The sequence below is a fragment of the Neltuma alba genome, unplaced genomic scaffold (genome assembly GCF_004799145.2).
Source record: "Neltuma alba isolate B1F8T4 unplaced genomic scaffold, ASM479914v2 tig00011335_pilon, whole genome shotgun sequence".
In the NCBI taxonomy this organism is placed as follows: domain Eukaryota; kingdom Viridiplantae; phylum Streptophyta; class Magnoliopsida; order Fabales; family Fabaceae; genus Neltuma; species Neltuma alba.
In genome coordinates, this window is record NW_021636037.1 from 204,171 (window position 1) to 276,259 (window position 72,089).

The 72,089-nt window shown below is 35.7% G+C and overlaps 4 protein-coding genes across 15 annotated transcripts in view; 3 read left to right on the plus strand and 1 right to left on the minus strand.

Moving 5' to 3' along the window:
- Positions 1-1,324, minus strand: part of LOC114712087 (pentatricopeptide repeat-containing protein At1g30610, chloroplastic) — a 16,984-nt gene extending 15,660 nt beyond the window's left edge. For both annotated transcript variants that reach the window (XM_028896556.1, XM_028896555.1), the window contains exon 1: positions 1-1,324. This exon is cut by the window's left edge and continues 32 nt beyond it. In XM_028896556.1, coding sequence (XP_028752389.1) covers positions 1-1,089 — 1,089 coding nt within the window. In that variant the 5' untranslated portion in view covers positions 1,090-1,324.
- A 10,465-nt stretch (positions 1,325-11,789) lies between these two features.
- LOC114712088 (GPCR-type G protein 1) lies at positions 11,790-39,450 on the plus strand. The gene is made up of 15 exons (XM_028896557.1): positions 11,790-12,305; positions 13,580-13,680; positions 14,950-15,057; positions 15,176-15,281; positions 16,034-16,178; positions 16,347-16,425; positions 16,947-17,035; positions 33,136-33,228; positions 34,437-34,463; positions 34,563-34,649; positions 35,457-35,528; positions 36,473-36,603; positions 38,299-38,450; positions 38,582-38,627; positions 38,944-39,450. Coding segments are annotated over exons 1-14 (1,407 nt in total). The 5' UTR covers positions 11,790-12,090; the 3' UTR covers positions 38,584-38,627; positions 38,944-39,450.
- Positions 39,451-43,017: 3,567 nt separating this feature from the next.
- On the plus strand, positions 43,018-52,775 carry LOC114712078 (uncharacterized). 11 transcript variants are annotated; one of them, XM_028896541.1, is made up of 13 exons: positions 43,018-43,354; positions 43,791-43,912; positions 44,670-45,629; positions 46,630-46,715; positions 46,829-46,920; positions 47,107-47,415; positions 47,534-48,046; positions 48,302-48,508; positions 48,593-48,971; positions 49,087-49,317; positions 49,496-49,620; positions 50,221-50,633; positions 51,484-52,775. In XM_028896541.1, exons 2-13 carry the CDS (start codon positions 43,892-43,894, stop codon positions 52,513-52,515), a joined length of 4,368 nt encoding a protein of 1,455 aa, XP_028752374.1. In that variant the 5' UTR covers positions 43,018-43,354; positions 43,791-43,891; the 3' UTR covers positions 52,516-52,775. The 11 variants fall into 11 exon arrangements, with proteins under 11 accessions (XP_028752374.1, XP_028752364.1, XP_028752367.1 ...); XM_028896531.1 differs by having other exon boundaries at positions 48,302-48,971; XM_028896534.1 differs by having other exon boundaries at positions 47,113-47,415; positions 48,302-48,971.
- Positions 52,776-62,035: 9,260 nt separating this feature from the next.
- Positions 62,036-63,891, plus strand: LOC114712076 (9-cis-epoxycarotenoid dioxygenase NCED1, chloroplastic-like). Its single transcript, XM_028896528.1, has one exon. The coding sequence runs from the start codon at positions 62,036-62,038 to the stop codon at positions 63,749-63,751; it is 1,716 nt and encodes a 571-aa protein (XP_028752361.1). The 3' UTR covers positions 63,752-63,891.
- Positions 63,892-72,089: the final 8,198 nt, after the last annotated feature.

Genomic DNA, 72,089 nt, shown 5'->3' on the forward strand with positions numbered 1-72,089 from the left:
TTCCTTGTGTGAAACTTGTGGCTTGTTGACAACACCATTGAACTCTTCAAAAGTCTTAAATGCTACTCTTTCCACCTCCAAGTTGTCATAATCACGACTTTTCTTTCCATTCAAGTTGAGATTTTTCGGTCCATTTTCTTTCCCCACGTTCTCATTTTTTGTGTAGCTTTTCTCGCGTCCATTGTGCAGAACATTGCTGCTAACAACAGTTTTGTTTATGACTGGCATTTTCCCTTTTGGGTTGCAGCATATTTGACTGGTTGTAACGTCCGTTCCTCCTGCTGTCTTTAACGTATGTAATTTATGGCCGACTTCCCCCTCTATGGTGTTCCCACAGTTACTATTCCAATTGAGTGAACCTTTGCTATGGCCTGTCTTTCTTCGTTCCCTTTTAATCAAATTACTGTCAGAATCTGGTTTTGATTTATTTATTCCGTATTCCAACCACCTGTTTTCCATTACCTCTGCCTCCTTTTTCTGCTTCACAGTAATATCAAGCTTGCTTTTGTTCCCGTCATACTCAAGGTCAAATCGTTTAAACCTTCGTCCTCTGAGCTCAATATGACCTACGGAGGAGCTTTCTTTGCCCATGACTGTTTCAACTACTTGTAATGGCCCATTTTTTTCAGCAATTCCTAACTCATTCTTTTTGTTCATGCGCCCTACAAGCTTTCCAAATTTTGCACCTTTTTCAACTCCATCCAACCTTGGTTTCCTCGACATAACCTTTTCCCTCTTCTGTTTTTCAGCACCAGTAGCATGCTCCTTTACCCTAACATTTCTGGAGGAAGTTCTGGCAGACTCCATTTCCTTCAAATAATCATCGAATGATGGCTTAAACTCAAATTCACTTGAAAGTAGACCATCATTAATCAACCCAGAGTTCAAGCCACTCTTCAGCGAAGCACAAACTGGTCCATAATTGAGCTTTTGAGCATGAAAAACATGACCTTTCCCTGCATTTCTCGCGTTTAAAGATGTACCGAGAAAGGGTCTCCCAGATATCGTAAGCCCGGAAGAAAACGAATTTCCATAACAGTGCAAAGCAAAAGCTGAATTTCTACCAATTTCAAAACTAACAACTGCCATTTCTACATCAAACGGAAGGATAGCCAAACTCGGTGTTTCTAAGATTTGGAAAACAAGGAGCAGTGGAGACGAGGACCTCACGAGGCATAAGAAGAAGGGCCCGAGCGTGGCAGGCCGATACGACGAGGATCCATCGGGAAACAAGATGAACCCTGCACAGATATTGTTACCAATAGGTCCAAATAAGGAGTTGTCCACCCGTAAATTTGCACGAAGCCTCAATGCCTGCCATGTAGCACAGTGCCATGAAGTTTGAGGCCTGTGTTAAAATTTTGTCTGTCTTAAAAGTGTTAATCCTTAACCATACACTGGTCAAAAAAAAAAAATCCTTAACCATACAAAGGTATTAAAATCTAATGAAATGTTATTGATAACATTAAAAATACTGATGTAGATTCACTAAATGACATTTAACTGAATCTTATATGGATAATAGAATACAACGTTAATGAGGAAAAAAAAACTAAAAAGCTGCATTTTGAGGATATGTTCTTTTTTTCCTTTTTGTTATCTACACAAAATCCAGTTAGATATTATTACTATCACTGTAACATTGTTTATGACACTATTAGATTTTAAATACCATTAAACTAAAGTTTTAACGCGAACTAAATTCCAAAAACTAAAATCATAGATTTAAAATTTAAGAAACTAAAATTAAAATAGGCTCAAATTTTAAGGATTAAAAATTATATTAAACCTTAAAGTTTTTATGTCATTGGGGGCTTATTTTATTGAAAAAATGCAAATAAATACCTTAAAAGTCAGGAAAAGTTGGGGAAAACACCAAAATGCTCTTATACTTCTCATATCCTCTTCGGCTCTTCCTCCACAACATAACTTTTCTCTCACTCTCTGAATCCCATCCCGTACACAGAACACTAAGGAAAAAAGAGAGAGAGAAAGACCTCAGTTTGTTGTCGATGGTTAGGCTTTTATTGTTTGTGGGTTTTTAAAATAAATACATAACAAAAGGCCGTTTCACATCCTGGTAGTACTATACTATTCTCTAATTTCTCCCTCTAAAAACTCGTCTGAAGCATAAACGAGATCACCTTCTACCTGGCTCGTAGTCAAAACCATCACGTCCTGCTTGTCATCTTCGAGGGCTGGACCTTTTTTCTCTTTTCAATCCTCCATTTATACATTCTTCTTTCTTTTACTTTTATAATCCTTTCCCAAGATAGTAAGATGCAAAGGCTGGCTAATGATTCCTTCGTTAATTACCATTGCTACTATCATATGTGTGAAAGTATATTTGTGAAATTCGGAAGAGGATACTCTCAGCGTCCTCTTCCCTCAGCGTCCCTGAGCGGCGCAATCACAGCCATTAAAATTCATCCAACGCAGATCATATTGTGCCGTGATGTTATTAAAAATTAGAAATAAATCTGAACTGTAGTGTAAATTTTTTTACTAGATTTCAACTGGGATTATTTTTAGCATGGAATATTCAGTTTTTTTTCACCTGGCTCATTTTAGCCAGAGAATCTATGAGATGCTCAGAGTTCAAACTTATCCAGATAACCATAAAGAATGAAAAAACTTAACAATCAAATATTTATATATAATTTTTTTGGACTTATCCATCTTAGACTGGAAAATTTATCTAAGATCAATCTAATACAGATCAAGGTAGGCAAAACCATAGAGACTGGCAAAACTATATCAAGTATTTTTACTTAATGGCAGAACTTTGCCTCTCTTTGTGGTCTTATCTGACTCAATTTATATTAATTTGGACTCTTAATAAACTTTACAGTTAAAACAAGTAGATCTAAGAAATTAGGTGTTGCACTCAGATTTTTTTAAAAAAAGAATAGTTCTTGTTTTTTTTTTATAAAAAAAGGCAATTTTATACCATTAATTAGATTTATTTTTAATTTTTAATAGCATGATGATATGGCATATTGTGAGCTCTTAGATCAATCTGATGGTAGATATTGGGACGCTGAGAGACGCTGAGAGAATCCAGACCCGCTCGTTGCGTGCGTGCGTACGCAATGGCCAGCATGGAAAAGTGGGAACCCATCAAGCACCCTAGGCTTCCAGCTATATATATGTTTCTTAATTTAGTGCTCAAATAATCTTCCACTGTGTACTATATGCAATAATAGGAAAGGGAACCCCGGTAACTAATTAGCATATGATTGGATTGATATTGGGTAAAACTAACTTCTAGCCCAACTGATTTTTATAACTGAAATTAGAATAAAAATCAGTTAGGGTATGTTTAGATATGTGCTTTTAAAAAGTCAGTTGAAAAAGTTAAAAATTGTTTGGATGATTAATAGAAAAGTTAGTTTAGTTGTAAAATGATTGCAAAGGATATAGACTTTATTGAATAGTAATATTTGAAATTTTATGTGTTTAATGTGATAATAGTTTTAAAAAAAATACATAAAATTATTATGATAAAATATAAATAGTTTATTTTTGAAATTATAAAATAAAAATATTTCTTGCTGAAAAAAATTTAAAAACACATTGTAGATAATTAATTAAATATATATAATAGACAAACTTGAATATAAATTAAAATTCATTTGGTCTGAATAAAAGCTTATTATGCTAACAAAAGAGATAAGGCAGAGGGGAAAATATGAGGGTAACTCTGGGATACTCATTTTTAATGATCACCGTTTGAAACTGTAGTTTGAAAAGTCAGATTTTCCTCCATTGAGTCCAATTGAAGTTGAAAGCCAGAAGTTAGTTGGAAAAGTTAACTCAGTCAAACAACGTTTTTTGTCCAACTCAGTTTCACCATTTCTAAGACACTTTTACTGTTGGAAATGATAATCCAAACATACACTTAATGATTAAAATTTGTATATCCTATAAATCTTGTAACGGTTTTGTGATTGGTCCACGTGACAGTTTTAGGTAGTGGTTTGTTTTTTTTATCTAATTGAGATGTGGATGGTTATTAAATGGAGATGAAATAGCCGATTAGATGTCTTGGTATGGATATATAAAAGGTTTGGTGGCACATGCACGGATATATACTATTGGAACTTAAAGGTCTTTTTAGGGGAAAAAAACCACCTTGGAAAATGAGATTTTAAATCAGTTATCGAATAATTCAAGGAACTACTACCTCCGATCTTAATTATAAGATATCATTTATAGTGTATAAACGAGGTCTTATAATTAGGACCAGAGGTAGTATATAATTACTTGCACTCTTTTCAATATTTTTAAAAATGAAGAGCCCATGAGTTACTTTGTAAAGTGATGAAAATGAAATGACTCTAAATCACTTTGTGGAATAATTTAGATTTAGATAACTACTTATTTATTTAACTAAGATTTTAGGTGGAGTAACGATAGCAATTTTAGTGTTTGATTTTATTAGATTAGATTTTCTCCCGAAGTTCAGGGGTCACAATTTATGTTTTATTGTTGGCATTTAATTTTTTGGGTAGTGAGAGTAGGCGTTTATGCTTCTTATTTGTTCCTCAGTCCATTGCGTGTGGGGCTGCCATCTTTTAAGTGGCCTAACACGTGCACGTAATTTCATCCTTGGTGCATGCATCTGCTTTGGTTGTTCTATCTCCATTTATTGTTGGCTTTTCCGTTTTTCAAGAGTGGGACTTCATCAATGCTTATCTTGGCATTCCTGCTTCCATCCTTTATTACGATTTTGGATTCTATAAAGGTAGGAGTGGGCAGTCTTCGCTTCATGTGTTAACAACTCTTCCTCGCTATATCTGCTCCTGTGAGTGCGAAGAATAATCAGGCATGATTTCTCTTGATCACATTTTTCCTATTTCTGGTCCCATGTCTAAGGAATTTAGTTTCACATTCTTGACAATTCTTGTGTGCGTCATATTTCCTCTTTTATTCTATTCGCCTTCAACGTGTTGCTGCTACAATGGATAGGGAGAGAATTTTGAGATTTTGATGCAAAGTAAATGCAAAGAGAAAAGTTATTGATGACGTCTGGAAGATAGGACAGAAGAGTTCAGGAACTTGTGATCCTTGAGGATTGCACAGGAGCTTCGACTTTGCTTCGTGTAACTTCGCAAGCACTTGTGACTTTGTTTCATTATATTCTCTGTATAGTTTTATTTTGGTTGTGACGTTACTGTGATTTAGTGGATTTTTAGTACTCAAGTAGTTTTTAATGCATGCCTTCATCTAATACTAGATTAAGCTCAAGACCCAGTTTCTATACTCTATCTACTTTTATGTTCTTGGAAAGATATATGGAGGCATGCAATAATTGATGACTGATCATATCACCAACGTAACAAGGCAACCAAAAAAAAAAAAAGGTAAGCATTCTCATTGTTGCTAATATCATGAGTTATTTATATTCGATGAAAATTGGGTCACATTTTCCATTGTGGAATTCTAATATAGTGTTCCGCGAGCCTGCAACGTCTCCCTTGCAATTTATTTTACATTGAATTCTTAACAACCTCTTTATTTCAAATTAAAAATTCAAATCTCATCAATATTTTCATTTAATATTGTCTCTTTATTTGCATATTAACAATATCTTTATTTGGATTTTGGGTAAAAGTACAAATTTAGCCTTGATCTTACATTCTTATGCACCCGACACTCAATCTTTTTGGTGGTATAATTTTACTCATAATCTTATTTTTGGGTGCCACAAAAAAATTGCACTAGAAAAATCATGGGTCAAATCCCACCCTTAAAAATAATGGAGGGTACTAGGTGTACTGAGAAATAAGATTAGGGATAAATTTACATATTTATCCATTGATTTCCAACATAAAATAAATGCACATAAAATATTGTTAAGATTGTTGAAATTTTTGATATTGTTAACATTGAAATAATCCTTCTTCATTGAATTAAACTAAAAAGATTGTTGGGATTTCAATAGAAGGTAAATGTAGAGAGACTTTAGATGGCACTCTTAATTTGAATTTATAATTTTAAATGACATATCTAGGCAATCTTTAGTTTTGTTTTTCGGGTTTACCAATCATAGTATTTTATCTATTATTAATAATAGTGTTCCCAATGAAACACGTACTTGATAAGAACCACTCTCTTATTTCTAGGAGGTTATAGTCAAGTATATGCACTTTTTCGTGTACCTAGCTTAATCTTTTTATAAAAAGGAAGGAAGTCTTATGGAGTTGAATAAGAAATGTTTGAATTATCTCATTCATGGAGTAATATGCTTACTTAATACTATGTCAAAGAAGAGGAAGAATTTGCTTAATGAAGGGAAAAGAGATCACTCTAGCTATCACTATGATTCAATTCAAGAAATCAAGAGCACTCTTTTATGCTTTTGATAACCTTAAATCCTCCTACTTCTCCAAGTAGTACCCACTTCATGATTTTTCTTGCTTGAGCTTGAACAAAGATAGTTGGAATGTGCTACTTTTTAAATATATAAAAAAAAAAGAGGAAATATTATTGTCATGTGGTACTATAAGCTATGAGGGGACGCCCCTTGAAGAATTATTATGGCAAAACCAAGCTTTTATAGGGTTTGCTTTTCATATCAAATGCTTGTAAGCTGCTGATCTATGGATCTATAACTCCAACCTACAAATCACTACAGATAAGTCCTCTGTACAAGTTTATTGTGTTGAGAAGAAATTTCTTCAGCTTTCTTCTAATGACTCCTCTGTCCTCAACATCACTTAGTAAGAAATACTTGCCGTTATCAATAATTTCCCTTCCTCTAATATTGCTGTTATATCTAAATCCTGTTTTTTACTTTCAATTTTGCTAACAAAGGAATGTTAAGTATTTGCAACTCATAAATACTTTATTATGAATGTCATTTTGTCTTTAGTTAAAAAAATATAAAAAGGAAGTATGTAGCATTTCTAAACTTTTTTTTTGGTACAAAACTTTTTAGGGAGGGGTTTGGACTCAACCCTAGCCAAGACGGGATGCTTGATCTAACTCTTCGTAGGTGATGTGATACCATATTAGGTAGGGCTAGGATTTCTAAACTTCGACATTCTTAGATAATTAAAGGAGGTTGGGTGTAACAAAAAGGATAGTCCTTCACAACATGACGAATCAAAACTCAAAATCTCGCTTGAAGAGGCGTAATAGGATTGCTTGATACATATGCCTAGTGAAAAAAACCTATCTCTCATGGAATGTAGTAATAAAATCTACAATGGCAAAAAAAAAAAAGGCAATCTACAATCCACTTGTCCTTCTAGTCGAGCCGAAGAGTCTAGACCAAGAGGTACGAAGTTTGATGATTATTAATTAGGAAAAACTAATATGGAGATCCTTATAGTTTATCTTAGTTTTTTATTAGGTCCTTAGAGTTTTTTTTCCCTTTTTATCAAGGGTTTATTGTTTGCTCAGTTAATTGCGTTAGTCCTTCCGTTTAAAAAGTCTTTGACGTGCTGTTAGTTAAACTTGACAGAGATGATGTAGTTCTAAATAAGATCTAATTAAGCACACATATGGACATAGATTGCAACGTGGATTGAGAAAACACAAGGGTGGAGCCAAGTCGGGGTACAGAGAATGAAAGGCAAAAGCCATTTGGAAGTTGGAATGGTCTAGGGTTTGCAGTCAGGAGATCATTGAACTTCTGCAAAAAGCAAGCAAAGTTGCCACTTGATACTTCGAAAGAGTAAGAGCACAGAAGATTGAGGCTAAAGCTGGCTTTTGCGCAAATCGTGGGCGAAGAGAAAAATTTAGACCAGCGACACAAGCTGTCGAAGGTGCTAAAGGGGAAATCCCATATGGGCTTGAAGATGGCTTTTGCGTAAATTCTAAGGTTATAAAAACTCATCGATGGCCTAATGCATATTATGTCATTATGCATTGCTGAAATGGCGTCTTTCAAGCCCAAGGAACCGAATATAATTGTATGGGAAGTTTTTCCTTTTGAGTTGTTTTATGGCAACTTTTGAATTACAAGTCTGGTCAAACAAAACTATCATGAAATTCTGAGCTTGAAGTCATTCAAGTATGAAATAAGCGGCCAAATTGAAAAAACCACAGAATCCTTTCTAAATGTGCTGCTATATATGTATGAATCTTCTTTTCCAACACGCATACAGAAGTGAAACCCAACCAGAGGAGACTTGAAACTAGAGCACACAATAAGATAAATAATAATAGCGAGATGAAAAAATAATGGCAAGCGAACTTCTCTACGCGTCATTTTTCGAGAACTAAATACAAATTCACCTATACACCTTGAGGCTAGAAAAGAGTTTGGGACTGAAGCACACCAAAAGATAAACTATGGCGGGAGAGTGCACAAGCGGAGAGCATGAATTGAACACAATCACAGAAGACAGGAAGAGAGAGAGAGAGTAGAATTGAATACAAAAAGAAAGAGCACACAAACATTCAAGAGAGAGAGCACACAAGCATTCAAGAGAGAGAGGCCCTAGCAGAGAGCGTATAACTAAATACAATGAATCTCGCTTGGCTAGAGAAGACGATGGAACTCAATGAATGCTTAGTCACAGTCTAGCTGTCAAAGGTTTTTGTGGTTGTTACCACCTCAACCCTTTCTAGCGGAATTTTTGACTGTGTTAGTTTTGATTTAACAGCTTTAAACAAGAGGGACTAACTAGTTTAACGGTGAAAACTTAAAAGACCTAATAAAAAGAAAATTTCCAAGGACCTAATTAAAAATTAAAATAAACTATGAGGACCTCCATATTAGTTTTTCCTATTAATTATCATAATTAATAATTGTTAATTTAACATCGATAAATAAATGCCATTTGATGAGAGGGGAAAACACATAATGGGGAGCCGGGGACGATGGGGAGTTTGCTTCATCCTCAGGGCGAAGGGGTCAATATATCAATACACTGAAAAAGTAAATAACCCCAACGACTTTTTTTTTTTTTTAACGAGCAATAACCAAAACGACCTTTTTTTTGACCAGCAATAACCAAAACGACCTTACCAGAATAAAAGTAGACAACCAAAATAAGTGTTACAGTTGCAGGCTATTTGTTTTGGTTTTTTTTTTTTTGGCCAAAGCTATTTGTTTTGGTTTGATGAATGATAAAGTTGAACCCATACGCAAAGTAGCACCATTTTTACTGTATTGCCACTTTCTTGTTGCGGGCTGTTTGGGCTGGGCTTTTCTCCTTTTCTTCCCCCCTCTAAATTTTCTTTCTTTCTCAACTCTCCACTACGCCTTGCCACGTTGCATCTTCCTTTTTTTTCTCCTTGATTTAAACACCTCATCTGTGACTATACTCCTGGGACAAAATAACAAAACCCAAAAAAAAAAAAAGTATACCCACATGCGCATCTTTATTTCTAGAGTAAAATACACTGATTACCTATTATTTTTTTCAATTACAGAAACCTTTCCTTTTTTTAAAAAACATATATAAACCTCCTTTACAGTTAAAATATATGTTATATAAACCTTCCTTCTATGTTTAAGATTTTATTTTCATCTACCCAAACTGTTAATTAACTGTTAAATTTGATTTTAAATTATTTTTTTGACCAAAATACCTCATTTTAACTTAATAATTATTTAGACATTTATATTTTCCACAAAATATTTTTATAAAATAAAAATAATTATTTTTAAAATTTCTAATATGTTATAAATTTATTAATTTTGATCTAAATCATAAAATTTTATAATTTTAATATTTTATCACATTTATTAGAAATTATTTATTTTGATTTTTTTAAATTGTAAAAACATATTTCAAATACATAGTTTTTGTTTATCACAAAGTTTAAATGATACAAATTTAAAAGATTTTATCAATTATTTAAATTTATAATTCTCAACTTTTAAATACATCTTTCTTACAAAAATTTACAAACATATTTAGTCAAGTATATATGTTTATTAAAAAATTAGTTAAATTTTTAATTTAATCTTTGATGTTTATCTTAATAGAATGAAATTGATGTAACTGTAAAAATATAATTTAAAAATTTATTAGAATAAGGGATAAAATTGTAAATAAAATTTATTTTAATATTAAATTTCAGTCAAAAATAATATTTTTAGAATATTTTTAAAATATTCCTAATGATGTTAAATAATTAGACTAAACTGTATGTTTTTAAAATAGAGAGGAGATATTTGCAATTGATGCAAACTAGAAGGGTATTTTACTCTTATTTCTATCATCTTGATCTTGGTACACTTGGTTTTATTGTTAACTTTTGTCGGTTTTTCTCAATCATAAATATCCTATACTCATGATCTATTAATTATAATGCAAACATGGATTGCTCAACATATAAGTTACCAAAAAACAATTGAATCTAAAAAATATTACTACTTTTCGGTCCTTGTTAATAATGTGCATTAAAATAAAAACCCCTTAACATATACAGTCGTAATAGGAACTACTTAAAAAAAAATGAATAAATACATGTCACAAAGTAAATTGGTATCTTATATTTAGAATTAAATTAAATCTCCGACTAGCTCTTATACTTAGAACCAGATGTAATATTATGTTTATCTTAATCTAGACCATCCAAAGTCTTGAATCATTCAAATTCAATTTAACCTTTTTATAATTTTAAATAACCCAAAGTAGTCCATATTATGATTGCACATATTAAAAGGTTTCCATTCTAATACACATGATTAACAAGTACGGGTAGAAATAGACCAAGTAACTTTTCAGGGGCCTATGGCCTAACCTATATTTGGCCTGGCTTGTTTTTCAAAAGAAACAGGTTCAAACTTGTTTGAAGGGCTGTTTAACTGAATAGGCAAGGTTTAGACTGGCCCGAGTCTTTTAAAAATTTATAATTATAATATATGAAAAAATTAGTTAATGGTACTATTTTAAAGTTTAGTTGACTAGTGAAGATATAAATATAATTTTGCTTAAATTATGATATCCTCTTTATTCATTGTAAAATTCATAGTTTTTTTCTCTTTATTTATTTGTCTTAATTTTAATTTTTTTGTATGTACTTGAACGTAGTCTTGTTCCAAATTTTAACATATAGTTACAACTAGTTTTCAATAATATCCTTGTAAATTGTAATTAAGATTTAAAATAGTACTTATGATAGTAAAATTTAAATAAAAGACAAGACTAAAAAATTAATTATTATGCATTTTTTTTAATCTTAGCCTTTTTTTAAAAAATATAACTGTAATTTGAATTTTTTAAAAATATAGACTTTTTAACAGGTTTCAAGTCAGGCTCAAGTTAAAGAATAAGCTTGTAACATGCCACAAGCCAGGCTCAGACCGATAGGCTACAAAACAGGCCTGGCCTATTTTCACCCTTACTAACAAGAGTATTTTGGGACGAACAATATTTATTTATTACAAATAACTAACTTAACTAATTCTACTAAAAAAATAACTTAATTAATTTTCTTAATATTTGCAAACTAGTTATTTAGTTTTTATATCAAAGACTATAAGTAGTAATATTTTTTATATTTGGTATTTTTTTTGACAATTTATATGTTGTATAATCCATCTTTACATTAGTCATCATTAATAGATAATAGATTATAGGGATTAATATTTATGATTGAGAAAAACTGATAAGAGTCAACAATATATAAAATCAATTTTTGGTCAAAAAACAATAAAATCAATTATATCAAGATCATAGAAACAAAGATATGTGTGTCCACCTTTTCTTTTCTTTAATTTTTTTTCCCGGGTTTTGTTATCTCGTCTTGGGAGCATAGACGAGGCGTTTTAAGGACAAAGTGGGAGGAAGAAGCAACATGGTAAGGCTTGGTGGGGGGTTGAGAAAGCAAGGGGGCAAAAACAGAAGAGGGCAGCGGACCGCAGCGGAGAGAAAAGGAAAAGGAGAGAAGCCTAGCTCGGGTTGTTTTAGTCTCATTGCCAGTTCTCCCCGAGGTCCTGGGGCAATGGTTGAATTAATCCAATGAATGGATGAATCATTCTTCTCGCATACCTCCCAAATCGAAGTCCCAGTGCTTTCGACTTTGAAGCTCCAAGAGCTTACTCCTCTGACAGTCGCTTTTGATTAGAATCTGAGAGTAGTTGCTGAATCCAAACCGCACGAGACTCAAAAACTACCGAAGATGGGTTGGGGAAGGGCAATGTATGAAGGAGCCGTGGTGCTGGGATCTCTTTGTTTACTTGGTTGGGCTGGTCTCTGGTTCTTGAACCGTCGTCTCTACAAAGAGTACGAAGAGAAACGAGCGCTGGTGCAGATCATTTTCAGCGTCGTCTTCGCCTTCTCCTGCAATCTCCTCCAGCTTGTCCTCTTTGAGATCATTCCCATCCTTTCCAAAGAGTAAGCTTCTCAAATAACACTTTTGGTTCACTTTTAGAATCTGCCCATTTCAAGAATTCTGAGATTTATGCTTCTTCTTCATCTCTAGCTTTACTTTCATCGGATCAAATGTTTGTTAGCTAAAGAGACGATATTGGATGCACATGCAAGCGAGAGTTAGGACGCTAATTTTCTTTTAGGCCTCGCATACTTAGACAACTATAGAAAATACACAAGCGATTTCACTCCCTATTGCGTCCAATGGATTCACATTTGGCTCAAATCGGGTGTTCTTTTGAATATTGTAATAAGTTTCTATGTATAACTCCGCCGTCTCATTTCATTGACGTTGGAGCAATGGGAGATGCTTGTTGTACGGGACTGTGTCATCCTACTCTAACTGTGGATTGCCTTTCATTTTTCCTTTCATGCTGGTATTTCTTGCTCACCTAATTAGTTACCCTTGGATTTCTACTATCATAACCAGAGATCTCCCAGCATTCGTCTCGTTCAGGACATTATTGTGTGAAAATAATGATGACAACCTTGTTTCTAGCCTATGTAAACAAATCTTGATACCAAGGTGATTGAAGTGATATACACACCCTGCAGTCCGCAAACAACTGATATTCTAGTGAAGAGCTGATAAGCAAGTCGGGAATCACGGACGTCTACTCACCAACTTGAGGGGGAGTGTTGGAATTAGGGCTCTAAGGCCCAGAGATACAGACCAATAGTTTCTTAGTTTAAGCACTTTATTATCTAAATGTATTTTTTTATATCTAAATGGAAGTAAATCAGATTAGATGTAATAATTATTTCTGACTTGTTTAGATTTTCCTAGTTTATCTTGGGTATTAAGTGCCCTGCATGTGTACCCTTTTGTTAATTGTATCGGAAGGGAAAATGTATTTGAATTCTATGTATATTTCTGAAGGTAAGAAGAGTACATGTATGGGAATCAGATTTCCTTTTCAAGATAGCGAGAAATCTGATTCCATTAAATAGGATTGATTACAGATAATCTCTCACAATTATTGACCGAGATTCTAGGTCCTAGAGAAGGAAATGATAGCAGATTTGGGGATATGATTGCAACGGCTAGTAGATAGGTCTTTGATTCTAAGAAATTAGATAAGATTGAGGAGCTGAGATACTATTACTCAGCTGCTCATCGGTTAACTTTCATTAGCTGGTCATATCGGCCTTGCTGTATAGGCTTGATTTGCTGAAAATGATATATGACAATAAAATTTCCACGATCTAATGGAATTTGAATTTCTTTATGAATGTAGGGCTAGAGTTGTGAACTGGAAGGTGGACTTTTTCTGTTTGATCTTATTACTGGTCTTCATGCTGCCCTATTATCATTGCTACTTGATGCTCTGCAACAGTGGTAAGCCAAACTTCACTTTCTTTACTGATATGTATGTAGTCCTCTGATACTATGAAAGATGGTGGTTTGAATTTTCACCACCTGTAATACGTTAAAACGTAGAACTCCTAAAAGTATTGTTGATGGCACCCATCCAAGTTCTAGTTATGTATTAAAAGAATCAATTCAGTAAGAGATAAAGTTTTCTGCTACTGTACAATATATGTTAGACTTTTGGTTGCCATGCTCAACTACTAGTTACATAAGCTTATCGCAATTGCCTGTCCATTAGATGGCTGTTTCTTTCCTTCAATTGGTTTTGTGTGAACTTTACTCTTTCTGGACATTGCTTGATTAGGCAAGTGACCAGTTTTTGATGTCTTCATCCTTATTGATACTGGCTTTCTTCCATTCATCATGTTCTATCCTAACTTTTTAATTCAGCCACGTTCCTATCTTTCTTGGACTCTTCATTTTATTAAGAACTTAGAGGTAGTGGCATTTCTGATAAGTTCCTGTTGGAACTATCAAATTCTTTTCACTTTCTAATTGCTCCGATAGGATAGTTTTGGATTTTTTTTTCCGGGACATTTCACATGTTTATTTCAGTCCTTGGATTTTCTTGGATATGTCATTTTCTAATTTTTTTAATGATAATCTTTAACACCACCCAAAAAAATAAAAGATCCCTTCAATATAACCAGGTGCTTCAAAAAATTTTCTTTTTATCTTATTTTAATCAGTTTGCATGAAGTAGTTATGTTATTGACTGTTGCAACATTTTGGTAGATTTATTAGGCTCTCCCTGCTAAACACTATAACAAGATGGAATATTGTCGAGTTGAGAGAAAATCCTTATGGCATTTCCATTTTAATGTCTAGGAGGGCTGAATTGAAGCATGTCTCATTTCATTTCCCTTTGTTGTAATGCATCCTTAAGATGCTCTGCTATCAAGGTTTTCAAGGGAATCACTCTACAGAAATGGCAGAGGTTTACTATTATTATGTACTTTGGTGATGGTACCTGTGGCTTTTGCTTTTTGCTTTTTCCCCATGTTATTTTTTAATAGGAGCCCCCTCTTCCGGGGCCGGGGCAGGGATCTGTAGTTCTGTACCTCTTCCTGTTTGTTTTTATAATTTCTTCTTTCTTTCATATGCAAGATAATAGCGGAGTTAATTGTATAGGTACCTATGGTTTGTGAGCTGTAGCATTTGAGCAATGGAATGCTACTTATAAGCTCTTTAAGAGGGACTTTGTTGTCCATGAGTATGCCTTTATTTAATTTTCAGGTGTAAGGAAGGAACGGGCAGCACTTGGAGCTATATTATTCTTGCTGGCTTTTCTGTATGCCTTTTGGCGCATGGGCATTCACTTTCCAATGCCATCACCTGATAAAGGTGCTTGCTTACTCCATCAGCATTATGTCTCTGCACAGTCTCTCACTTTCTTATTCCTTGTTGGATCATCATAAAAACTTTGAAATATTGCTGATCATTTCTAGTTGTTACTTGTTAGGTTTCTTCACTATGCCCCAACTGGTCAGTAGAATTGGGGTGATTGGTGTTACAGTTATGGCTGTTCTGTCTGGTTTCGGTGCTGTGAACTTGCCCTACAGTTATTTATCACTTTTATCAGGTAATTACTTAATTTCTCGTTTTATGTGTATGTTTTTCCTTATTCCTCCTAGTGAATTCTTATTTTATTAAGCAAAATCAGCTTCAGTATATAATCGAACCAATTTATTGAGATGTTTTGGTTTCAGACTTGTCCCATCCTGTTACTATCGTTATCTGCATTTCTCCATTTGGTTTATGGGCTCATAATTCGGTCAGTGGTATGATGTGCTATTGTCAAAAAGTCAGGGAAAGAATTGGAAAGAATAGGAAGACGAGGAGAGATGAAGAGGAGAAGAGAAGCAAAGAGAAGAGAAGAGAGAGAGAGAGAGAGAGAGAGAGAGAGTTTCACTGAATAATACTCTTGACAATCAGATTAAGCATGAGAACCTTAGCTACAGCTTTCCCTTATATGGGTTCTGTCCCATACCTGACAGACTTGTGTGTGTATTATAAGTAATAGACTCATATCCCAACAGACTTAACTACCTATATTCTTATATTTATTACTGCTTACGCATCATGGTATCTCTCGTCTGAATATTCAAAGAAATGTCTTTCTGATTTTTCTGTATTTTCGAGGGCTTCTAAACCCAATCATCACCATAATCATTCTTAGCATGTTAGATGTTAGAGGATATTTTGTGCTCTCTTTAACTATTACAAGTTCTCTTCATAGAAAAGTAGTAAGATTCACAGATTCACCATGTATTATGCTATTGTTAATTATTATATGTTCATTTGCTTATTGATATAACACATTTCTATTAATTAGAGAGATTGAGGAAGCAGAGATTAAAGGCTTGGAGAGACAACTGATGCAGTCAATTGAGACTTGTATTTCAAAGAAAAAGAAAATTATACTTTGTCAGATGGAGATGGAGAGCAGCCAAGGATCTGAGGAGGTTTATATTAGCATCAAGTTTCTGTTCTAGTTTTTTTAGGTCAACTATTGAGGTTTCAAATGTTTTTTTCCTCCCCCACTTCAATTGTAGTCTCTGTTTGAAAACCTTTATTAATTCCGTTTCTTTTAATCTCATTCCTTGTAACTGATCTAAAATTGTTTGTAGCAGAAGTTAAATGCCAGATCCTTTGTAAAACGTATAGTTGGCACAGTCATTCGATCTGTGCAGGAGGATCAAAAGGAGCAAGGTCGGTGTTTTTCACTCTTAAAATGACATTTTGAAGCTTTCCTCTTTTAAATCTATATTACGGGAAACCAGTGTTGCAGACAATTACTGTTGTTGACAGCTTGCAATTAGACTATGACCAAGTCATGGTTTTCATAACTTTAGCACAACAGATTTTTTTTTTTTGGGTTTTTTTTTGTTTTTGAAAGTCATATAATTACCTTTCGTTGCTATTTAAGACTTAAAATCATTTATAATACCCTATTCATTAGTACATGATGGTGCATCTTATGTTTTAGTTACCTGGCCCATCATTGATGATGGGCCATTGAAGAATTTGAGAAGTATAGAAGACTAGCGGGAAAATTAAACTATCTTGTTGTGACTCATTCTGATACTGCATACTCTGTTTGGTTGCTTACTGTATAGAATAAATCCTTTGTCATCAGAAAGGAGCTCCTGGTTGTAGTTTATTGTATAGAAATCGTGGGCCCAGTAATATGTATTACCCTGTGATTTCTTATAATTTTGTTATGTGTGAAGATATCAAAGGCATGGAAGCAGAAGTACAAGCTTTAGAGGAGCTTTCAAAGCAATTATTCTTGGAGATTTATGAACTTCGCCAAGCCAAGGTTTGCTTTCAGTATTGTCTTCTTTAACTTTCAACATGCACTTTCAAAGCATGTTTGCTAATTTATGTTTGGATGTTATGCTGCTGGGGCTTTAGTTATTATTTGGAATTTGATGAACCAAGTTGCACCATTGATCCTCGAATTTCACATTAATTTGGTAAAACAAAACTAAAAGAGTTTTGCCTTTCAAAGGCTTTTCTTTGAAGAATTCTGGAATCTTCAACTTTACTCCCTTGATCAGATGCCATTGAAAGAAATACTAGATTAACTGAAATTGCATTGTTGGGTGATTCTTTTTCTTGTTTTCAATGTGAAATTAGTGTGGGTCTGATACGACCCTGTTCAAATGCTCAACAAACCAGAAAAACAAACCCAGCAATAAAGATACTGAACAGCAATAAATGAGGAAAATCCTTAGGCTTTGATATTGATATTCCAGAATTGAATCGAAGATACAGTGAGCTTCCCGGATTCAAGCCAAAGCCCTATTTCCCTTAATACCCAAAAATATCACGGTCACACTAACAACAAAAGACACGGGAAATACAATGATAATACACTAACTCAGCAACCCCCCCGTGGCTTTCGAGAGGCCAGGCCTCTCCTTACAGTTCGGTCCCAAAACTCAAAACTTCCCCCCTTCTCTCATTACAAGCATTATATTTCCCAAAAGTAGTCCTACCCCCAGCTGTAGGACTTAGACTCAAAATATTAGTAGTTGGTTGCACAGTAGAGTTGTTCCCCATTTTCTGGAACTCTAGAATAATCCCTTGGTTGTTTACAAAATTTCCTCCTGTAAGTCTTTTCAAAACCAGCGGTAATAGCAGCTATATCATTTCTCATCCTTACAAGCTTCACCTTGTCCTCAAGGGGAAAATGAGGAAATTGTGTGGCAATTGTGGCAGCCTTCTCCCAGGAATTTTCAAATTCTGGTAGATCCTTCCAGTGTACCAACACTTCTAACTCACCATTAGTAAGCTTTCTGACCATGCAGATGTCTTGGGGTTGCACTTGGAGTTCCAGCTCCTCGGATAGAATAGGAGGGAATGTAGGTGTCACAGGAGCTGTGTGCACCGATTTTTTTAGATTGGAAATGTGGAAGACAGGGTGAATTCTGGCCGTGGGTGGCAGTTCCAGCCGATAAGCAACAGTCCCTATCTTTTCTAGGATCTTGAAAGGGCCATAGAAGCGAGGGCTTAATTTCTCATTTATCCGGCGGGCCAAGGATATAAGTCTGTAGGGTCTGAGCTTAACATAAACCTGGTTGCCAACCTGAAAATGGGCTGCCCTTCTATGTTTGTCTGCTTGCTCCTTCATCTTGCTTTGAGCTCGGTTTAGATTCTCTTTTAGGGTAGCGATGATCTGATTGCTGGTTCGAATTTGTTCATTAACAGCTTCCAAAGTGGATGGCTCATCAATCAGCTTGAGAAAAGTAGGGGGGTCTCTACCATAGACAGCCTTAAATGGGGTCATGTTTGCTGGGATGTATTATACCAATATTCAGCCCATGGTAACCACTGGACCCAATGAGTGGGTTTTTTGCTAGTAGAACAGCGTAAATAAGTTTCTAGCCCACGATTCACTGCTTCGGTTTGCCCATCAGTCTTCGGGTGGTAAGCTTAGCTAAGACGCAGCTGAGTTCCGGCCTGCTTAAACAATTCCTGCCAAAATTGGCTCACAAAAATTCTGTCTCTATCAGATATAATTGTCTTAGGGAAACCATGCAATTTAACAATTTCTGTCACAAATTTTTCAGCTACATCTTTAGCTGAAAAGGGGTGAGTCAATGGCAGAAAATGGGCATCTTTCGAAAGTCGGTCCACCACAACCAATATAACATCATACCTCTTAGACTTAGGGAGCCCGGTAATAAAATCCATGCTGATATCTTGCCAAATGCCTTGTGGAATTGGCAAAGGTTGTAACAACCTGGCCAGAGAGAGAGCTTGATGCTTATTCTTCTGACACACATCACATTGAGCTACATAGAGTTGGATATCCTTCTTCATCCCTTCCCAATACACTACACTGCACAATCTTTTATAAGTCCTAAGGTAACCAGAATGGCCCCCAATTGGAGAATCATGATATTCCTTAAGGAGCAAAGGAATTTTTGATGAATTTTTTGGTAGTACTAGCCTCCCTTTATAATGCAAACAGCCTTTCTCCATGCTGTATCCTTCGACTCCCCCGGTTTAATGATTAATTACTGTAAGATTGATGCTAGTTTTGGATCAGATTGCACCTCTTTTTCCATTCTTCGATTTCATCATACTGCCACATGGAAAATCCCATCATTTCTGCAGATTCATCTTGCCTGGATAGGGCATCAGCAGCTCTGTTTTCTTTGCCCGGTTTGTAGAGTATTTCGAACTTAAACCCCATTAATTTGGAGACCCACTTCTGCTGGTTCTCCTCTACAATTCTCTGTTCCAGCAGGTACTTTAGAGCCTTTTGATCAGTTCTGATCACAAATTTATGCCTCTAGAGATAGGGACGCCATTTTTTTACTGCCATGACAATGGCCATTAACTCCCTTTCATATACCGAACACTGCTGAGCTCGATTAGATAGCTTTTGGCTGTAATACGCCATTGGTTTCCCTTTTAGCATTAACACCGCCCCGACACTGGTTCCCGAAGCATTGGTTTCCAGTTCAAACGGAAGTGAAAAATCTGGCATTGCTAACACCGGAAGTGTTGTCATGGTGGTCTTGAGTTCCTCAAATGCTGTGTTAGCTTCCGGGGTCCATTTAAAAGCATCTTTTTTTAATAAATCGGTAAGCGGGCTGGCTATCTTCCCATAATTCTTCACAAATCGCCGGTAGTATCCGGTGAGCCCTAGGAATCCCCGCAAGGACCGCACATTCTTGGGCCTAGGCCATTGCACCATGCTTTCAATCTTTGAAGGGTCAGCCTGCACCCCTTCTTTTGAGATGATGTGGCCAAGATATTCAATCCGGGGTTGCATAAAACTGCATTTTTTTAAATTTATGACCAGCTGGTTCCTCTTTAAACAGGTTAGCACAGCCTCCAAATGTCTCAAATGATCAGAAAAATCAGCACTATAAATAAGAATGTCATCAAAAAACACTAGGACAAACTTATGTAAATACTCCTGGAACACCTCGTTCATTAGTGATCGGAAGGTGGAGGGTGCGTTGGTCAGGCCAAATGGCATCACCTTGAATTCATAATGGCCCTCATGTGTTCTGAAAGCTGTTTTGTGCTCATCACCAGTTTTAATTCGGATTTGATGATATCCTAATTTCAAATCCAGCTTGGAAAATACTTTTGCTCCCTTAAGCTCATCTAACAGCTCGTCGATTGCAGGAATGGGAAACTTGTCGGGCACTATGATTTTGTTCAACGCTCTGTAATCCACGCAAAAACGCCAACTTCCTTCTTTTTTTCTTAACCAGCAAAACTGGACTAGAGTAGGGGCTGTTGCTTGGTTGTATGATTCCTGCCTTCAGCATGTCTCTTACCATCTTTTCTATTTCATTTTTCTGTAGATGGGGATATCGATAGGGTCGAATATTTGGGGGTTGTTCTCTTGGTTTGATCACATTGGCGTGGTCTTTAGAACGGGAAGGGGGTAACCCTTCAATAGTCTGGCACACTGTAGGAAATTGATTTAGTAAGGTCTGTATTTCCGGAGTCAACTCCTCTGTTCCTGCATCTTTAGTTACAGTACCGTTATACTCCACCAGATATACCTCCTCTTTCTTTCTCATTAATCGAGCTAATGATTTAAGAGTCACTTGATTCTTTGTCAATGTTGGGTCCCCTTGCAAACATACTCGATTCCCTGATTCCCCAATCTTCATGGTTAGGAGGCTCCAGTTAACATTCACATCTCTTAGGGACTTCAGCCATTCAACCCCCAATACCATGTCTACTCCGCTTAAAGGAAACGGGTAGAAGGTTTGGTTCATTTCTAGACCCTGCACCACAAGATGAATCGTCAGGCATCTTTGTTTCCTCCTAAGTCGATGACCATCTCCCACTACCACAGTGTACTCGGCTACCTCGTCCACTTCAATGCCCATTCGGCTCACTAATTCCTCTGCAACAAAGTTGTGGGTGGCTCCACTATCGATCAAAATGACAACCTCCTCATCGGCCAACCGACCCCTTACTTTCATTGTGTGATTGTTGCCAAAGCCTGTAATGGAATTGAGGGACAACTCCATAGTCATGTTGCCTCCTTCTTCCACTTAGATGATCTCTTCCTCCTTTTCCGACTCGACTCTCTCCTCTTCATTCCTTTCGGCCCCCATATCCAGAATCATTACTTGCAAATTTTTATTCTTGTAGGTGTGGTTGGGACCAAATTTTTCGGCGCATTTAAAACAGAGTCCCAACTCCCTCCGCCGAGTAAGTTCAGCATCGGACAGCCTTCGACCCATCACTCCTTTTCTTGCCGTTGAGCTAGAAGCCACCGAAGAGAGACTCCCTTTCGACTCACTCCCCTTCCATTCGGATTCCTTCGCAGCGTTTGGGAGAGCAAGAGAGAATGACGCCAGCTTGTGCGTTTCGGGTAAGTGGGTGACCCTGGAATATTGTGGTTGGGCCGGATCCAGCTTGGGCCCATTGAGGTGCTGTTGAAAATGGGTTGCCCGAATTTCCCTCGCGGACTCGACTACCGCATTCCTCTCCTCTACTTTGATCGCCATCTCCATCACATCGCGTAGTGAGGAAGCGCCGGTGAGACGGAGTTCCGCTCATATGTCGGGCTTCAATGCTACACGAAAAGCGCCAATCAGACTCTCCTCCGACTCATCCTTTAGGGGTGCTGCGAGACGCTCAAACTCTTCTAAAAATTCTAGAGCAGAACGGCTCTGTCGGGCAGCATATAACATCTCATATTCATCCCCAAGCTGTGAAGGATGAAATCTCCGTAAGGCCTCACTTTTGAATTCCTGCCACCCGCGAATGGTTGTTCGTGATTCCACCCATTGGTACCAGTTCAAAGCTTTTTCCTCGAGGCACACTACTGCCGCTTCCAGCTTCTCTTCCTTGGCTATATAATTTACCTTGAAGTACCTCTCTACTCAGAATAACCACCCCAGAGGGTCCTCTCCGGTGAATATCGGTAATTCTAGCTTTCTATATCTTCCCATTTCTTAGTTAGCACCCCCATGACTATCATGGCCGTCTCCTTCGTCTCGTCTCCCTCTTTCATGATTCATGGATTCTGCTCGGTGCTTCTGTCCCAATAATTGCACCACAGCCTCTTGTATCTGGTCAACTGCTTCCTTTAATGTCCTCACATCCTTGGACAACCCACCTACCGTTTCTTTTAACTCTTGTACTTCAGGACTAGCATACTGTACTTCGTCTGCCATCACTATGCTTGCCGGTGTGCCTGGGATTGTCCGCTCTGATACCAAATGATACGACCCTGTTCAAATGCTCAACAAACCAGAAAAACAAACCCAGCAATAAAGATATTGAACAGCAATAAATGAGGAAAATCCTTAGGCTTTGATATTGATATTCCAGAATTGAATCGAAGATACAGTGAGCTTCCCTGATTCAAGCCAAAGCCCTATTTCCCTTAATACCTGAAAATATCACGGTCGCACTAACAACAAAAGACACTGGAAATACAATGATAATACACTAACTCAGCAACCCCCCGTGGCTTTCGAGAGGCCAGGCCTCTCCTTACAGTTCGGTCCCAAAACTCAAAACTTCCCCCCTTCTCTCATTACAAGCATTATATTTCCCAAAAGTAGTCCTACCCCCAGCTGTAGGACTTAGACTCAAAATATTAGTAGTTGGTTGCACAGTAGAGTTGTTCCCCATTTTCTGGAACTCTAGAATAATCCCTTGGTTGTTTACCAAATTTCCTCCTGTAAGTCTTTTCAAAACCAGCGGTAATAGCAGCTATATCAGGGTCTTGTGTGTTGAATGGAGTCTAAGTAGTGAGCTGCACTATTCATGCTAGATGAATTGTGTGGCTTGTTAGGGCTTTATACATGGATGCAATGTGGAAATTTCCTGTGGAAGTTGTCACCTAGTTACTGTAGGGTCTGCATGATTGACTTGCGCTGCCTTAGATAATACTGAAATTCATATTGGTTGTACTACAATGGAACGAATGGCTCAACATCTGCTTTGTCTTATAATGTGTTATTTTGTAGAATTCACTAAGATTTGGCATTTTAGAGGTTTTGGCTTGAATTTAGCTGCTTAAGCTAATAGGCTTAATTTGCGTTGGCGCAAGTAATTGTTTGCATCTGCGAAATCTATAGTGTCTTATAATCTAAAACCCCTTCTGCTCACCGCAAAAAATAAACCTTTGACTTTTAAACCATATCTATATACGAACTTTCTACAAGTGACCAATCTTGATTCTATCCCTCTTCACTAGTGGTAAGAGAAACAAATCAAGCCTGTTATCTTCTTTCTTCTCGGTTCTTTCTCTGCTTCTTTTGTGTTGGATCTCTTTAGTAGTTGTTGTAGCTAGAATCTATTTTTTCCATCCTATTTGTTGCTTTCTTTTTTCAATATTTATGTTGATCTGCTTGATTTCTTCTCCATTTCTTCTATATTTCTGAGCTGTACTAGTCGGTGGTGGTAATGAATTATTATTATTATCACTATTATTTTGATGATGATGATGATTATCATTTTTGTTGTCCTCATCGTCATCATCTTTGTTGTTAATGTATAATATAAAATCTATATCAGGTTGCATTTCGTAAGGTGTGAATAGTGGGCCTCACTTGGATGCTTTATGCGCACGGGAAAATGTACATATCTAGTCACTATTTTGATGATGATGATGATGATGTCGATGATTATCACTGTTGTTGTCCTCGTTGTCATAATCTTTGTCATTATTATCAATGTAAGATATAAAATCTATATCAAGTTGCACTTCGTAAGGTATGAATAGTGTGGCTAACTTGGATACTTTGTGTGCACGGGAAAAAATGTATCTAGACACTATTATGACTGATGTTAGTGTCGTTAAATTTTTACCTAAGAACTTCAATGAATAATCTCACTTCTGTTATGTAAAACGTAGAAAATATTGTTATTGAATCCTTAGATATCATTGCACCAACATCTCCCATTTATCCTCACAGGAGCCTCCTAACCAACAGTCTTTTCCATGTAACAATACTCTTCCCTAAAGTTGATCCTTGTCGTGAAGGATCATTACAGGTTTGAGAATTTAGAGGTTTAATTGGACAGAGCAAAAATCTAGAATTGGCAAGCTTAGGCCTCTGAATGCACCAAGGCTATTGGAACCAAGAGTTCACTTTGCTGCATGAGTTGTATAGGCCCCTTTTATTCCTTTTGTCAATGTTCAAGATCCCCCATTCACGCCCAAGGTGAATCTGATAGAGCCCGAACAGAAATAATGGAAAAATAACACTGAATCTGAATTTACTCACAATAATCTTCCTCCAAGAAGAGAAAGAAGCTACAACAGTAAGAAAACACACTGAAATAGAAGCATAAATAATGAAGAAAGACTATCTTGCTCCGCCCCCCACTAGCATTTGAGAGGCCAGAGCTCTCCTCACTCCTCTCAAACAACAAAATGAGTCCTACCCTTCCATCATCCACTTACAGCTAATATAAGCCCAAAAAGTGAGTCACACAATCCCCAATACACTCCTTTCTAGGTCAGACCCACAGCACACCTAAATCACTCCTATACATAGGAACTTTCTCTAAAATAGTAGGAAGTTTTTGGTCGACGCCTTGGACATTCAAAATGTGGCTTTCCTCTTTCTTGTATCCTCCTAGTTTTTCTTTTAAGCTTTGACCAGTGAAAGCAACTCTATCAGAATCCAAAGTGCTTTTGTATCTAGTCCAACAAAAGAATAGGCCTTCTAACATTTGCAGGCTACTAGAATAAAGGACCTCTGTGCTTTACTGAATTTGATGGTGCCTAACATACTAGGCTGGTTCCATCTGCCACGTTGTCCTGGCCTACCTTGTTGCTGTACATGGCCTTTAGTATCTTCTTGGTTGAGTCCAAGACAATGGAAAGCAATTGTTTGACCCACCCTCTACAAGTACAAAACATCTTAGATGATACTTTTGGCTGTAATTAGCTTTATGCCTTGCTTCCCCTGGTGATCCATGTGTCTTTTCCTCTAACTCAATCTTACTTTGAGGTTGCCTAATGTGATATTTGGCAGTCTGATCATATGGATATTGGGAAAAAGGCGAGAAATGAGGGAAATGTTTAATACCTCATTGAAGAAGCAGTCGTAGTGAACTTCCTAAATGATCTCTCCGCACAATGATCTTTCTAATTTCTATTTTCCCGCTTCTGTAAAGTGCAGGTTCCTCTTGGTTGGAAAAGTGCCACTAGAGCCATCTCACAGGTAGCAAGGGTTAGGTGGGATGTGAGTAGAGGTTAAGGGTTCTAATCCTCCTAATGTAACCTTGAAGGGAAAAACGAAAGAAAACAGAAGTCTAACTTCTTAGGGCTTCCATAGGCATCCTTCATTTATTCCTTCACTTGGGTGCTTGCAGTTGAGGAAGCTAGCCTTATTTATGAGCCCAATCATGTAATAGCTTCCTTGACCCAGTATCTTTACTGAAAACTAAGACTCATAACCCACTAAATCAAAGGATTGGATTGTCATTCCAATGATTGTTTTGAATTTGACTAGAAGGCCCCCGTTATGCATGGTGAGAAATGGCTTGCTAGTTTGATGCTTTGATGGTCTGCCATTATCCCATTTAAAATTTGGTGGCTTGCTAGCACTCAAAAGACCCTTGAAGAAGTAGCAATGGTGGAAACCTAATACAAATTTTGGTTATTTGCTAATTCGAAACCTGTGGAAGCTTTTTCGGTGAAGGTCTAGCCTTGAGGTGACTTGTGGAAGTTCTTGGTTCATGCTGTAGAGCTATTGTTTGCTGAAATGCCCGAGCTGCTTGTAAACACTGCTTGGTGGCGTGATAGTGATAGGGACTTAGTAGTATGGGATACCAAGTCTCACATTGAGTAGAATGGAATGCTCAATAGGGTATTTAGGTGGGTTAGTTCTCCCACCTCAACAGCTAGCTCTGGGGGTAAGGTTTAGGTAACCATATATTGGTATAAGAGTTGGGTTGATGACGATTTCGGAGAGGGCTACTCATAGAGGGTCGTCGTCAATAGGATGCCGAGTGAAGTGCCATGCTGTATAGCTTCCAAGGCTTTTTTGGATGTGTTAGAAAGCCCCTGATTATCTCCCTTGATTCTCTCCATTAATTGCCCATGATATTAGCTAGAAGATATATTTCCCGATTTATTGAGATATTGCAATATATGTAATTTATGACTGATTGATTGTAACTGGATATTTTTTCTCATCCGGACTCTATATATTGTAACCCAATCATATGGAATAATATATGAGCATGAAATATTCAGCAAAATAAACATGGTATCAGAGCGTAGGGTTCCTCCTGAACCCAGAAAACTTCGTGCGTTGCTGCCGTGAGATAGAGAGAGAGAACGCGAGGGGAGAGAGAGAGAGAGAGTGAGGCGTCCCAGATCTGAAGCCAGGAGCAGACCGTGGACGACACCGCCCCTCCAGTCCTCACCGGCGCCCTCAGATCGGCGCATCCCTTGAAGACGACGTCGAACAGAGCTGCGCGTGAAGCCCACGCGCCATCACAAGCTTCGCGCGTGAAGCCCACGCGCCGCCACTGCCTCTGCGCGTGAATTGCACGCGCCGCCGCCGGAAAATCAACAGTGCCTCCCAGAGATCCAGAAAATGAACCCATCAGAATTCCCACCCCTTTTTGGGTCCGTTCGTAATATCCCAATGGCCCTTATGTCTGGTACATCCTCAAATACTCAAAGCACTCTTTCTTCACCTCTAGTCACCTCTCAAGCCTCTGATCCAGAACCATCCCTAACCTCTGAACATCAAGCTATGGTGGTGGCTCACAAACTTAATGGTAGCAACTATCTCCAATGGTCTCAAAGTGTATTAATGTATCTACGTGGGAAGCGTAAGGAGAAATATATCAATGGAGAGGCAAAACAACCTTCACATAATGATCCCAAATTTGACACCTGGTTTGCTGAAAATAATCAGGTGATGTCTTGGCTGTGCAACTCAATGACTCTCGAAATCAGTGAAGGGTACCTCTTGGCAAGCACAGCTAAGGAAATCTGGGACGCTGCTAAGAGGACTTACTCCACACTAGACAACACTGCAGCCCTATTGGATCTAAGGAGGCAGCTCAAAGATCTGAAGCAAGGAAACTTAACTGTAACACAATATTACAGCACTTTAACAAAGATATGGCAGCAGTTGGATCTCTTTGAAGTTCATCCTTGGAAGGACATGGATGATGCTAATTACTACAGACAACTGATGGAAAAAGGACGAACCTATGACTTCCTATTGGGTTTGAATGATGTCTTTGAAGAAGTAAGAGGCAGAATTATGGGTCTAAAACCGCTTCCCTCCCTATTTGAAGTCTTCAGTATGGTCAAGTTTGAAGAAAGCCGGAGACACCTCACTCAGGGTAACCAAACCCCAGTAGATGGCTCAGCATTGGTCACGAGGAGGTCCCCAACATTCGAGGGATCTGAGAAGAAAGGGAACAAGTGGTGCAATCACTGTAACAAGAAAGGCCACACCAGAGACGAATGTTGGAAACTACATGGGAAACCAACCCAAGGGAAGCAGAAACAACGGGAAGATAGAAAAGCCACCACACCTCCTCTGAAGAAAAAGGTGATGAGGGAGACCAGTTGACCAGAGAAGAGCTTCAAATGTTTCGTAAGATACTTGAAAAACAAAACAAATCAAAATATGTTCCCAACGTGAACTTGATTCAGTCAGGTAATTCTATTATAGCCCTTAATGCAATGGTAACTAGTGATGAGACCTGGATTGTTGACTCCGGTGCTACAGACCACATGACTGGTAATAAGTCCTTCAAAACCCTCAAATATTGCCATGAGAACCTTAGGGTAAAAGTAGCAACTGGACTATATACTAAAGTTGAGGGTGTTGGCATTATGGCCCTATCTGATGATCTGGAAATCCATAATGTTTTGTTTGTTCCTGCTCTTACCTGCAACCTTATATCTGTGAGCAAATTGACTAAAGGACAAGTATGTCGGGTAATCTTTGATGATGTTAAGTGTGTTTTTCAGGATTCGACCTCGGGGAGGAAGATTTTGGCTGCTAAAGAATGGAAGGAACCCTACTACTACTATCCTGCTTACCTGATTGAGGACTTGAACGCTCTGTCACCCCTGCATCAATTTCAGCATTCGTTTCCATTGGGTGAGTCGGGTGAGGAGTGTTTGTGGGGTTTTGGTGCTCTAGTGGAGGTGTAGGACTAGGGGTTTTTGGTTCCGGTTCAGGGACAGTGATTTCTTCTTGTGGTATGGCAGGTTCAAGAGGGGTGGTAAGATGTGTGTTGGGATTGGTCATAGGTTCAGGTGTAATTAGCCATTCTACTCCATAGTGCTCCCCCTGAATGGGTAATTTGGGATAATAAGCATCATCCTCATAAAAAACCGTGTCTTTGGAGATTATGAGTTTTCTGGTAGTGGGACAATAACACTTATACCCCTTTTTGGTGGAGGAATACCCGAGGAAAATACATTTTTCGGCTCTAGCATCAAGTTTACCCCCATTCAAAAACTCCTCGAGACCTACCCCACCTCACCTATCATCAATACCATCCCTCAAAAGGTCTTTGGGTGTGTCGTCTTTGTTCATAAACATGATGGGGGCAAACTTGATGCTAGAGCCGAAAAATGTATTTTCCTCGGGTATTCCTCCACCAAAAAGGGGTATAAGTGTTATTGTCCCACTACCAGAAAACTCATAATCTCCAAAGACACGGTTTTTTATGAGGACGATGCTTATTATCCCAAATTACCCATTCAGGGGGAGCACTATGGAGTAGAATGGCTAATTACACCTAAACCTATGACCAATCCCAACACACATCTTACCACCCCTCTTAAACCTGCCATACCACAAGAAGAAATCACTGTCCCTGAACCGGAACCAAAAACCCCTAGTCCTACACCTCCACTAGAGCACCAAAACCCCACAAACACTCCTCACTCGACTCACCCAATGGAAACGAATGCTGAAATTGATGCAGGGGTGACAGAGCGTTCAAGTCCTCAATCAGGTGAGCAGGATAGTAGTAGTAGGGTTCCTTCCATTCCAAGGCAGCAACATGATTCCAATCCAGAGTTGGATCTTGAAGAGCTAGGATGGCCCATTGCACTTAGAAAGGGGGTAAGATCATGTACTCAGCATCCTATTCAAAAATTTGTCTCCTATGGCAATTTATCTGCTAGAATGCAAACCTTTGTGGTGAATAGCTCACAGGTGAAGATTCCAGAAACATTTCAACAGGCTATGAAAGATCTTAATTGGAAACGTGCCGCATATGAGGAGTTGAGAGCCTTAAAGGAAAATAACACGTGGGATATTACCACACTTCCTAAGGGCAAGAAAGCAGTGGGTTGCAGGTGGATCTTCACCCCTAAATTCAATCCTGATGGAAGTATCAACAAGTACAAAGGAAGATTAGTTGCAAAAGGGTACACCCAGACTTATGGGATTGATTATCAAGAAACGTTTGCTCCTGTGGCAAAGTTCAACACCATCCAGGTACTGCTGTCTCTAGCTGCTAACCTTGACTGGTCTCTACATCAACTAGATGTGAAGAATGCTTTCCTAAATGGAGATTTGGAGGAGGAAGTGTACATGGAAATCCCAGATGGAGTAATAGCTCCACCCAACTCAGTTTGCAAACTGAAGAAATCACTATATGGCCTGAAACAGTCTCCACGAGCGTGGTTCGACAGGTTTGCCAAGGCAATCAAAAGGTTTGGCTACATCCAAGGACAAGCTGATCACACTCTCTTCGTTAAACACAGTAATGGAAAGGTAACGATCCTAATTGTGTATGTGGATGATATAGTCATAACTGGCAGTGATGAAGTTTCTATCTCCCAACTCAAGAAAGCTCTGGCTAGGGAATTCCAAGTGAAGGACCTAGGACAAATGAAGTACTTTCTTGGAATGGAGGTTGCTAGATCCAAAAAGGGTATAAGTGTGTCTCAATGAAAGTACACACTTGATTTGCTCCACGAAACAGGAATACTTGGGGCCAAACCTAGTGAGACGCCTATGGAAGAATCATGTAATCTAGAAGTGAAACCAGACGGGGTACCGGTCAACTCAGAAAGGTACAGAAGACTTGTAGGTAAACTAATCTACTTGACTCATACAAGGCCTGACATTAGCTATGCTGTTGGAGTAGTAAGCCGATTTATGCATCAACCCCAGGAAGAACATATGGAAGCAGTAAACAAAATCCTGACCTACCTCAAACTCAATCCTGGAAGAGGGATATTCTTTAAAAAGGGGAGTACAAGGAACATAGAGGTCTACACTGATGCAGATCATGGGAGAGCTGTGGATAACAGAAGATCTGTCACAGGATACTGCACTTATGTTTGGGGAAACCTAGTCACTTGGCGAAGCAAGAAACAGACAGTAGTCTCAAGGAGTAGTGCTGAAGCTGAGCTAAGAGCTGTAGCCCTGGGGGTATGTGAAGGAATGTGGGTGATCAGACTTCTGAAGGAATTGAGAATTTCCTATGAAGGACCTATGAACCTCTGGTGTGACAACTAAGCCAGCATTGAAATGACCAAGAATCCTGTGTATCATGACCGAACAAAGCATGTTGACATTGATCGGCACTTCATCAAAGAAAAGGTTGAAGATGGCACAATTAACCTGAGCTATGTGCGCTCAACTGATCAGATTGCTGACGTCATGACCAAACCTTTAGCCAGAGTCAAGTTTGAAGGGCTTCGAAGCAAGCTGGGAATGGTTGACATTTACTCTCCAGCTTGAGGGGGAGTGTTAGAAAGCCCCTGATTATCTCCCTTGATTCTCTCCATTAATTGCCCATGATATTAGCTAGAAGATATATTTCCTGATTTATTGAGATATTGCAATATATGTAATTTATGACTGATTGATTGTAACCGGATATTTTTTCTCATCCGGACTCTATATATTGTAACCCAATCATATGAAATAATATATGAGCATGAAATATTCAGCAAAATAAACAGGATGTTGTTCTCTTTGAATCATCTAAAAGGGTGACTGTTGGTTGATACAACTTCAAGAATGTTGTCACTAAAGCTTAGGTTGGGTTGATGTGATGACAAGCTAGAGTGGGTGGGTAGAGCAATCTTGGATTGATGTGATAATGAGCTAGAGCGGGTGGCTAAAGCAATCTTTTGGCCTCTATTAGGCGCCTTTTGGTTAATATTTCCTTCATCATCTTTAAATTTATTTGTGATTGCTCCAAGCTCTTAAGGAATGATGTCTTCTTTCCCTTCCTTAGGTTCTCCTTCAATCACATATTCTCTATCTTCTTCACTACAGTGAGAATCATGTAGGCCTTGTTACCAGCTTTGACCTCATAGCTTCCTGCAAAAGCAACATATATAGCAATTGGAGTTGTTGGAAAATATTCCTTGCAATCAAAATGATGTTTCATCTCATCTGTCTCTGTTGCGTTCTTTATTTCCTTAATCACATTGTTTTCCTCCTCCTCTTTAAAGTAGATCTGTGTATTCTGCTCAGTTCTTCCCACTTGTTCATTATCTTGCTTCTTAACTAACTAATCTTCTGAATGATTCCTAATTAATTACTAATTCCCAGGTAATAAGTTCAGATTTCAATTTCATTCCAATTCCTGAATGAATTCAAATCTATTCCTACTTGGAACTTGGATGTCTTGTCACTTGATCTTAGTGATAGGAAGTTAGGAACGCTTGATTTGAAGCTTTTGTTGTAGTTGTAATTGATGTTATTACGTGGGGCAACTTATTGTTGAAGGGCATAGAAATGCTACATAATGTGAATTTGGAATCATGAAATCCTTTAACTTTGACATGTTAACCATTTATGAGCTTGGTATTATGTTCTAATGATGGTTGGAGTTATTATGAGTGGAGTTTTTCAGACACACACGCACAGAGTTTGCAGATGCCGATAATGGGCTTGGCCCACAGCAACCACGCTGTTGCTCCTTTAGGAAGATTCTATCATTATTAATATCTGATCATAATCTGATTCTGCCATTTGTAGATATTATTATTTAGGATATTCCTCAGATATAATTAGATTAGAATCTGATTTGATTTAATGAGTGTGACCTTAGCCTTTGGCTATATGTACAAGTTCATGAAGCCAATAGAATTGAAGTAGAGACTCAACTACTCTGCAAATTAGATGGTATCCGAGCCATGATGATCCTTAGCTCCAAGTCGGCCAGTACAAGGTGTTCAATGCTGAGACACAAAATGAGATAGATGACCTATACTAGTTCCTTGCGCACCAGAATGTCTCATGCTGGTTCTTCCCAGCCCTTTGCCGCCAAAGACTTGTCCTCCCTCATCACGAGTCACAAACTTGATGGTGATAATTACTTGCAATGGTATCAGTTGTGTTCATTTGAGATTGATCGCCACTTTATCTCAGAAAGAAATGAAGCAAAGGTAGTTGATGTGTTATATGTACCTTCTGGAGCTCAGGTCCTTGATTTACTGACAAAGGAACTTCCAAGTGAAGTGCTTGAGACACTCAGTGGAAAGCTGGGCATAGTGAACGTATACATCCCAGCTTGAGTGTGAGAGTTGAACAGTGCTTCTCAAACAGAAAAGGAGTCAGCATTGTATTTCTAGGGCGTTGAGTTGTTATTTATTGTTTATCTTATTTTTATTATCAGCTTTTATCCATTTATTATTCTTAAGTCAGTTATGCTTTGAAGGGTTGGCCAGATTTAACCTAGATTTTATTATCCTTTAGGCTGGGAGGCTGGCTTGTTGCCTCTGATATCTATATATGTACCAAAATATCAAAACAAAGCATACAACTGAGAAACAAAATTGAACTCAGCCGTTTACATAAATTTTATATAGACTTGAACTTATTTGACGTGGATGTTCGAGGAAATTCTATTGTCCACTCACTGGAATATTTTATATGGCTGAGCATTGTTAAACTTATATTTCATTCTCAAGTCTGCTTATTAGGAAAACTTGTCATTTTGCAGGAAGCTGCCGCTTATTCTCGAACTTGGAGGGGGCACTTGCAGAATCTACTTGGCTATGCTTGTTCTGTGTATTGTGTATATAAAATGATCAAGGTATTGTGACATGGGATGGCAAGGGTAATTTTTATCTATTGACCAAGTTTAGGGGTTCTTGGAGCAAGCAATGGTTGATAATTGATAGATATTGGTAATTCAGGGTATTGATGGTTTGAGAGCTATAGCATGTGGTCTGATGGGATAAGTCAGAATATGTTATGGAATAATAATAAATGAATAACAGAAATAACAGAATGGGTCGTTATAGGAATGTGAGATGGTTAGAAGTCTTATTGCCTATAAATAGATGTTAAGTACCCCATTAAGGCAGATTATGAATGATATAGGTTACTCCTCTGTTCTTATTTATAAGTCACTTTCAACATGTTTCACATAGACTAAGAAAAGCCTTAAGTTTTATTAACTTGTTTAAAATTCAAAAACTTTCCAACTTTAGCCCTGTTTAATATACATTATACCTTATGTAAACAAAGTCAACACAATAATAAATGGAGGGTAAAATTGTATATCTACACAAAAAATTTCTCTCAGTGCCCTATAAATAGGACCAAAAAATGTCTTTTCTCTTTGCCCTATAAATAGGACTAGAGGAGTAGTATGTTGCCTACTTCTCTCTCGTCCCTTCTATTTCTCTCTCTCATATCCTCTCTTCCCTATTTCTCTTTCCCTTTCTCTTTTATTCCAATACCACAACAGAATGTCTCATCGTAATTTGTTAATAGTACTCATATAACTTGCCATTCATAGAAAAGAAGCATTACGTCCCCTTAATTAGACATTCTGCAGCTTATTGTCCAAGTTTTCGGGCAAATTCCCAATCATAGCATGATCAAGATTCTCTTCTTTTATTAATTCTACGAGGAGATGTCAGGTGTTAGGATAATATCCACTAATCGCTAAATAACATGAATGAAAGCCCAAATAGACTTTATGACTTGTGATAAGAAGTATTAAAAATTTAGGAACGTCTTAAAAGCTAAGAAAGATTTAGGAAAGTCTTGAAAGCTAAGAAAGAGTTCCCTTGTTAAGTAGTATTAATGATCTAGAAAAGGTTGACAGAGGATGGCTAAGCATCTGGTTTTATTATAGTGTTTTGTGTTGATAAAATCTATCTGGCAAGGATAATAATGATTTTAGATTGATGATTTTTATTAAAAACTTGAGATTTTTTTCTTCTCTTTCATCATAGTTCACTTTGACTTGGCTGATTGATTGGATCTCTCTCTTTTTTTCCCCCCCTCCAGTCATTGCAAAGTGTTGTTTTCAAACAGGTATCTCTTTTCCGGAAGTAATTCCTAAGATTTAGCTTTTTCTCTAGATGTTAAGATTCCCTAATTACCATCATTTGCAATAATCCGATCCTATTGCAGGATGGTTCTGTTGATCCTGTAACAAGGACAATTAGTATATTCTTACAGTTCTTTGACATCGGAATCAATGCTGCCTTATTATCACAGGTTAGAGTCCTGTTACATGCCATACTTTTGAGTTTTTCTGGAATCGGTTAGTGGTCATCTTAATCTGGCGCAGACACCTAATGCTTGTTTATCTTAAAATATGGTCAATTTTGTTTTGTAAAGCATCTAGGAAAAGTCATGTTAAGATAAGGTTGTGCTTATACAATTTGAAAGTCTGCTGTGAACCTATTCGTTGTAGTTTTTGAACTTTCTGTATTCAGTTTTCACTTTTCACTATCAGTTGACCTTCACTAACGTGAGCTTGCTTCAAGGTCCTTTGTGACGTCTTAAATGATGAGGCAGGTTTGCTTTTCACCTTTTCATTCACGTACTAGACCTCATTGATGACTAGGAAATTCATAAATAAAAATGATGCTTTACATTTATGTCAATGCTTGGTATAAATACTGCTCTAATAGTTTCATTTGTGCTAGTGCTTAACTGCCAAATAAAAAAATGGTACCATTTACTTTTATTCCATAAGCTTTTCAATCATGTGCCACTTCTTAAATCTATCATTCGAATGTTTTCAAGGAATGTATTCCAAGTTTTCTACATCTCATTAGTGACTCACTGTTTATCTTTGGGTTTGAATTATGCTATGAGCAGTTCCCTTATAATATTAGATATTTTTCTGCTTGCTTTTAGCAAGATTCGGAACACTGGCAAGTTCTTGAAAGTTGACATTGTCAAATTTTCTAGTTTCTTCGCAGTTTGCCCTTGTGTGTGTGTGATGACAACTTGTCAAGTTTATGTTGTTAACATGGTTTGAGGCTACAATTTAGTAATTTTGTTTTTCTTTTACAGTACATTTCCTTACTGTTCATTGGAATGTTGATTGTCATATCGGTGCGTGGATTCTTAACAAATCTAATGAAGGTATTCCTGCAGCTTTACATTGCCTTTATTTTTCCCTTTGATGTTTGCTGAGATAAGTTATAAAATGATGTTTTGATTTTAGTTCTGGTGAAGTGAATCATGAATATGAATTTTTGTCCCATTGATACCTCAGCTTTGATACTATAGGGAGAGCTAGAGTCAAGGGGGAAAAGAAAGGACCAAGTAAATATTATTGAAAGACTCAATATTATTATATAAAAGTGGAAAAGCTAGATATTGTTACGGAACTATTTATTGATGTGATTATTATCTTTTATTTCAAAAATTAATCTCTCTCTTTTTTCTTTTTTTTTAAGTTTCTATATGATTAACATGGTATTTTTATGCAAATGCATGGACTTGAGGCTAGGTTATGGACTCAACCTCTATATTGATATGACGTTCTCTCCAATATATTATCACGTAATGAACTCATACCCTTAACTTTTGGGACACTACATTTAACCATTTTCCTAACTGGTATTTTTTGGATCACGATGCTTGGAATTCATTACTGAGATCCTCACCTCCCCAACTCCCTGAGCTAGTCTTGGGCAGCAGCATCATTTAATCTTGAAACAGGGTGGAGAATCACACAAAGAAAGCTAATTTGTTGTCAAAGGAGTGCCACCATTAATGGGATTTAATAAGGGTTTAGTTTGGTCTTATAATGTAATTTCAGCTCTGTGAATAGAAAATCATATTGTAGCATTGCAAAAAATATTCACATCGCAGAATTTTCTTTTGACCGGGAGGATCACCTCTCCTGTTATTGCACTGTTCTCTCTTTTCATTAGCAACTTTTTTGTAAAGGACTTTTTTACCCAAAAAGCATGTAAGGAAATGTTATTGGAAAACCAAAATAACAGTGAAGTAATAGTTTGTTGTGGTGACTTCTTATGTAGCTTGTTTATTTATTTTTGTAATGTTTTGTCTGTATGCAGTTCTTTTTTGCTGTTTCCCGTGTTGGAAGTGGATCTTCAAGCAATGTAGTCCTGTTTCTGTCCGAGATAATGGGAATGTATTTTGTATCGTCTATTCTTTTAATCAGGAAAAGCTTGGCAACTGAATACAGGTATTTGTAGAAATCTGCGTTAGAATATGATTTTCATATTTGACTTCTGTATTAAGGCATTTATGTCAGTTTTTTTTTTTTTTTTTTGGGTTCCCTCATATAAAATCAATGTTATGAAGACTGAACTGGTGATTAAATTTGTTGAGGTATTGGTTTGTGGTTCATCAGTCAGGTTAAACTAATCATAATTAAATTAATATATTTTTAATTTTATATTGCTTATTTTAAATCAGAAAGATAGAAATGATGACATAAATATCAAAATTAAAATTATAATAATTCAACAACAATAAATTAAAAAAATAAAAATGAATGAAGATGAGTATAATGGAAAAGCAATAAATATATAAATGAATTATATTTTGTATTTTATAGAGTATAACTTTTTTGTTATATCAAGAGGATTTGATTGTAGACCTTAACTCACACATCTCTTCACCTTTATCACCTGACTTAGTCTCAGTTAGCTATATAATGCAGTATTTTATAATTTCATATCTATTAATCATTCTGCTTATTAGTAGCCTTAGTTCTGCTCCACACAAAGCCTCTCTTGGTGGTTTTAACCTGTGGCTTATAGGTGATTGTCCATTCATTAGTGAGTTTGTGCAAACTACAACTTGGAAAACATGAAACATGAAGGCTGCTGCATTTCTTTTTGTTTTTCCCCATTTTAAATCCTGATTGTTTTCTTCTGATTGTCTATTCTTCCTCCCCCTCCTCGTTTCTTCTATTATAATGAACCTGTCTATTTTCCCCCCTATTTCTTGTCTCTTATTTTCTTTTCTATTCTCTGTAATTTCGTAATCCCCCTTTTTTAGATCTTGATTAGTCCAGGTCTTGGTTGCATCTTTTCATATCTTCTTGGTTCTGGTTAGGTTTTGTCTATGGTTGTTCTCACTCTTTTCCCCACCTTTTAATCGAAGGGAAAGAAAATGAACATTGAGCTGCCTAGCGCATTAATTGGTCCAGTTTTGTTAGTTTTTCCATGTTCATGGCTGATTTGACCGGTTTTTAATATTTTTTTTTTTTCACCGTCTGCTTTGAACTGGAGCATGCATTGACCAACTGGTTTGTGGGTTAAAATAGAACATTGTGTAAAAATGTTGAGGGGTCCAATAGGCTGGTATTACTTCTCTTTTGGTATATCTCTTATTTTGCCCCTCTTCTCTCGCGGCATCATAGTAAGATTAAACCGTATACCTTCCCTCAAACTTCAAACCCTACTCTTGCCTGAAAAAGACCAATAAAAACCTCTTTGGTCTTACTGTGAATTATTGAGTAACAGGAGTTGTGCTTGTTGAGCTTCTCATTTTCATCCTTGTTTGTATTGGGACACCAATTCTCAAACTCCTTGAAATAGCTTGAAAATGTGAATGGAACGGTGCATTCTTAGGTTACGATTTATCTCAACTTCATGAAGTTCTGCCTACGGGTATTATTAGGCTAAAGTTGGTGATGGTATGATGATTGCTTCTTATTTTATTGCACACTTGACTGACCTGTTTCAATCATGTGAAACTGAACTTATGTTATAGTGTTGGAAAACCATGGTCAGTATTAGAATGCCAGCAGATGAAATTATGGGACTTGAGGCTTGTGTCACATTTCTTGGCTGATCCAATTCTGGAATGTCCAGAATTATTAGCTGTAAAGTCTTAACCATTTTAATGCCTGGTCTGACTTTCTTGGCAGGATAATTATTACAGAGGTATTGGGTGGTGATATTCAATTTGACTTTTATCACCGGTGGTTTGATGCCATTTTTGTTGCCAGTGCGTTCCTTTCGTTGCTTTTACTGTCTGCGCATTATACATCCCGCCAAACTGATAAACACCCAATTGACTGTGAGTAATTGAACATTTATTAATTAAGCCATCAGCTACTTTTCTGATTTTATTCTTGCACGCGCTATATATCTAGTAAGTTACTAGAGCAATGCATCGTTTACTGATGGCTCTCTTATTTGTCTGGACAGGAAGCATACAACCTGTATGCTTGTACAGGGTCAAAGGCCAACGAAGGTACAATACTAGGCCCCTGAACTTTTAGGTTGATATCCCAAGGAATTAGGGAGGAAAATCAGAAAATAAATACTAAGATGCTTTAATATCCTACCCGATATCTTCCCCCTAGAAAGATATAACTAATCTTAATTATTTACAAACATATCAAGTTGGTCTAACCGCATCATATGTGCATTAGATGTTAATATAACTAATTGCTTGTTAAAATTTTTAAATCGGAGTACCATTTGTTTCTTTTCTTTTCTTTTCAAATTATTATGACTGCACATGTTTTATAATCGCATTTTTTGACGTGGAATGATGCTATCTTCAGTGAGGATGATATATGAAGATTCTTCAGCAGCAAGGATAGCAACAGGGAGGATGGAATTCGTAGTTTGCTCTATCGGTAAAAGGAATGTTTCAGCTATGTGGAAAGTGACTTGTTAAAGCTCGTATAGAAAAGCAATATGTTGGATGGGTGACTGCTTCTAGACGATATATGACGGCTGTCCATTAAAATGATGGTATATCATCCTAGCGTACCAGCTTTATGATAGAATGTAAAGAAACATGGTTGAGTACCCAATTATCGTTCAATTGGTAGAGAATTTGCCTTCTGTATGTTGTGTTTTTGGAAGCTGATAGGTATCTTATTTAGGAGGGGGAAGGACCAAAGCAAGTGCGAGGTCACCCTTATTTGGAAGCTACACCATTGTGCTTTTTCTAGGAAAATATTGGTATTGATTATCCTTTCACAGGGACTTCTACTCTTGTACAAGAATGATGTCTACAATGTTTACTCCTTATGGTTGGGAGTATCTCCAATATTGCTTCAAAATTGTTTGATTCTTTTTTTATTTTATTTTAATAAATGAGTGGTAAAAAAGCCAACTCTGATCTCAAAACGAATTTTGTCGGAAAAAATTTGCAAATGATTTGATTTTTTTTTTTCGGCAGAGACTTTTGGGCATGTAAAAGTTTTCAATTTTCATGTGTTGTGCAAATTTATAGTTCACATTTTTTTTTATCTAAACGGATATTTCAAAAGTAAAAAACAAATTTTTAATAAACATTGTTGCAAAATAAAAATTTATATTTTGTTTTTTGAGTTTTGGTGTCAGCTAAGAAATTGTGTAGGTTGCCAAAAAATAAACTGTAGGGGGATCAATCCATAGAAAATAATCGTTGGCGCACAAAAACAAAAAGGGCAAGAAAATAATCAAAACTAGCATGGCTATATTCAGTCCAGAAAAAAAAAAAAAAAAACTAACATGTCTGCATGGATTAAAGTTTGATGGATTTCATTTTTGATGTGGGTTTGTAATCAATTTTACCATGCATCCTATGTAGTTATAAAGTCTACGAAATTATGAATAAATAGTATATGGTTTTGTCATACTTTTATGATACATATATTATTAACATATTGTAAAGATGATATGTTGGCAAAAAAAAGAAGTAATAATGTTATACTATATGATAACCATATAATAGACCTGTAGTAAAAAAAAAGTTAATTTTGTCTGGCCAAAAATTAAAGGGTTAAAGGTTAAAAATACTAATAAAAATATATCAAAAATTTATTCAACACTATCAGTTTTTTTCTTTTTTTGGGATTCAAATCTATTAGTTTAAAAAGAGCTCAATAATGCCAGTATCATTAAAATTAACTAACGTTTGCTTTTTTTTTTAATTGTAGGACCCATTATTTTTTTAATGAAAGTACTAAAATATCTCCAGTTAAAACAAAAAAAGTTAAGAGTAAAAATACACAAATTTATACCAAAAATTTACCAAATATCATATAATTTTTATAAAAGTACTAAAATACCTCGATTTCAAAGGACTATTGCATTAGGAGCTGTTTGGCTCAGTATTTGGAGGGCAATAAGTTACTTTTTTTCAAGCGGAAGTTTGAAACATTTGTGGTGTTTGGGTTGGCAATGGAACAATCTCATTTTTGCATAAAAAGCTACAACACGTTATTAGTAAAAATTAATTACTTATGACTTATGACTTTTGAAATATAGACAGAAAAAAAATTAAGAAATTTAATACCTCCTCTGGTTTTTATTATAAGTCTTAAATAACTAATTTGTAGATAACAAAAAATCAGTTAAAATTAGCTGAAAATAATGAATAAGTTAGAAATATACTTTTGTTTTCAAATATACCTTTATAATAAATGATTAAAAAAAAAGAAAATATATGAGATCAATAGAAGCTTAGAAATAATTTAAAATTAGTATATTATGTAAATTGATTTTTTTTATTTTTACTTTTTAATAAAAGTCTTACTCATTTTAGCAATTTTACAAATTAAAATTACTTATTCAATCATAATCCAAACAACTTACTTTCACAAACTAACTTTTATAAAATCCAATTCAAATACAATTCACACCACCCAATTTAACTTTTACTCGATTTAAATTTTTTAAAAGTCAAATTGATAATAAACTATTTTTTCAATCGCTAATCCAAATAGATCCTAGATTGTGTTAGAGATTATTAATTATAATACATTTTTATAATTAAAATAACTTGTGTAAAAAAGTTTAAGCTGCAACGGTAAGTAATTTATCTACCCAATCTGTTTTTTAGTAAACATTATCGGTGTCTTTTGAAAATAAGTTGTTTGTATCAATAACATATAGAATTGTGTTTATCCTCAATTTTATATTATTAAATTTAGCAGTTAACCTAAAATTTATTTTACGTTAATGTTCAATTTTTTGGAGAATTTAAATCCACTTTTTGATAGTGAGACCCACAATATTTGTTATGAAAGTATCAAAATATCTCAAGTTAATAAAAAAAAAAAGAAATTACCATCTCCCTTTTACCTCTCCATGGTCTTGTTGGTTTATTTTCCTTCCAAGAAAAATGTCCATCCTATGGATTCAAATTTTTTATTTTGAACAAACTTTAGAGCATCCTCATGTATACATATGCATATACATATATATATATTATTGAGATTTAATTATAAGTTTTCTAAATTGAATAAAAAATCTCAAATATCAAATAAATACTAATTAAAAGAATAAAATGTAAATATCTATTTATTTTTACTTTATTTAACAATTTTCTAAAATTAAAACACCTCGGAAAAAAGTAATAATGATGCTAAATATAAAACATGATAAGTCACAAAAATGTTTAATCATTATATATAATATTTATGCTATTTTCAGCATAATTAATATGATAACTATAACAATTAGCTAGATTTTATTTAAAAAAAAGGATAAAAAATGTGTCGATCAAGAAAAAATTTATTAAGCAACATCAATAATCTTTTTTAATTATGAAGATTGGGATATAAAAATAAATCTTTAATACACTCCTACGCAATAACCCTTTGAGATTAGGGTATTTTGATACGTTAATTAAAAATTATACAGTGTTTGATGAACTTTTAGTATAAGTTCATGAGTATTTTTTATCCTTAATTTTTTTTCTTTAATTGGGGATATAACTGGTAAAAAAACAAATTTTAATGACGCTAATATTATTTAGCTCTTCTTAAATTTGGACGGATAGATTTTAACCCAAAGAAAATCATGGTGGTGGATAAACTTTTAGGACACTTCCGGTATTAATATAAGACTTAATTATTGAATTGATTTGCTCCTAGATATAAAATTTATTTTTCATATTTATCAATTTTTTCTAAATTACTTTTATTGATACTCCCTCATTTATACTTAAATAGGAGAGGAATGGATGATGTTATGAAAGATAATTATAGTATTTTAAAAAAATATATCATATTTTATAATTAATTGACTTATATAATTTTTTTTAATCTAATTAAATTAATTAAATAGATTTTATATTAAGAATTAAAAAAAAAAAAAGAAACTTGTATACCGTATTCGGGCAATCAGCAATGGAAATGTGAGGGTGAGACGCATGCCACAGGGGCGTTACTGCTGACCCACGCAACCCTCACGCGCACCTTTCTCACGTGTTCAGTTCAAATTCACACGCAACTCAGCGATACGTTTCAGGAACCTTACACGTGCGGAGCGTACCCTTCATTCCCCTTGACTTATGAAACAAAAATAAATCAAGAAAATTATTGCAAAAGAAAAAAAAAAAAAAAGCATCTTAAACGGAAAGACTCGCATAAATTCTACAAGCAAGAAAATTTGTAGGTTCAGATTTACTTACATTTACTGTGAATTTTCTTTTTTGTCCATTTTAGAAAAATTTAGTGAGTTAAAAGGAAAAATTTTCAGAGAAGTAAAACGTATCTGGATCCAGAAATTTTAGAAAGATAGAGAGAGAAGGGGGTGGTTTAAGCCAGCTTTATTAGATGGATTCTCTTTCTCTTTAATAAAAAATACTGTTGCAAGTTTTTTTTTTTTTTTTCACCTTCAGATCAGAGGCCGTGGAAGGCAGAGAAAGAAAATCCACCTATTTATTGGTATAGTAATTGTTATATATAAATTCAAAACAATTGCATCAGATCCTCTGTAATATGCATATCTAAGTACATGTTCATCTGGGTGTTGTCTTCTGTTCTGTACCTTTTTACTTTGAATTCGGGTTCGGTGGTCGTCACAGTGAAAACTCTGATATCCTACAAGTTCTAGGGCAGAGATTTCTGCGACTGATATCGACATCGGAGTCACTGGGCCTCTGATGGCCGTCGGCAATGACCGAAACCTTGGAGTATATTTGCAATGCGACTCTGATGATTTTAAAGCAAGGGGCGTGTCAATTATCTCCCGGTTAGGGTTTCATTCTGATTGTTGCAAATTAGTTGCTACATGTATCTTTGTACTTGTTATTAGTTGTTATACGTATATGTCAATTATTTCCCAGTTGTTATTAGCTATTCATTGATTATCTACAATTAATATGAATATCGTTTTTTATGGTTTTGATACGAATATGTTGGCGAAGCTGGTTACTTGTTCAAATAGGATTAACTAATTGACTGTTGGTGGGTTTAGGGTTTGAAACCCTTTAATCGAATAGTTTTGGTGTTTTGATGGAATCTTCATTAACGGGTTTGTTAGTCCACTAGGTTCCCTTGCGGTGGTTGCAATGATTGGGTGTTTACGGGATTCTTTTGGTTACCAATGTACTGGAAGGATCATTGCTAAGTGTTTTTTCTTCTTAGTTGGGCGGTTGTTGTTAATGATGTTTGGATCTACTTTCTAGATGACAGCAATATTGAGATGGAGTTTCTGTATGCCAGGACCCGTGGATGAAGAGATCATATTCAGGAGCGTATGGTGAGATAACATGGTGGCTAAGATTATATGTCTCGTACTTGCCTTCTGTTGAGCTCCAATTAGTCTTGTGTATCATTCTTTCCAGTTATATATTAAGAATTCTAGTTTATTGATTTTGGCCATGTTACTATGGTGGCTGATCCATGCTGAATTCTACACGGATAAGACTTCAATTCTGACCTATGTTGTTTTGTTTCTTTTCTATTTTTATTGGAGACTATTTATTAGTGAAAAGTAAAGTTATTGGGTATATGAACTCCTTCTTAAGAGGGCGTTACAAGAGGAACAAAACAAAAGCAAAAAAAGTTGGCATTAGCTCAAGGGAGCTATTCAATCTTTCCATGTACGTCAAAGAAGCCTTTTAAAGAATAAATCAGTTGAGAATTTTAAATTATCTTGCGATTGCTAATCCTTCCTACCTACAGAAGTAGCCAGGGTAAGCATTTATGTCTGACGATAATTTTAGCATTACTTTGCCCAAAACCTTGAAAATTGATTTGGGAAGATCTCAAATTTAGTTAGATAAACTGCTGCTAGTGATCCCTGCAACGCAGGCCAGTGTAACCAGTATTTGATGAACTTACAAATACATGCACAAATATTATCAGATAAAGTTTGATGTGGCTTTTGTGTTTCTCCCAGATCATTAGCGTTAGTCCCTATGTACTATGCAATCTAAAGTTTCAGCTTTTAACATCGGGGAAAGTCTTAGCCTTGCAAAAAAGATTATTGAGCGCTAGATTCTGTTTATTTGGAGTTTGAATCAAAGGTTTCACCTTTCTTCTTACTTATTATTTGTTTGAAGGTATCACCTGGATCTGGAAAGACAACCGTCAGATATCCTATGACTCAGAACACTGATATGAGACGTGAATCAGGGACTTGTAATGTGTGTTCAGCTCCTTGTTCATCTTGTATGCATTTTAACCGAGTTTGCATGGGGTCAAAGGTTGAGTTCTCTGATGAAAATTGCCGTTTAGTGGGGAGTAACCATTATTCTATGGATGAAGGTGATATATCTTCTATTAGGAGCAGGGCTCATGAAAGCATTCAGCATGCTGACGTGCTCAGTGTCAATTCCAGTCATGATTCTCTATCTGAAAATGCAGATAGTAAACTGACTTTGTCAAGTAAGTGTCAGGAGTCTAAGTACCTAGAAGGTCTTGATGATAACACTTCTTGTATTAGTAGAGCCAGTGAGGTTAATTTAGCAAATGGTAGCCATTCCAAGAATGCAGACAGGAGAAATGTATCTTGTAGTTCGGCTTCAGTTAATATCTTAGGGGCAGAAGGATCTGGGAGTGCACAATCTTTTGACATGTGTGGCTTACCTGAGATTCCTCCTTCAAAAGATGTTGATACCATTGAGAGCTCGCCTCAGGTACAAGGCAATGATTCAAAGTCTCAATGTGTCAAGTCTCATTCAACTATTCCCAGATTAATGGACGTGGAAAGAGATGCACGTTCTCTTATTCCAGAAAAACCTGAATGCTTCACAGAAAATACTGATTCACCATTGAGAACAGTGATAGCAAATTCGGTTGTTTCTGGTGAGAAACCTCTTGTTGATGGTAGCTCCTCAGCTTCATTAAAAATAGATTCCAAGTCAGAAGCTGATGCTGTCAATGGAGGCATTCCAGGTGAAGCTCGTAATGATGAAGTCCAAGATGAGCAGGATAAAGCTGAGAAACCACTTGAATCACTTGGCATGGAGGATCCTCGATCTGAAGATGAGAGTGATGAATCAGATGTTGTTGAGCATGATGTGAGTACCCTTCTTATACTTCCATGTTGTTTGTTTATTTATTTGCTCTATTAGAAAAGGAGATGATATTTCATCAAAAAAAAAAAAAGGAGATGATATTGCTGACTCCAAGTACATGATTAGACAACTAAATAATTAGTACGAAAACAAGTCACAGAATTCACCAGCTCACAAAAGCATATAAATCCCTTTGCAAAACTGATATATTTCCCCCTTCCTTGTGGGATAAAAGCCATTAACATTAAACAATGAACACAAATGTCTCATGGTACACATGATGGCCAAAAGATTAAGGTGCCACGCGCCAACAAAAAGTGTGGCACAATTCTGTTATTTTATTTCTACTTCAGTAAGGTATGGTTTTATGGTCACTAACTGTTTTAGTTGTACAAGACTCCTAAAAGCATTCAGTCTTTAGTTTTATATTCATAAAATTGATATGATATTTTGATGTGCCATCTCATGTGACACTTTGGTAATTGAATTGCAAAAACCATATGAAGTTCCATTTTATTTAATTAGTTGATCAGGTATGAGCTGTGCTTATACATTGGCTGCTTAAAGTAGCAAGGAAAATAAGTATAAATATGAAGAAACATGCACTTAGCTCTCTATGATCCTGAGCTATATGTTACTTTATGTATAAAGGGAATCAGAAACAGTAAACAATTCTGAAATTACTTATAATGTTCTTCTGAATTGAAACATTCACATTATAGACAAGCAACCTTTTCTTGAGCTAAAATCCTAAATTTTAATTTGGAAATGAAATGCTGAGTATCAAAGGGATATATGTTTAAAGACCTTTACAACTAAATAAATTGTAAATCTTTGATTCCCTAATTACATAACTTGATTTTCCCTGGTACAATATCAGTCTATCAGCAGTAATGTTATTAATTTTTTACAACTGCTTTCATTTCGCATTAGAATTTTTTTCCTTGTGTTTGCTAATGTAGCAGAATATATTAAACGGTCAGTTTCATTGATTGGTAAATAGGTAAAAGTTTGTGATATCTGTGGAGATGCTGGTCGAGAAGACCTGCTTGCCATATGTAGTAGGTGTAGTGATGGTGCAGAACACACGTAAGCATAACATTTTAAACCATATCTTTTTTTCCCCCCAATTTATTAGTGCAAATCTCATCAGAAGGGGGCAAAGCAAAGAAAGTCTTGACAGTCTTATTTTTTCCAATCAGTTATTGCATGCGAGAAATGCTTAAGAAGGTCCCTGAAGGAGACTGGCAATGTGAAGAATGCAAATTTGCAGAGACATATAATCAGAGGCTAGGTAAGAGTTAAGTTATGCATAAAATTAAAGAAGATTTAGTCATGGTGGCTGACATATTTATCTCTTTCTGGATCTGGAGTATGCATGGCTTCAGTTTTCATATTGAGGGTAGGAAGTATATAAGTGCCCTTGCTAGCTTTGGGTCCATGGTTATATGCTGACGTATTCATGGGAACAAATTTCATGGTTCAGATGTTGAAGAAAGAAAAATTTCAAAAGTTAGTTCAACATCACAACATTCTGGCAAGAGGCTGACTGAGAATATAGAACCGACTCCTCTAACAAAAAGGCAGGCTCTTGAATCAAGCTCAGGTTCACCGAAGTCATCAAGCCCCAAGAGAATAGTTGCACTTTCTCAAGAATCTTCATTAAAGAGCTTAGATAAAGGTAAAGTGAAGACTGATAATCAGATGCCTATTCGAAATCACTCTGGCAGTGATAACACGGAAACAGCTTGTTCTCCTTCTGCTGGCCCTCGGGGTCTACTTCGAAAGGGTATGGATTCACCTATCCTATATTGTGCATGATTCTTATTTTTTGTACCTATTTAAGTTCCGCAAAAATTTGTCATCCTATGTTTAATTATTTCCATCATATTTGCTTCCATGAATAGGTATGCTGTTGAAATCTAATTCATTCAACGTGTTAAATTCAAAGCCTCGAGTCAAACCTGTTGATGATGTTGTTCCCCAAAAGCTGAAAGGGCCTGGTGAAAATACTTCTAAGAATATGGAGACACCTGCCCGGATGATAGGAAAATCTGTGTCATTTAAATCCATGCATTTGGGTCGTTCAAGTACAACTGCATCAAAAGTTAAATTGCTTTCATCAAAATCTGTACCCGCTCAAGATTTGAAAGGAACAAGGCTTGCAAAAGACTCCAGTGCCTTTGACAAGAAAAGTCTTTCTAGGGTTGATCGACCAGTGGTTTGCTCAACAACGGCTACCTCTGTTGTTTCAACACCCAAAGGTGACCAGAAGAACTCAACTATTAGTGAAACTATTAAATCTTCATCAGTTAGCAACAACCGAGACTTGAAGGTGAATCAAGATGGAAAATTAAGTACCTTATCAAAGTCTATTAGTAATGTAGGCCGTAAAGGTGTAGAACCTCAAGTCTGTTCAGGTAAGATCTTGATTGAGAGCATGTTATGTTTGTTATAGTATTTCACCATCCATGTTACATCTTTCTTCTTCCTTTATCAATATGCTGCTGCTGCTGTTTTGGTTTCAATGCAATATATGAGCTTTACCCTTGTTTTAGAATCAGTAGGAGAGCAGTTTGCATTGTTTGATTATGTCCGTGTAAGACAAGTCTAAATATATTATCTGCAAGGGTATTTCTTACTTAGTTTTTTTTTTTTTTTTTGGAACTTTCTAGGGAGGATATATACCAGTGGTGATGAATCTGTACAAGATGTGCAGCCTCGATTACGAGAAACAGCTAATCCAGTTGAGAAATCCAGAGACACCTCTAGTGACTGTGTGAAGACAGATGCCATTGCTACTTCCAAAGGATGCTGTCAAAAGTGTAAGGAGTCTGGTCATACTACAGAATGTTGCACAATTGGTAAAATCCAAGAATCTGGTAATGAAGTTTCTGTTGCTACCACAAGTAGTTATATAGAGGAAATGCATAAAAGTGATAATGTGAAAGCTGCTCTCCAAGCAGCTTTGCTTAGAATGCCAGAAATATACAAAAAGAAAGAAGTGGCTAATCAAATGGATGAGCTTGGCGCAGACTTGAAATGTGAAGCCACAACTCAAGACCAAGTATTGGTTTCTTGCACACCAAAGTATAGCACATCTGGTGAAGAAATTCACGATGGGCAGGACACTATTGAGAGCTCTGCAGCTGCATCTTTGAAATGCATATCTGATGAAAAGCAGCTTAACTTAAACCAAAATGATTCTTGTTCTCAATTAGGAAACCCAGGTGTTGTTGGCTCTTCCATTGGAAAGAATGCTGTGAGAGACTTTCCTAGTCAACCTTTGGCGATCTCATGTGTTCTATCAAAGATGGCTGTTCCAGAATATGAATGCATCTGGAAGTAAGGAACTTCATGCCTGAGCTTCCTTGTCTTTTACTTTTAGATTTGTTTTATACGATATTACTCTATATGTACTGTCAAGGTGGGCTATATGAGATTTTTTGTTGGCATTCAGGGGTATCTTTGAGCTGCATAGGAGCAGAAAGCCTCCTGACTTGTGTCCTGGACTTCAAGCGCATTTGTCCGCTTTTGCTTCCACAAAGGTTCTTGAAGTGGTGAACAAATTACCATCCAAAATTTCTCTCTGTGAAGTTCCTCGCTTGAGCACATGGCCTTCACAGTTTCATCAAGGTGGTGCTAAAGAAAATAATATCGCACTTTACTTCTTTGCCCAAGATGTTGAAAGGTAAGAGTATGGATATTGTTCTTTTGTAGGAAAGTTGTGGAAAATGACCTTGGAAGATGAAATTTAAAGGAATGGCTTAATTAACCACTGGTGGTGCTGATCTTTTTTTCAGCAGTTTTCATGAATTTTATGGCTTATACAACTTTATGTTCTTAATGATTTTTTTTCCCCCTAATAGTCATGAGAAACACTATGGCGTTCTTTTGGATCACATGATGAGGAATGACTTGGCACTTAAAGGAATCTTTGATGGTGTTGAACTGCTCATATTCCCATCCAATCAGCTTCCTGAAAAATCACAGCGTAAGGAATACTGTTGACTTTTCTGTCAAATTGCTCCTGCCTCCCATGGTAGACAACTCTCTGATGGATTCTCATGTCTTTGGGGCCTATGGTGAAATTTATGCTTATGTTAATGCTTTGTAAAAAATTGATTAATGTGCAACTTTGGAATGTATTGAGGAGATATCACAAATAGTAACTGTATTAAATTGTATTTACTGACGAATTTTGTTATTTTCCATTTAACAAATTGTTACAAGTACTATTATCTGGAATTTAGTTTAGGCACTAGAGATAACAAATTGTTACAAGTATTATGATCTGGAATTTAGTTTAGGCACTAGAGATAGTTTACTTATGCATCTTCATAATTTATAGTGTTCCATGTGGAAAAAGTTTACTTATGCATCTTCCTAATTTATAGTGTTACGTGGAAAACTGTGACTGTCATAAGTCATTTTTCCACTAGAGTATTATGGATGTGTCCAATGTGGCTTTTTAAGGGTCCATGAGGGGTTAGATTTACATCTATACATTATTGTTTTCAAAATAGAAAATGTGCTTAAATTCACTTGCAGCAACATGTTTCAAGATTGCTAAACAATCTCATCATTATTGCAGGTTGGAATATGTTGTTTTTCTTATGGGGTGTGTTTAGGGGAAGAAGGATAAATCATTCAGATTCTGCGGAAAAGACTTGTATTCCTGCCTCGAGTATGATGCCAGTGAAAAAGGATTTTCCCACTGCCATTATGACTTTGTCTGAGGTCCACTGCTCACCAAAGCGAATGGATGAACAGTCAATTGCTGCGGATATGGCATGTATGGTTCTACCATCTAGTTCCCTAGACCAGAATCGCGCTCCAGTTGGTAGGGATGTTGATGTAAAAGAATCTAATATTGACCAGACACACTCAGGCTCACAAGTAAACTTAGAGGAGCAAGATGGTAAAATTGACACCAAACCTACATCAAGCAGTCTGGCTAGTGGTACACATTTCAGTCAAGAGTTGAAATCTACTGGCTCATATATGGTAATGTTTATATCCTTATATGACTGATTCAGTAGATTAGAGTTTCTCTTTATGCCTGATATAAATTATGTTAGTTGCACTTCGTAATGGTGTTAAATTGTTGATCTGATGGAGATTCCTCAATTTTTTTTCCTGTCAAATATTGTGAAGAACGTGGTTTGCTAATTTGACTTCACGGATTAAGACTGCAGTAGAGATAGCTTTCCATAATTTATGTTTGGTTCTGTGGTCCTGAGATGAGTTTTCTTTGCTGTATTTGCTGGTCTAAAAGCGCATGTTGGTCAGAGGTTTGGTTGAATCTACTGATCTTAATGAAATAATCAAGAGACATGTAAAAGGAGGGTTGTGGAATGGTATGAGATCTAATTTTACTATTTCTATGAAGAGGAGGACAAATAAATAGAATAATTTTCTGTGTGGTTAAATGCCTACTGCAGGATGTAGCAGGATGAAATTGGTAGTTGCTATTAGGGCATATTTTATTTCTTGACTTTGCTGGTGATAATTTCATTGAGATCACAAATAAACAGTTAATGCTTTCTAGACTAGACTAACCCTCTATTCCCTGAAAAATATCATTAATTTAATTATACACTGGATTAAAAAAAAGAAAGAAAGAGAACATATAGCTGAGTCCTGAATTTCTTTATTTTGTAATAAAATTAGCCCATTTGTGAGCCAACATTGGGACTAAAGTGAACCTAAATGAAGTAAAAAGAGGGCTTAATTGTGCATTACTACAAAGCTCAAGCTGGTGATATTTTCAGGGGTCAAAATGTGAATTGTTATATATGTTGTGAATTGCTTTTCATTTTTTTTTGTTTTTGTTTTGAAATATCGCTTCATGCAGAAAGGTAGCCCACTGGAATGTGGACCAGAAAAGGAGTCTGAATCTTCTCCTGAAGCAATGGGAGCAAATGTTACGAATATGATTATGGAAACTGAAGTTGATCCGGGTATATCCGTTAACGAAGAGAAGTCTTTGCCTTCAGGGATTCCTTCTCTTGGCTCTCAAGAGATATGTGTTGCAACCACTGCCAGTGAGGACAGATTTTCTGAGAGAATGGCAGGTGATAGCAACCAACAAAGGCGTAAAAAGCAACAAAAAGATGATCAGTATATTGACTTTGAGACTCTTCAGGCAGAGCCAACTGTAGAAGGGGTGAAGCTTCAGCAGCCTAATGATGAAAGGTTTCGGCACATTGATCTAATGGACACTGCTATGCAGACTTCTGCAGTTACTTGCAAGAGACTTTGGAGCGAGGCAGACGTCAAATTGGAAGATGGAGAAAATTCTAGCAAGAAGCTGAAAACAGATGATTGTGGAGCTTATGGATGTAGCAGTTCTGGAGGTAGAGATTCTTATGGGAACAGTTTTGCGTCACATGCAAATGATCTTGGTACCGGCTCTTCAATTAAGGACAAAGGATGTGATGAAATCTGTGATGAGAAAATCATCCTGGAAGACTCGGGAACAATGGAAAGAACTTTCTTTCCAGTTGATGCGCATGACGTTAATGATTCTCATTTGGGTCCAAATAGCTCGTCGTTGAAAGGGCCTCATGTGTATGACGATCAATTTCATGACGAGATACCAAATTTAGAACTTGCTTTAGGGGGTGAAATGAAACCAACACATAAAGGAATGCTGCCTTTCCTTGCTGGGGAAATAGAGAAGAAGCATTGTCAGGAAAAGCCTCCAGATTGCTTGGCAGATGAGCAAGAGGATGATGGTGTTGCGGCATCTCTCTCTCTTTCATTATCATTTCCATCGGTTAACAAAGAACGCGTTAAAACTGTTACAAAAGCAGAGCAGCTTTTGCCTGATGGGCGCCATGTGAATACCTCGTTGCTCCTTTTTGGGAAATTTGCGCACAAATAAATCTGCTGGTAATTTAATCATGTACATTACCCCTCCCTAGATGCTGCGTTAAAGCTACAGCCTACAGCCCATTGTGAAATGATAATATTCGCCAGCAAGATTTGATAAGTTTTTCACTTTTGTTTTGATACATGTTTTGTATTAGGTTTTTGGTTTCAAAATATGCACAGTTAACGGCTGTTTGTATATAGTGAGAATTCAAGCCGATACAATATCAAAATGTTTCTAGGAATCTACCGCGGAGCACTCTTTGCCCTGGACCTGGTTCCGTTGCTTGCATTTTCCGTTGTACTGGTCATCAACCCTCCGGTGGTGTTTGGTATTAGATGTTGGAAGTTTGCTTAGGGCAATGTTGCCTTAGCGGCTAGCGCCTAAAGCTGAGGTGAGGTGCTATGCCAAACAACTCTGACAAGCCTGACGCCTCCGCCGGATTAAATGTTGTGCTGGAAAAATAGTTAATGGTGTTGAACATATTTTAACCCAAAATAATAATTTCTAAAGCATTATCATGATGCTCTCGTCTATTCAAGTGTTCAAATATTGATTAGAGTAAAAGTCAAAGATATTAATTTCTCCTCTATTTAATGAAAATTACATATACTTTTATTTCATTTTAAAAGCTTATATAAACCTTCTTTAAAATTAAAATATATGTTGCACAAATTTTCGTTCTAGTTTTTAGATTCAACTTTCATCTATCTAATTGTTAATTAACCATTAAATCATAGTGTTCATCTATTATTTTTTATCCAAAGCCCCTTCTTACTACAAATATTACTTAATAATTATTATTTAATCACACGACATATATTTTGAAGTTAAAAAGCAATTTTTATACGTATTTAATATTTTTGGTTATACTATTAAATCAATTGCCATATTAAAAATTTAATTAATTTTGAAATTACAAATTCTTATTTTACAATGAATTTAAATGTTTAATCTTGTTTATTTATTAAAAACTTCCTTATGTAATCTTTTAAATATGTCTTTTCAGACACTAAGAATCAATAGTAATTAAAAAAATGTTTTGTAATCGCATGTGTTACCCGTATATATATTTTTTCAATTAAATTATAAAGTTGTATCTTAATTTAGTAAATCTAGTAAAAATATTAAATAGATAATTAATAAATGTTAATGGCAAAAGATAAATCAAAGATTAAATGTAATGAGGGTAAAATAGTAAACAAGATTGATCCTGATATGATTTTTAATTAAAAAAAATGTTTAAAGAATCTTTCTAGAATATTTTTTTTAACGGTGTTAATGGTCTAGATTAAAATTAAAATGTATCTTTTCAAAGTAGATGAAAAATATATGTAATTAAGATAAAACATGATAGTGATCAGAGCATTTTACTCACTTAATTACTATTGATTCGTAGTGTCTGAAAAGACTTTGAAGCATGTTGGTTTAAACTCAAAAAAATAAATTGATTTTTAAATTATTAAAAAAAGAGTAATTGTAATTTAACTCAACTCAAAATATTTAAATAATAAATAACATAAAAATTTTTTAATAAAATAATTATTTTAAATAATTTATCAAAATAAGTTATAAAATAAGTTCCCCCCCCCCCCAACTAATGATATATTTTGAAAAGCTTAAACAAGGCAAGAAAAACAACTAAATCTTTCATGTTTAACTGAATTAATATCACTCTTAACAAAAATTAAACAAAATGGTCTTTAATTTACTCGAATGTTTATCACCTGCCATGAAAGTGAGATATCACAGGGAACACTGAAAGTGAAAATGACAAGGAGTAAAGTAGAAGGTATTGGTCGAGGAAAAGACTGCCTTCACCATCAATTTTTGTAGTGAAGTGTGTTTCGAGCTGAAAATGCGACAAATCCAACTGGCAGGGATCTGCTTCCTTTTGACCTTTGTACCCTAAAAGAAATTAATTTCTGCTATGGTGGAAAAAGAAGGGTTGGGGGGGGGGGGATTTACTCGATTAGATGTAGATTAAGCTACTATGAAGAAATTAAACATAAAAAGAGAGAGGTAGGCAAGAAATGGATTTGAAAGTTGAAACTACACGTTCCACAGCTCATGAATTTTGACCAAAGCATCATATTCACACATAAAAATTGATGTTATTAACAGTATTTTCTTTTCCCAAAAACTTATTTGACTGGCAGGGGTAAAAAAATGCGACGGTAGGTTTAAGTTTATTTATATACACATTTGCTTTGCACTCGACATGATTTCCCTTGGTAAATTATATACACCTTTAGATTTTCTACAATTTGTCAATCAAACGCGAAAAACCTACCATAAAACCTTCCAAACATCGAAAACACAAGAAACCTGTCAAGCGTGAATTCAGGACCAGAACGGTGTCGCCTATTGTTGTGAGAAGGTTCATGATTATGCCCCCTAAACAGTGATTATATGTTATTCAATGAAGAAAGGCGGCACTAAAGATGAAGATTATTTGTTAATGATTAAAGGAAATTAATATTACACTCTTTCGGTCATTAATATAATACCTAATTGTTGAATTGATTTTGATCCTAAATATAAGATCTATTTCTCATATTTATTAATTTTTTCTAAATTACCTTTATAGATAATCTCTCAATCATAATCAAGTAGAAGATAAAATGAGGATATTAAGGAAGATGATTATAGTGTTTTAGAAAAAACATGTCATATTTTGTATAATTAACTAACTTACCTAACTTTCTTAATCTAATTAAATTAGTTAAATAGGTCTTATATATTAAACAAATAATAATTAATTAGAGACCATATATTACTCCTGCTTTTGAGACGTGGCTCTAGATTTTGGAAGCCTAACCCATCTTCCAATTTGAATTAGCATTTGGAAATATTTCTGTGGTCATATGCCCTCTCTTCCTGTGTGCCAATAAGTTTCTATATATGTTGCTGATCTTTAATCAAGACACTGATATATGCATGCATGTATGTACACTTACCATGAACAGGGGGGCTCACGAATTTTAATTATGGTATGATAACTACTAATTTGTTTTACCCAAAAATTCGCCTTCAATAAGTGTTTGGCTTTTTCAAAAAAAAGAAAAAACAATTCTTCACTTGATGCTTTCGTTTAAAAAAAATTTTGAAAAAAACAAAGAAAGAAAGAAAAAGTGGTCGAAAACTGGCAGAAAAGAAAAGATGGAAATGTAGTTAGCTAGGGGGATTACTGAGCGAAGAGAGCTTCTTTTTTTTTAATTTTTGATACAAATGAGCGAAGAGAGCTGTGAAAGGTTGAGAGAATGCATTTGTGAGTGAGGGCCACAAAAAGAATAAAATAAAATAAAAGAGGATATATAGAAGCGATTGCTGTGGTGGTGGTCTTCGTTCCAATGCACTCATCAAATCATATAACATGACCATTACAAAGCCTGTGTAAGCATGCATATTCTCTGGTATTATCATTTAAAAGGGCTTCATGTCATGGCTTAGCTTCTCTGATTGGTGTCAGAGGAGGATGTTTTTGGTCGTATTGTTTCTATTTTCTCTTGGGGTTAAAATTGATTCACCAGAAGTCACTCACAACTACAAGGATTCTGGATCACACAGTCAGGTGTACGTCCACCTCATCAGACATCAGCTATTTGATCTCTATCACTTGTATATTTTGTTTAATAAATCAGACCGGCTCCATATTCGACCAATCATAACAAAAGAAAGAGACACCATGTTCTTGTATCGTTGTTATTATTATTAGTATTTCCCCTCATGCCATACAAATACACGAATGTGCATGTACACTGACTACCCCACTATCATCCATTGTGCTCTCCATGTGCCTTCTATGTATATGCTATTCTCCTCCATCCCCATTTGTGCTAGCTTTCTCTCTCTCTCTCTCTCTCTCTATATGTGTGTGTGTGTGTGTGTGTGTTTATATTTATATAATATAATAATACTATTGCCCTGTATCAATGTTAGACTGTCTGGCCGGGCAAATGTCAGATAATTAAAAAGTTCTTCTCTTGAAGCTTATTGTGACCTTCCACATGTGGGTGTAGACACGGAAACCGGCATCATCTCCTCTTAAATTTATACAAGTAATGATCCGATCCCAGTGGATTTGTCATCAATAAGTTAGTTGGCCTGGGACCGTTAGTAGTTTTTTCTGGTAAAGTCCGTTGCCTTTTGGATCTGCAATATATTAATTCATTAATGCCTCCATCAATTATTTCCTCAAAATATTTAAGTTTTCCTCACAAGTGGAGCACAGAATTATTCGCGTACATACGTGTTATCAGCTTCCAAACATTGATATGTAAATTTTTTTTTTAAAAAAATAAAAGTAGTTAATCCTAGACATAGATAATTTATTGGTGGCCACTATATATCATGTTTTTATACGTAACCCTAGCTTTTTGTATCCCTTTTCTTATTGATACAAAGCTTTCGTATAGTATATCTTTATAATTTATGCTTAATTATTTGGGCATATGACTGCTGAGTAGCAGTACCGAAATGGAAGGCGTTGTAAGATGTGAGAAAACATTGGTTTGCAGAGTATGAATCACGAGACACGTTTAATCTGAACAGAACACCGTTGCTAATTAAATGAATGCTCTGATATTATTGGTACTATATATTAGTTGCTTTATAGATTATCTACATATAGTATCTTCTACTAGAGAAAAATGGACCAATGAATCCTGAAATATCTCCAGGTCCATGGGATAATTGAGTTTGATGAGTACTCAAGTTAGACATAGACAAACCATTTATCATCGCCCCACTAAGAATATAATATATGTTTGAAGATATTATTTATTTATAGAACCAAATCTAGTCGTTGCACAAAACCTGAATTTAAAGTTGTACCCCCCCAAAAAAAAAAACATGACACTGATAATGGTCCACTATCTCCCGGGACAACCAATGTAACAAGAGCACATGGAGCGCGCTTGCTCATTGAATTGAAGGGCTACACAACACACACGCACACACGCACCACTTTCTAAATTCCATCATTCATTCCCATTTAATCCTACGGTTAATATACAATTAATCGCTTTTACCTCTTCTTCTTTCGTAGACCTAGAGAATTAATCATGTGTCTGATCAATTAATAATTTTAAGAATTCTTCCTATTACAAACTCCAAGAGTACGTTGACATTAGTTTGTACATGTTATTTTAATTAGTTATTTGAGTGTGCATGCGCGTAGGTACGTGCTTGCTTGTGAAATTTTCTTCTGGCTACCAGAGGATCCTATTCCTGCGGGATTGATCGCTACTATTCACTGAACATAGAGTCTCTTCTTGGAACGCAACTAACCTTGAATAATCCTTTTAGCTTAGCTTGAATTAATTAATCTGATAACCATAAGCAAGTTCCATTACTATATATCCCTCTCTTATGCATTGATCATTTTAATTTCCCCGTGTTGGGCTGTTCCGGAGGATGAATACGAATTATTAGAGATGAATATTGTTGGTGAACGAAATGGGGAAAACAAAAGAAAGTGTTAAGCATGTTCTGGCATGTGAACACATGGAAATTTTATAATATGATATTGATAATATTGCAGAACGGAAATGATATATAGTTCTAAATGGTCCCTCCCCATGTGTGAGTCCATCCGATCCCATGGCACAAAATTAAAGGATCTCTTATGCTCTTTATTCGATATGATCAGCCACTCAATTAAAGCGATTTATCTCCTCTTGACCCATAATATATATACACATTTATATGCCTTCATTCATTAATGAATATTTACTTAATCTGATATAACGACACTCATATTGCCTTTCAAGTTCAATCATTGGATTCTCCTTTCCTTTTGTTGTCTTAATTTTGATTGCCCTAATTATATATAGTAGCAGTTCATTTCATCCTGTGCAGGTGCTATTAAGTTTAATTTCTCTCTTTCTTCATTGCATAACTTAACACGCCAGATTAAATTATATCACATACACACATATATGCACATACTCATCAGTATTATAACTCATTAAATATAGGTTAAATTAATTACTCATCAATCATGAGGAACAAAAGCATGCATATGGCCTTCGTTGTCGAATTCTGCCGCGTACATTATTGCTGCGGGTGCATGTGTGGCTTGAATTTTGAGCCCCACTTGTATGAACACTCACAGTTGCGGGTGCATGTGTTAATATAAAGTTATTTTAATTTACATTTTCTTTTTTTGGAAAAAGGAATACAAATTAATAAATAGTTTCATTCTTTATGTTAGTTTCGTTTCATTTTTTTAAAAATTAACTCTTAAAAATTCTGATACGTTCACACTTCGTGAATATTGACTCTACCCGAAACATTTTGCCATGAAAAAGTATTTATATCTCTGGAAAAAAATATTCACAAGTTTAATTACTTGTTTTCCCCCTTTTGGGCCAACAAGAGGAATAGTAATCTGTAGGATCAATAGCTTGTATTCGTGCTTGTTACGGATATGCAATTATAAATTGCAGTGGATGAGAATTTATATTAGGGTTTTCAAGGGATTTACGAGATAAAATATATACATAATGCATATCAAATTAAAGCACCCAAAGTGGGGTGGCTTTGGTAAGTAGTTAGTACGTAAGAAGAGCAAATCATGAGTAAGAATCTCACTATGACAACAGTCTGAGAATATTTTTAATTAGTGTTTAATTGTGACTGGCTGAAACATACGCGTAAACGATTATGTGGGGCGGAAGTGTGCCATTTTTAGCTAATTAATCAAATAGTTGATTAATTATATTACATATAAATAAATATATATACGTTGTTAATTAGTCTGTTCACTCCTCACCACGTATATTAATATTAGTATATCACTCAATGTGGCTCTGGCTGAAACTATTCGCAGACTCCCGCCCCCCCCCCCCCAACACACACACATTGATCTCCTCCAAACAAATACTACCCTCTAGTCCTAATTATAAAAGCTAATTAACTAATTTGAGGAGATTAAGGAAAGAAGTTAAGTTAGTTATTTGTAATAAATATGTATTGTCTTTCCTAAAATATCCTTGCTAATCAAGTGTATTAGTTAGAGTTACTATTGTTAGAAGGACTACTTTAGGAAAAAAATGCATAAATATGAAAGACAAAATAGATTGAAGTCTTATATTGAGAATCAAAATAAAAGTCAAACAGGGTCTTATATTAAGGACCACAGGTAGTATTTATCTAGTTTGGCAGATGGTAACTAAGGTTCATTTCACACCCAAGACACATATAGCTTAGAAAATGTATTGCAGTTAGTTCAGTTTTACGGAGAAGGTGAGTGGGTCAATGTTTTGATGCTCAAGTCATGAATTAGCAATAGCTAAGGGTAGAGTCTAGAGAATCTAACTATATATTCAAGTGAATGACTTATATGTGTGAGATAGATATTTGCATGTGCATGCAAGAGAACACTTGTAGTAATATATACTCCTCCGGTCCTTAATATAAGACCTATTTAACTAATTTGATTAGATTAAGAAAGTTAGCTAAGTTATTTAATTATAAGAAAAGTGACACATTTTTTCTAAAACACCATAATCATCTTTCTTAATATCTCATCTCCCTCTTCTACTTAATTATGGTTGAAGGAGTATCCATAGGGGTAATTTAGAGAAAATTGAGAAATATAAAAAATAGGTATTATATTTAGGAGTAAAATCAACTCAAGAATTGAGTCGTATATTAAGGACGAAGGAGTAATAAGAAAGGGAAGTTAGTTTCTCAACTCTTGGGAATCTGCATATAGATATACATATATAAACATTTCTAGTTTGTTGATATAGTGTGGTGGGTTAAGATTTTTAATTATTTATTTTGTGGTTGGTGGCTTAATAAGAATGATACAAATTAAGCATTATGATGCTTAATTATATTATTTACCAAATTTGTTTGCAGATGGAGTTGTGACTACAATAAAAAGCAACGGAAGCTTGTGCAAAATATATTTAGGAGGGCGAGTGTGTGTATGTGTGGGTGGTGAATTGAAAGCTATGCTTATTGGGCAAAAGGTAGACAGATGGATACGAAGAGAAGAAAAGGAGGGAAATATAAGAGCGAAGAGTTGCATCATGCCTTACATCAGCAATGAATAATTAACGGATTATTATAACATGGAAGAATGAAATGTAAGTTAGTTAAAATGAGATATCAAACACTCAGACACACAAATGATGAATGAAGAGTGGGTGTGAAAGCAAAGGTGTGGGAAGTTAATTAAAAGAAGGGAAAAAGAAGGGGAAAAAGAAGGAGTACGTACTATAACGGAATTAATTAAAGAAGGGGCGAGAATAGAGGAAGTGACGCGGGATTCATTGGAGATGTGAAGAAGGCAACATGACACCACCCAACACTACTATATAGCTATCTCTCTGTGTGTATGTGTTGTACATACATACATACATATATATATATATATAATACTCTATCTTTAATTTGTTAATTGAGTGTTAATGCCATTGGTGCCACCTGTTTCATTTCAGTGCGCCCAGATAAAACTCACTTATTTTCATGTACCTTATTATTGTCTACATGTGGTGCAGAAGCAGAACGTGAGAATAACAATGAGATTCCAGTAAAAAAAAAAAAGTAATTATCAATAAGTAAAACAGTTGTTATTTCCTGAGGCGGTACAAATAGATCGAAGATTTCCCTTACAATATGTGTCTTTCAAGTTTTGGTCATACTTTCATAGAAACTATTCCCTCAACGTCATATCATAACCATCATCTTTTCAATGTAGTTTAACTGCTTTGGTTTATATATATCTGCTTCATTTTCATTCAAGAAATTAACTTTCGTCACAATTCCATGCGTCCATTTCACAGCTTTCCATGAAAATTAAATAAAGATAATGAGCGCTTCTCCAACATGACGCTGATTTGATTTTCAATATGATAATAAAATATCACTAACAAAATATTACACCAAACATCAAATTCATTGCAGAATTCAAATTAGAGACACATTAATTTGCTGTAATATTAAAAATAAAATAAAAAACGTATTGGGTTATCATTTTGCCCTAAAAGATTAGGTCAAGATCGAAGCATGTTCTAATATATACATATAAGAAATAATTTAAATAAATATATAGTATTTTTTAAAAAAAAATAGAGAAGACAGATAAGACTTTTTGTTAAGTAAAATTCATAATGTAACAAGGAATTTACATTACATGATAGGATGATATAAAAAGGAAATCTCTGGTCAAAAAAAGATATAAAAAGGAAAGGCATATATGAGGTGGTTGAGTGGAAGGCGGCATGAAAAAGAGGAAAAAGGACCCAAGACAAGATTACCAGTCTTGGGGAGTTCATTTGTCAAGTTATGTATGTGTCTGGTTACATAATTGTTTCGGAGTCAGAAAATCCAAACCCCTTTTAGCAATCCTCTCCCTCATATGTGGGGCAATTTTTAATCCTGCCATTTCAGGAGACTTACACGTGGCCCTCTCCCTCATGTGGGGCTTCAGCCTCCATCCATTATATATACCTCTCCCCTCCCTCCTCTTTCTCCTCATTCCTCCTCCTCCTGCAATTTCCACTTCTTGCTCACCATGCCTGCATCTCTTGCTTCTTCCTCTTCTCCTTCTCCTTGGACTATTAATCCTAAGCTCCCTAAACACTCTCCCTCCCCTCATTCCCCTTCCTCTCTCAAGTTCAACGCAACTTGCTCCCTCCAAACACTCCAATTCCCCGACCACTTCCATCAACAATCTCCTCCTGCTCACAACCTTCTTCAGAGGGCCGCGTCTCTGGCTCTGGACGCTGTGGAATCAGCCTTGCTTTCCCACGAGCGCCATCACCCGCTTCCCAAAACTGCCGACCCCAGAGTTCAAATCTCCGGCAACTTTGCGCCCGTGCCGGAGAACCCCGTCCACCACTCCCTCCCCGTCGCTGGCATTATCCCCTCTTGCATTCGTGGCGTTTACCTCCGTAATGGCGCCAATCCACTTCACGAGCCAGTCGCTGGTCACCATTTTTTTGACGGCGACGGCATGGTCCACGCCGTTCAATTGAAAGACGGCTCTGCCAGCTATGCTTGCAGATTCACCCAAACACACCGTCTCGTCCAGGAAAAAGCTTTGGGTCGCCCGGTGTTCCCCAAAGCAATCGGTGAGCTTCATGGTCACTCTGGCATCGCTCGTCTCCTTCTGTTCTACGCTCGTGGGCTCTTCGGCCTCGTCGACAGAAGCCATGGAATGGGTGTGGCAAACGCCGGATTGGTGTATTTCAACAATCATCTTCTCGCTATGTCCGAAGATGATTTGCCTTACCATGTTCGAGTCACCCCCAGTGGAGACCTCAAGACCGTCGGTCGTTACGATTTCGATGGGCAGTTAAAATCGACAATGATTGCGCACCCAAAAGTGGACCCTGTCACCGGAGATCTCTTCGCTCTGAGCTATGATGTAGTCAAGAAACCATACTTGAAGTACTTCCGCGTCTCCCCAGAAGGTGAAAAATCCCCCGACGTTCCTATCAATCTCTCCGAGCCCACTATGATGCATGACTTCGCTGTAACGGAGAGGTTCGTGGTAATCCCAGATCAGCAGGTGGTGTTCAAGCTTTCTGAGATGATTCGGGGCGGCTCTCCGGTGATATATGATAAGAAAAAGATGTCCCGATTTGGGATTTTGGACAAGAATGCAAGCGATGCGTCAGGGGTGAGATGGGTCGAAGCTCCTGATTGCTTCTGTTTTCATCTCTGGAATGCGTGGGAAGAGCCAGAGAGTGATGAGGTTGTGGTGATCGGGTCTTGCATGACACCAGCGGATTCCATTTTCAATGAATGTGACGAGAGTTTGAGGAGTGTTCTCTGCGAAATTCGATTGAACTGGAAGACCGGCAAGTCGACGCGCCGACCCATTATTTCGGAAGCAGAGCAGGTGAATTTAGAAGCCGGAATGGTGAATAAGAACAAGCTTGGGAGGAAGACGAGGTATGCGTACTTGGCACTTGCGGAGCCGTGGCCTAAAGTTTCAGGCTTTGCCAAAGTGGACCTTTTAACTGGAGAGATTGAGAAGTATGTCTACGGCGACCAAAGATTCGGAGGGGAGCCTCTGTTTCTTCCCAGAGACCAACATTCAGAAAGAGAAGATGACGGGTATATCCTAACATTCGTGCATGATGAGAAGGAGTGGAAGTCAGAACTGCGAATTGTGAATGCCATGAATTTGAAGTTAGAAGCTTCCATTAAGCTTCCTTCCAGAGTTCCATATGGTTTCCACGGAACATTCATACATGCACAGGATTTGAAGAAGCAGGCCTGAGGCTAATTAAGTACAGCGGAGGAGATACAACGAGGGATGCTTGCAGATACATAGATGTGTCCCCGGAATCTCTTCCTCCATATTTTCCATTTATTTTGTGGATTGGGGTCTGATTCAAGTGAGAGGATTTGGAGACCAGCAAGTAGCTTTTTCGGTGTAGTTAGCAATGGAGCTCAGCTGGTTTCTCCGCTTATTCTTTCACTGAGAAAACTATAATGTAGAATTTATATATGTGATATACTGTGTGTTTTCCATGTTGCTGAAATGTGTGCAAGTATTTTACTTCACACCCCCCTGCAGCTGTAGCTGTATCTATCATCTCCTTTTTAATCGGAAAGCAAACAAAAAAGTGAACACATACAGAATTCACTACCTGCATTCTTTCGGCATGATATGGCCTATAATAAGAAACAATACGTCAAAATGAAAACAAACCCCAAAAGACGTTGTCTGCTTTCTAAGATATTACTCCTCCGGTCTTTAATATAAGACCCATTTAAATAATTTGATTAGATTAAAGAAGTTAGGTAAGTTAGTTAATTATAAGAAAAGTGACACATTTTTCCTAAAATACCATAAACATCTTTTATAATACCTCCTCTCCTTCTTCTACTTGATTATACTTGAGGGAGTATTCATAAAGATAATTAAGAGAAAATTGATAAATATGAAAAATGGGTCTTATATTTAGGACCAAAACTAACTTAAGAATTGGGTCCTATATTAAGGACCGGAGGAGTATAAATAAATGATTTGAAACTGGGTGAGTAGTTAAATTTATACTCCTGTAAGACCAATTTTATTTGCACTATAAAATGGGTCTTATATTTAGGACCATAAGAATATATGCGAAAAACGTGTTCGTGATGTTTAAATAAATTAATCTGAAGATATTACCTAAATATTTGAATTGGATGTTTTATGGGCTTTAGATTTTCAATAGAATTAAATAAATCATTTCGTTCTGCAAGTTTTCATCATAAGAATTCAAATTATTTTAATTATATATTTTAAATTTAAATTCCTAGTTAATTTGAAAACAAACACACATTAGATGAAGATATATCAGTCACTTTAATGATATGTCCAAAACCCATTTAAAAATATCCATCCTCTTGCACAGCGGTGTTGAGGAAATTTCATTTGAGTATTTATAAAAAGTTTTGTCGTATTTTCAAAAGAATCAAAAGGTGACGTTTCATGCATCAAAATAAAATCTTTCTCCTTACATGTGTTTTCGCCCCTAACAGAAGAGTCACACTGGCTATAGTTAGTAATATCAGTCTGTAAACAATTACTGGATAATTTTTAAGCACATACTCTATCCGCTTGAAAATATAAGCTTCAAATCTTTGAAGGGCCTGATTTTTCTATAAATTTTGATTTGGATATCTCTGATAATTTAATGTTTTTTTTTTTAATTTTTACCCCCTAATTAACTATATGTCTCTTCCTCCCCTCTTTTTCAGAAAGAGGCGTGTTGAGGAGCAGCGGCACATGTATGTTAATATATTAAGAGGCATCCAATGAGGAGAGAACACATTGGCAATTAAGAGGAGCAGGCAGCGTCTAGAACGTAACAGGCAAGCTAAGCCCCAGCAATATGAAACGTAGAGTCAGATATCAAAGGTGTTGTCACATGGCAATATAATTAATGTGTAATCTCAAACTCCCATATCCCAATTAAGTCAACTCTTGATATTTGTTGGAGAGTAGCCAGTAGTAGTGTAGTGTTTGACAAATACAAATATGGATGGATGTTGCTGAGCCAAAAAGCGATGATATTTGTGAGAGTTTGATTGGCAGATTGTGGGGAAAAACTGGTTGACACATACATTATGAACAATATTGCTGCTAATCTATGAGAGACTCAATTATTATGGGAACTAAGGTCAAGCGGGGGGTACGTGGGAAACAAGCTGGGTGCTTGGAGGGCCCATCCCATATCCTACAAAAATTTAGACAAATATATATATGATCATCTCTTAAATGAAGCCTTTTTCCCATCACGTCAAGCATCTTTTTTTTTTTTTTTTGTGTGTGATGGGGCATTATATTTCTGTGTTTATCTCATGAATGAATCGAGTTTGCATTTGTATATATGTATAGAGCATATTATAATTGTGGGATTTCCTTGTTCGCTCATTGTGCACGATCAGTGATGGCCTTCTTTTGTTTCTATGTTGATGAGAAATGTCCATTTTGCTCACTCCAACCATCCATCCATCCATCGTCACTTTTCCTCAAATTAGAGCTTTTAGAGATCATACATGGTCCCTTTTTTCCCTCTTTAATTTCATAAATAAAGTGCTTCATTATCCTCTATATAGTGGCCGATTCATTGCTCATCTCCTACATGTTTCTGCACTCATCACTACCCAGCTAATTAAAAGATATCCAACAGTTATATAATTAATTACAAAATTATTGCCCTTAATTAATTAAGGTGCGTATGTATGGTTCGTATGAATTTAAACATGAAGTAATAATATATAAAGGACACAGTTTATTTGCCTGCCTAAATTCATGTTTGGATTATCTGTATCGCCAATGCCTGATGACCAGCTCAAATATGCTTCCTCGATCTCATTCATTTTTGGCCGAACACCTACTTTGGAATCAATGTTTGCTACATAAAATAATTGATCAGTTTGGCAAAAAATATAATGCCATGAAAAACACACTAGTGGATGACATGATTGCCCTGAATAAATAAAAATATAGTAGTTTGTATGATCCTCACCTAGGCAGACAAATTAAACAATACTACTATGACTAGGCAAAGCACTGAATTTAATGAAGCAATAATATGTGCATTATAGGCTTTTGTTGGTTCAAGAATCTTGGCCTTGGGTGCATAAATCAAATACTTTTTTGATCCTATTTATAAGACACTTTCAGCATGTTTCACACATACCAAGAAAAATCTTAAACTTCATTAACTCTCATTTAAAATTTAATAACTTTTCAACTTTATCTCTATTTAATTTACATTATACCTTATGTAAACAAAGTCAACATAATAATAAATAAGGGATAAAATTGTACATCTATACAAAAAATTTCTCTCAGTGCCTTATAAATAGGACCAAAAAATATCTTTTCACTCTGCCTTATAAATAGGATCAGAGGAGTACTCCCTCCTCCTATTCATAATACAAGTCCTTTGTACAGAAATTTTGTGACTACGATATAAGTCTATTAGAAATATTAGAAAGTAATTAATACTTGTTTATCAATTTTACCCCTAGAATTAATATTTAGGCGCGACTTGTATTTTTCTCCTTTACAACCTTATTTAATAGAGGTAAAATCGTAAAAAAAATTCAATTTGAAACAGATTTAATTAATTAATTACCATTTTTTATTTTAATTTGTTAAAGTAACTTGTATTCTAAATCGGAGAGAAAGCATCCTCCCTCGATAATATAAATATAATCTAACCTTGCATGGACGTCAAACTGTAGCTTACAACATTTGACAAGTAAAAAGTTTGTAAAATTTTTTAAACATGTCATTGACAAAAGTCACTACTAAATTAATTATAATAAACTAATTATTTATAAAGTTTATAGAAGGGCAAAATAGAAAAACAAATATCAAATGCCCTAGTATTACTACTTCCTCCAATCCTTAATATGGATAAAAAATCGAATATGGAGATTAAGAAATTAATGAAAATTGGTTAAGGCGAAAGAAAGTTATTTATACTCTTTTGGTCCTATTTACAAAGTGGAGAGAGAAGTTTTTTTTTATAAGTCACATTACTAAATTTTTAACATAAATACATTATTTTTCCTTTATCTATTATTGTGTACATTATTACTATTTTGTTAACAAATTAAAATGTATACATATTAAATGGAAATAAAGTTAGAAAGTTATTAAATTTTAAGATAAAAGTAACCAAATATAAGATTTTTTTATATTATAATAAAACATATTGAAAAGCGACCTACAAGTAAAACGATGAAGGAATGGGAAATTTCCAATTCGTTCGTGTGGAATGAACAGACAGGTGTGCAATTTTGTTTTCCAGTTACAGCGACGTCCGCATAAACGTTAAATAGAGATACGAGATTGGACGCAAGTGAGTGAATCCGTCCAACTAGCTTTAGCAAGAGAGTGCGACAGGAGGGGCACTCAGGAAACATGCCCACTTGAATATAGCCCATTATTTTTACAGTTTTAATTAGTATCACTTTTTATTATGAATGATTTTAGAGTTCTCAACTTAACCTGTTGACACGAGACGAGACAAAAAAAAACTCAGAACGGAACAACTATGAGATGGGATAAAATAGTAACTGGGAAGAGATGAAATAGGACACCCCATCCCATACTGTTCCGAGATATTTATTCATTTCTTTTAGTGACTTTTGTTACTATCAAAGACGTGATTTTTCTTTTCTTTTCTTTTTTTTTCTTGTAACTTAGGCTTTTGCATACTAGTTTTTTCAGTGTTTTTATCTTTCAAAAGCCTACAACATAAAGGAAAAAAAAACCAAAATTTTGGTCCAATTTGCAATGGTTGAGGGGAAAAAAGAGTGACGGAGGTCCCGGGACGGGACACAAGACATAAATTCCATCGCATCACTATTCACCAATATCATCCTTTGAACACCTTAATCACTAATATACATCAATAAACACATTAAATTGATAAAATTTAATAATTTTTTATTTAGAAATCATTCTTACCTAGTCATCTCCCTCTCTTATTTCTTTCTTTCTGATGAAAATCAAATAAAATTAAAATTAAAAAATGATCAATAAATACCTTATAAATAATTTATATTTAAGACTAAAAGTTTTCTCTAGCGACCTACAATAAAGATCAGAGTGATACTCCTCCGGTCTTTTTTGCATATTTATTTTTGTCCAAACATTAAATGTGATTAAAGTTAACTTGATAAAGTATAGAAAATGTTGATTTAGGATATAAATAAATTTAATCTAAAATATATGAATAAGAGTATCAATAAAGTAGCTGTGTTGAGATTTATAGGCATATATAAAATAAAATATATGCATAATCTTGTATTGTTACGTTATTTTTCCTTATGTTGTCCGGACTTGATACTAGACTAATGAGGGGTTGAAGTGATGGAATCAAACAGTTGAATTCCAAACAGATACAATACAAAGCAATGTGAGGCTAATTGGCCCTTGAGAGGATCCGAGAGGCATAGCAAATAGACAAAAGAGGGCGATTATTATTAGTGTGGTGGGAAAGAGACTCTTAAAGAAGCAAGTGCAACTGCCAGTAATTCATTTCCTGACTTCAAATCAATCTTTACACTCAAAAAGCATGCTGCATCAGAGCCTGTTTTCGATCGCTCACTTTAATTGGTTCAACATCCCAAATCTCCCTTATCCAGCTTTTAATCCTCACACACACAAACACAAGTGCACTCTTGTATGATTCAACTTTCACCCAATTCAATCTTTTATTAATTAATGCAGATTATTCTCTAATTTCTTTTTTTAAAAAAATACAATATTCCCAGGAGATCAGTCAAGTCAACATACAGTTAAAATAACCTTACAGTTCTTTTCAATAAAGACTTGTTTAGCAGATCATATTGCTAGAGCAACATGTAATTAGTTAAGATTTGCATCATTATTACTTGTGGTGGTACGTAAAGACATTATTCATATGTTATTCACAGAACTATGTAGAGGACGAACAACATGACAGGGTTAATGAGAATACGTGAAAATGTGTTGGTGAAAAGAGAGCTGAGAATTATGAAAATGAAGGGGAGCGAGGCACATTTTATGTTGCATAGCATATTGTCAGGATGTGGGATGAGTAGGCCACATGGGGCTGTAGCTCTCACAAGGCAATTTGGTGTCATTGTCAATCAAAATCCTCAAGTGATGGAACCTTTTTTCTTTTCTGGAGGCAACTCAATTGGTTATTCTATCTTCCACTAACCATGCTCCATCGCTCCATCATCCCACTCCCTCCTGCATTCCTCACCACATTTTTCTCTTCTCACTGCCTCCAAAACTCCAATAAATTATATGTATATAACAAACACTACTTTGATATTATCTCGATTCTTAATATAAGAGTTAGTTTACCATTTAATTTAATCTTAAATATAAGACCCAATACAATCTTTCATGTTTATCTATTTGTTTTTTTAAAATAGTCTTTGTAGTAATTATACATACTAAAGATTTCATCAAATAGCAGTACTTCTAGCTAATATACAAAGTTAGCAAGAGTGTTTTAAGAAAGAAATACCTATTTATTACAAAAACTAACTTAACTAATTTCTTAATCTACTCAAATTAGTCAATTAACTCTTATATTAAGAATCGGAGGTAGTATAGAAGTTTTTTTTTCTTGTCTAAAACATTTTATTTATTTATTTTATATTTTGATATTTTCTAACTCACTAAATAATACCGGCCATTAGTAATAATTTTCAAAATTTTCAAAATATTAACTATTGTTAACTAAAATTCTTAATCTATGTAAAATTGTTAGCAAGTTGTTACAATTAATAAGGACAGAAGGAACATATATTTCAGAAAACTTTTTTTTTTGGTTTGGTTTTGGCCTCTCCCTTTCGAAAGAACCGAATGGGAGTTCTTTATTTCAATGGAAAACTCCAAATTAAATTCCCAAGTCGCACTAATACAAATTGACGAATCGATGTATTCATCGAAACGTCCGAAACCCTCACTTGCTCCTCAGCACATGCAGTGGGTACCCTGGTTCATGGAAGTGTCCAAGAATCAATATTATTTCCATTATTTTTCTCAAAATAAAAATACCTGCTTCGCCATTACTTATATTTTCATCATGTCTCGCGTTTTCCTTGCATATGTGATCTTATTATTACCTCTGTTATTTAATATAAGAATTATTTTGATTTTTGATTTAGTCCTAAATACAAGACTTCAATCTACTTTGTCTCTCATATTTATTCATTTTTTACAACATAGTCATTATAGTAGTTGCACATATTAAATGTTCAATTAAATGGTAGTTTTAGCTAATAATACCTCTGATCCTTAATATAAGAGTTAATTGACTAAATTGAATAAATTAAAAAAACTAGTTAAGTTAGTTATTTGTAATAATTAAGTAGGTATTGTCTTTCCTAAAATATCCTTACTAATTAAGTGCATTAGCTAGAACTACCATTATTTCAAAGACCACCTTAAAAAATGAATAAATATGACAGATAAAGTAGATTGAAATTTTATCATTAGGACCAAAATAAAATTCAAACAAGCTCTTATATTAGCAAAGGTACATAATTATTGCAAATAAATAACTCAACAAACTTTCTTAGTCTACCTAAATTAGTCAACTAACTCTGATATTAAAAATCAAAAGTAGCATTTACTATAAAAATATCCAAAGCATATTAACTCCATGAGAAAATAGTACCCCCTCCCGCCTTTAATATAAGAGTTGGTAAAGAATTAATTTATTTGCATGTTTGTCCTCCCCCCGTGTGTTCTAATTCAATTTGTTACCTTGTTGATCAAATTTTTATATTGAAGGACCAAGGTACACAACAAGCTTATAATGATGCTATATGTGCAATATCTGTTGTTTTGGGTAATAAATTAAAACTGCTATTATAAGCGGCGTATGATAGATTTTTTAAAACAGAAAAGGGATCTAGCAGAGACTCAAGTAGCTAGCTGGCCGTAAAAACGCGTCTACAATGAGCTACATTTTTCAAAAATCATAGTTAGCAAGTGTTAGATGTAGTCTAGTAGGATCACAACAACTAATTAATGTCACGTTTAATTAAACTATAAAAAAATTGTGGCTGGTTATCGATACAAGAACTTTTTTAGTTACAAGTTACCAAATCATCAAGGACAAAACTATAGTAATTGGGACCCATAAATGAATTAATTAGAAGTTGGAGGGGCCTCCACGTGTCAACTAGAAATGCATGCCAAAACACGATGGGTTCTCGCAAGCATGACGTCCGTGCGATTGGTCTCTCTTGTGGAGACACGTAATTCTGTATGTGCTGTAATTAACACACACAAGAAGCTGCATTTGCATGGATCCGCTTACATGCATACCTACACGCGGACATACATACATGTATACATGCAACGAACATAGCCCTTAGCTAGGGGCGTATGTATGTACAAGGAAGGCGAATATGGAAAGGGGAAGCAATTTGGGCAGAAAATCATAGAAGACGACGATATGTTGGAGAGCGAAAGGGCAGCCGCATCTCCAAAAGGGTTTTGAATCCTTCATTGTTGGATATATAATATGCCCTTTGGCTTTTGGGACCTAACAAAAGGTCACATTACGTGAGCCTCCCTCCATATATATCCAATT

Bases quoted from the DNA above. Each gene is read 5' to 3' on its own strand.
- LOC114712078 (XM_028896531.1), top strand. From the start codon at position 43,892: ATGTCTCGTACTTGCCTTCTG. The intron at 48,972-49,086 runs GTAAGGAACTTC...GTTGGCATTCAG, and splicing joins GAATATGAATGCATCTGGAA to GGGTATCTTTGAGCTGCATA. The intron at 49,621-50,220 runs GTAAGGAATACT...TCATTATTGCAG, and splicing joins GCTTCCTGAAAAATCACAGC to GTTGGAATATGTTGTTTTTC.
- LOC114712076 (XM_028896528.1), top strand. From the start codon at position 62,036: ATGCCTGCATCTCTTGCTTCTTCCTCTTCTCCTTCTCCTTGGACTATT.
- LOC114712088 (XM_028896557.1), top strand. From the start codon at position 12,091: ATGGGTTGGGGAAGGGCAATGTATGAAGGAGCCGTGGTGCTGGGATCT. The intron at 13,681-14,949 runs GTAAGCCAAACT...TTTAATTTTCAG, and splicing joins CTTGATGCTCTGCAACAGTG to GTGTAAGGAAGGAACGGGCA. The intron at 36,604-38,298 runs GTATTTGTAGAA...CTTTCTTGGCAG, and splicing joins AGCTTGGCAACTGAATACAG to GATAATTATTACAGAGGTAT.